This window comes from Triticum aestivum, chromosome 2B (assembly GCF_018294505.1).
Source record: "Triticum aestivum cultivar Chinese Spring chromosome 2B, IWGSC CS RefSeq v2.1, whole genome shotgun sequence".
Taxonomy (NCBI): Eukaryota; Viridiplantae; Streptophyta; class Magnoliopsida; order Poales; family Poaceae; genus Triticum; species Triticum aestivum.
In genome coordinates, this window is record NC_057798.1 from 586,182,595 (window position 1) to 586,254,683 (window position 72,089).

Sequence of the window (72,089 nt, forward strand, 5' to 3'; positions counted from 1 at the left end):
AACATGCATTGTTCCCTCTCGGAACCATGAGCCTTCTAGTGAGTTGCTCCGGTTTGTGAGGGGTGTGTGTCCAAACTTCCGTCAAGCAAGCCAATTTTTGTACCACATCATATTGGTGGCATGACATTACATCAAGCAAGGTTTCATGTTTTTCTGATCATTTTTTATATTTTTTGGAATAAAAATGCCATGGCACTCCGTTCATGTACATGTGTCCATGCCGTGAGACCAATATGTTTGAAAATTCCTTCTACTTTACTGCACATGGAATTAACGCGCACACAAGTACACAAATATGATTTTCAAACCGTTATGGTTAGCCATTGCATGTACATCTAGTTCAAATTTGAATTACGGTCATTAAATGGCTAGGAAATCACTTAAATGTCTTCAAAAGGTCAAATGACCCCCTGAAATTTTCCAAATTTTCACATGACAGTTAGTATCAATGCACATTACATGTAGAAAAATTTTGAAGGCCGTAAGAGGAAGCTATCTGCCGTTCGTCATCAAACATGCATTGTTCCCTCTCGGAACCACGAACCTTCTAGTGAGTTGCTCCGGTTTGTGAGGGGTGTGTGTCCAAACTTTCATCAAGCAAGCCAATTTCTGTACCACATCATCTTGGTGGCATGACATTACATCAAGCAAGGTTTGATGCTTTTTTGATCATTTTTTATTTTTTTGGAATAACAATGCCATGGCACTCCATGCATGTACATGCATGTGGCCATGCCGTGAGACCAATATGTTTGAAAATTCCTTCTAATTTACTGCACATGGAATTAACTCACACAAAAGTACGGAAATATGATTTTTCAAACCGTTATGGTTAGCCATTGCATGTACATCTAGTTCAAATTTGAATTACGTACGGTCATTAAATGGCTAGGAAATCGCTTAAATATCTTTAAAAGGTCAAATGACCCCTGAAATTTCCCAAATTTTCACATGGCAGTTAGTATCAGTGCACATTACACGTAGAAATTTTTGAAGGCCGATCCACCGTTCGTCATCAAACATGCATTGTTCCCTCTCGGAACCACGAGCCTTCTAGTGAGTTGCTCCAGTTTGTGCGGGTGTGTGTCCAAACTTTCGTCAAGGAAGCCAATTTTTGTACCACATCATCTTGGTGGCATGACATTACATCAAGCAAGGTTTCATATTTTTCTGATCATTTTTTAATTTTTTGGAATAGCAATGCCATGGCACTCCATGCATGTACATGCATGTGTCCATGCTGTGAGACCAATATGTTTGAAAATTCCTTCTAATTTACTCACATGGAATTAACTCGCACACAAGTACACAAATATGATTTTTCAAACCGTTATGGTTAGCCGTTGCATGTACATCTAGTTCAAATTTGAATTACGTACAGTCATTAAATGGCTAGGAAATCACTTAAATCTCTTTAAAAGGTCAAATGACCCCTGAAATTTTCCAAATTTTCACATGACAGTTAGTATCAGTGCACATTCCACATACAATTTTTTTGAAGGACTTAAGAGGAAGCTATCTGCCGTTGATCAACAAACATGCATTGTTCCCTCTCAGAACCACGAGCCTTCTAGTGAGTTGCTCCGTTTGTGAGGGGTGTGTGTCCAAACTTTCGCCAAACAGGCAAAATTTTGTACCATATCATCTTGGTGGTATGACATTACCTCAAGCAAGGTTTCATATTTTTAATTTTTTGGAATTTAAGTGCCATGGCACTCCATGCTTAATTGTGTCATAACCGTTAGACCAATATGTTTGAAAATAACTTCCAATTTACTGCACGTGGAATTAAATCACACACAAGTACACAAAATATGACTTTTTAAACCGTTTTGGTTAGCTGCTGCATGTACATGTAGTTCAAATTTTAAATTACGGTCATTAAATGGATGGAAAATCACTTAAAGGTCTTAAAAGGTCAAATGAGCCCTGAATTTTTCCAAAATTTGACATGCCAGTTGTATTAGTACTACAAATTTTCTCGTACATTTAAAACACCATCCGTTGCCACTTTACTCCAAATTCATCTTTCACAGCTAATAAAAAATACCTACAACATCACACACAGTTGTTTTGTAGGAATCGTTTGCGATGAAAAAATCTGGGCCCATTAAGTCTTCCTCCTTAAGCTTCGTCGGCTCGTCTGCTCCAGTGCCGGCAAACCCTGAATCAACAAATCTCGATCCCCATTCCCGCACTATGACACCATGGAAACGCTTCGTGAAGGCCCGTATGATGGCCGCGTCCCCCCCCCCCCGAGCGCCGCTGCTTGCGCCGTGAGTGTGACCGCCTACACTGAGAGTGCCGCCGCATCCTCATTGAGCGCGGCCGCTTCTGCAGAGAGGGCGTCTGCGGCAGCCAACATGGCAGCTGCAACAGCCGAGACGGCTGCAGCTTCTGCTGCGACAGCGGCTACAAACGCCGAGAGTGCTCGAGCTGCCGTCCGTGCCGCCGATGTCGCCCTGGCTCGGGTCGAGGCCATCCACGCCAAGATATTCCAGGCCACCTCAGAATCCAGCATGCAACCCACGTCCGAAAAGGCGGCGCTGGCCATGGAGCACCTACTTCCTCATGAGGTCGTCGAGCGGGAGCTGGAGATGCAGGAGGCAGCGGAGATCGAGGAGCGCCGAGAGGAGGAGTTGCGCGTGGCCCAGGTCGAGGTAGAGAAGAGTCTGTCCGTCGAGGAATCGGCGGTGGAGTACCAATGCGAGCTCTGGCGCAGCCACTACTACGAGTACTACAACCTTGAGGGCGGCGCCGAGGACGAGGATGAGGACGAGGACGCGGTCAACTTCAGCAGGGGGACGCAGAGTCTACCAACGACGACATGTCGCTGCTACGTCTTGAGCTTGCGTTGGTTTTCCTTGAAGATGAAAGGGTGATGCAGCAATAGTAGCGCAAGTATTTCCCTCAGTTTTTGAGAACCAAGGTATCAATCCAGTAGGAGGCTCCTCAAAAGTCCCACGCACCTACACAAACAAACAAAGAACTCGCAACCAATGCAATAAAGGGGTTGTCAATCCCTTCACGGCCACTTGCGAAAATGAGATCTGATAGAGATAGTATGATAAGATAAATATATTTTTGGTATTTTATAATATAGATGCAAAAAGTAAAGATGCAAATAAAAGTAGATTGGAAGCAAATATGATAAGAGATAGACCCGGGGGCCATAGGTTTCACTAGAGGCTTCTCTCGAGATAGCATAAGTATTACGGTGGGTGAACAAATTACTGTCGAGCAATTGATAAAAAAGCGAATAATTATGAGATTATATAGGCATGATCATGTATACAGGCATCACGTCCGCAACAAGTAGACCGACTCCTTCCTGCATCTACTACTATTACTCCACACATCGACCAACTCCTGCCTGCATCTAGAGTATTAAGTTCATAAAGAACAGAGTAACACATTAAGCAAGATGACATGATGTAGAGGGATAAACTCAAGCAATATGATACAAACCCCATATTGTTATCCTCGATGGCAACAATACAATACGTGCCTTCCAACCCTTTCTGTCACTGGGTAAGGACACCGCAAGATTGAACCCAAAGCTAAGCACTTCTCCCATGGCAAGAAAGATCAATCTAGTAGGCCAAACCAAACTGATAATTCGAAGAGACTTGCAAAGATAACTCAATCATACATAAAAGAATTTAGAGAAGATTCAAATATTATTCATAGATAAACTTGATCATAAACCCACAATTCATCGGATCTCGACAAACACACCGCAAAAAGAGATTACATCAAATAGATCTCCACAAGAGAGGGGGAGAACATTGTATGTAGATCCAAAAAGAGAGAAGAAGCCATCTAGCTAATAACTATGGACCCGTAGGTCTGTGGTAAACTACTCACAACTCATCGGGAGGGCTATGGTGTTGATGTAGAAGCCCTCCGTGGTGGAGTACCCCTCCGGCAGAACGCCGGCGACGGCTCCAAGATGGGATCTCGTAGATACAGAAAGTTACGACGGTGGAAATTGTGTTTCGGGTGCTCCCTCGATGTTTTCGGGGTACATAGGCTTATATAGGAGGAAGAAGTACGTCGGTGGATGCCCGAGGGACCCACGAGATAGGGGGGCGCGCCCTATAGGGGGGGGGGCGCCCTCCTATCTCGTGGAGGCCTCGGCTGCTTCTTGACTTGCCTCCAACTCCTCTGGATCACGTTCGTTCCAAAAATCACGCTCCCGAAGGTTTCATTCCATTTGGACTCCGTTTGATATTCCTTTTCTTCGAAATACTGGAATAGGCAAAAAAACAGCAATACGGGCTGGGCCTCCGGTTAGTAGGTTAGTCCCAAAAATGATGTAAATGTGTAAAATAAAGCCCATAAACATCCAAAAGGGGTAATATAATAGCATGGAACAATAAAAAAAATTAGATAGATTGGAGACGTATCAAGCATCCCCAAGCTTAATTCCTGCTCGTCCTCGAGTAGGTAAATGATGAAAAGAGAATTTTTGATGTGGAATGCTACCTAGCATAATTCTCAATGTAATTTTCTTTATTGTGGCATGAATGTTCAGATCCAAATGATTCAAAATAGAAGTTCATATTGATAAAAGAAATAGTAACACTTCAAGCATACTAATCAAAGTAATCATGTCTTCTCAAAATAACATGGCTAAAGAAAGTTCATCCCTACAAAATCATATAGTTAGGCTATGCTTCATTTTCGTCACACAAAGATGTTCCCAACTTCTATACCCCTGATGACAAGCCAAGCAATTGTTTCATACTTAAATAATCTCAAACTTTTTCAACCTTTACGCAATACATGAGCGTGAGCCATGGATATAACACTATGGGTGGAATAGAATATGATGATGGGGATTGTGTGGAGAAGACAAAAAGAGGAGAAAGTCTCACATTGACGAGGATAATCAACGGGCTATGGAGATGCCCATCAATTGATGTCAACATGAGGAGTAGGGATTGCCATGCAATGGATGCACTAGAGCTATAAACCAATGCTCAACAAAAGAAAACTAGTGGGTGTGCATCCAACTTGCTTGCTCACGAAGACCTAGGGCATTTGAGGAAGCCCACCGCAGGAATATACAAGCCAAGTTTTATAATGAAAAATTCCCACTAGTATGAAAAAGACAACTTATGAGACTCACTATATGAAAAACATGGTGCTACTTTGAAGCACAAAATATGAGACTCACTACATGAAGAACAAGGTGCTACTTTGAAGCACAAGTGTGGAAAAAGAGATAGTAACATTGCCCTTTTTATTTATTTTCTTTTTCTTTTTTTCCTTTTTTTCCTTTTTCTTTTTTTGGGCCTTTTTTTTTCTTTTGGCCTTTCTTCTTTTTTTTTCTTTTCTTTTTGGGCAATGCTCTAATAATGATGATCATCACACTTCTATTGATTAGAACATATGAATTACAACTTGAAACTAGAACAAGATATGACTCTATATGAATGCCTCCAGCGGTGTACCGGGATGGTGCAATGAATCAAGAGTGACATGTATGAAAAATAATGCATGGTGGCTTTGCCACAAATACGATGTCAACTACATGATCATGCAATGTAAATATGACAAAAGTAATGTATGTCATGATGATGATAAATGGAACGGTGGAAAGTTGCATGGCAATATATCTCGGAATGGCTATGGAAATGCCATAATAGGTAGGTATGGTGGCTGTTTTGAGGAAGATATAAGGAGGTTTATGTGTGATAGAGCGTATCATATCACGGGGTTTGGATGCACCGACGAAGTTTGCACCAACTCTCAAGGTGAGAAAGGGCAATGCACGGTACCGAAGAGGCTAGCAATGGTGGAAAGGTAAAAGTGCGTATAATCCATGGACTCAACATTAGTCAAAAGAACTCATGTACTTATTGCAAAAATTTAGAAGTCATCAAAAATCAAGCACTACGCGCATGCTCCTAGGGGGATAGATTGGTAGTAAAAGACCATCGCTAGTCCCCGACCGCCACTCATAAGGATGCACAAGCCAGGTACACTTCATGTTTCAAATTTGTTACACAACTTTAACCATACGTGCATGCTACGGGACTTGCTAACTTCAACACAAGCATTCTTTAAATTCATAATCACCCAACTAGCATGACTTTAATATCACTACCTCCATATCTCAAAACAATTATCAAGTATCAAATTGATCATAGCATCCAATTCACTTCCTATGATAGTTTTTATTATACCCAACTTGGATGCCTACCATTCTAGGACCAATTTATAACCATAGCAAATACCATGCTGTTATAAAAGACTCTCAAAAAGATGTAAGTGAATCATGAGAGACTATCAATTTCTACAAAATAAATCACCGACCGTGCTCTAAAAGATATAAGTGAAGCATAAAAGCAAAAACTATCAAGCCCAAAAGATATAAGTGAAGCACATAGAGTATTCTAGCAAATTCTAATCAAATAGGCTTCTCCCAAAAGGTGTGTACAGCAAGGATAATTGTGGTAAACTAAAAAGCAAAGACTAATATAATACACGACACTCCAAGCAAAACACATATCATGTGGCGAATAAAAATATAGCTCCAAGTAAAGTTACCAATGAACGAATACGAAAGAGGGGATGCCTTCCCGGGGCATCCCCAAGCTTAGGATTTTGGCTATCCTTGAATATCTTGGGGTGCCTTGGGCATCCCCAAGCTTAGGCTCTTGCCACTCCTTATTCCATAGTCCATAAAAGCTTTACCCAAAACTTGAAAACTTCACAACATAAAACTCAACAGGAAATCTTATAAGCTCCGTTAGTGAAAGAAAACAAAACCACCATATAAGGTACTGTAATGAACTCATTCTTTATTTATTTTTGTGTTAAACCTAATGTATTCCAACTTCTCTATGGTTTATAAATTATTTTACTATCCATAGATGCATCAACATAAGCAAACAACACACGAAAAACAGAATCTGTCAAAAACAGAACAGTCTGTAGCAATCTGTAACTAATGCAAACTTCTGGAACTCTAAAAATCCTACCAAACTAGGAAGTACTGGACAATTTCTTTATTGATCAGCAGCAAAAAGAATCAATGCAAAATCACGTTTCTGTGATTTATTGATTTTTTTTCTCGTGAGCGCAAAGTTTCTGTTTTTCAGCAGAATCAAATCAACTATCATCATAGTTTATCCTATAGGTTCTACTTGGCACAAACACTAATTAAAAGATAAAAACACATCTAAACAGAAAGTAGATGCAAGATTTATTACTAAACAGGAGCAAAAACAAAAAAACACAAATAAAATTGGGTTGCCTCCCAACTAGCGCTATCGTTTAACGCCCCTAGCTAGGCATAAAAGCGAAGATAGATCTAAGTAGTGCCATCTTTGGCACTTGGAAAGGAAAAAGAGGGTCTCCTTTCAATGGCATTCATTCTTCTATTTAGGGTAAGCACGTTGCCATTAATGGATGAAGTAAGATTAAGCACGTTACGGAAATTTGCATCTAAGCTAGACTTCATCTCTTTGATAATTTCATTTTGATAAAAGCACAAGAGAGTAGTTGATTCAACCTTATCATTTAAAGGGTGCCCAAATATGGTTTTCATTTTTTCATAGGTATCTATAGCATCCCCTTCAAGAAAACCTTCTTCAAAAATAGAATCTAGAACTTGTTTGAACGAAGAGGGCAAGCCAACATATAAACTTTTTAAGTAAACTTCAAATTGATATTGTGGCACATAGCTAGCCCGAATCCTTAATAACCTATCCCAAGCATCTTTTAAAGATTCATCAAGCAAATAGAGAAAAATTCCGGAGTCATCTTCATTAAAATTATTTAAGCTCTCATTGGTGACCCCGGTGGGTCTTTCCATAGCATCATTGTTTATGAGCTTAGAGAGGATAGAGGGGTTATCCAAGGCACTAGAACCCGGGAGAAAACCCTTAGTTCTTTTTGATTCGGCCATGGCAACGAGAAGGCAAACAAAGAGGAGAGGAGGAGATTGGGAAAGAGAGGGCGAATAAAACGACAAGGGTGAAGTGGGGGAGAGGAAAATGAAAGGCAAATGGCAAATAATGTAAATGCGAGGGAGATAGGTTTGTGATGGGTACTTGGTCTGTCTTGACTTGAGCGAAGACCTCCCCGGCAACGGCGCTAGAAATCCTTCTTGCTACGTCTTGAGCTTGCGTTGGTTGTCGTTGAAGAGGAAAGGGTGATGCAGCAATAGTAGCGTAAGTATTTCCCTCAGTTTTTGAGAACCAAGGTATCAATCCAGTAGGAGGCTCCTCAAAAGTCCCACGCACCTACACAAACAAACAAAGAACTCGCAACCAACGCAATAAAGGGGTTGTCAATCCCTTCACGGCCACTTGCGAAAGTGAGATCTTATAGAGATAGTATGATAAGATAAATATATTTTTGGTATTTTATAATATAGATGCAAAAAGTAAAGATGCAAATAGAAGTAGATTGGAAGCAAATATGATAAGAGATAGACCCGGGGGCCATAGGTTTCACTAGAGGCTTCTCTCGAGATAGCATAAGTATTACGGTGGGTGAACAAATTACTGTCGAGCAATTGATAGAAAAGCGAATAATTATGAGATTATCTAGGCATGATCATGTATATAGGCATCACGTCCGCAACAAGTAGACCGACTCCTGCCTGCATCTACTACTATTACTCCACATATCGACCGACTCCTGCCTGCATCTAGAGTATTAAGTTCATAAAGAACAGAGTAACGCATTAAGCAAGATGACATGATGTAGAGGGATAAACTCAAGCAATATGATATAAACCCCATCTTGTTATCCTAGATGGCAACAATACAATATGCGCCTTGCAACCCTTTCTATCACTGGGTAAGGACACCGCAAGATTGAACCCAAAGCTAAGCACTTCTCCCATGGCAAGAAAAATCAATCTAGTAGGCCAAACCAAACTGATAATTCGAAGAGACTTGCAAAGATAACTCAATCATACATAAAAGAATTCAGAGAAGATTCAAATATTATTCATAGATAAACTTGATCATAAACCCACAATTCATCGGATCTCGACAAACACACCGCAAAAAGAGATTACATCAAATAGATCTCCACAAGAGAGGGGGAGAACATTGTATTGAGATCCAAAAAGAGAGAAGAAGCCATCTAGCTAATAACTATGGACCCGTAGGTTTGTGGTAAACTACTCACAACTCATCGGAAGGGCTATGGTGTTGATGTAGAAGCCCTCCATGGTGGATTCCCCCTCCGGCAGAACGCCGGCGATGGCTCCAAGATGGGATCTCACGGATACAGAAGGTTACGGCGGTGGAAATTGTGTTTTGGGTGCTCCCTCGCTGTTTTCGGGGTATGTAGGCTTATATAGGAGGAAGAAGTACGTCGGTGGACGCCCGAGGGGCCCACGAGATAGGGGGGCGCGCCCTATAGGGGGGGGGTGCCCTCCTATCTCGTGGAGGCCTCGGCTGCTTCTTGACTTGCACTCCAGGTCCTCTGGATCATGTTCGTTCCAAAAATCACGCTCCCGAAGGTTTCATTCCGTTCGGACTCGGTTTGATATTCCTTTTCTTTGAAATACTGAAATAGGCAAAAAAACAGCAATACGGGCTGGGCTTCCGGTTAGTAGGTTAGTCCCAAAAATGACATAAATGTGTAAAATAAAACCCATAAACATCCAAAAGGGGTAATATAATAGCATGGAACAATAAAAAATTATAGATACGTTGGAGACGTATCAGTCGTCAGGACAAGTCATCGACATCTCATCTCACACCGGCGATGCATAGGCCAGCGCGGTGGCGGATTTATTAAAAAATATTCGTACTTAGGCTTTGTTTTTAATGTTGGTCTTTTGTTAGAGCAATGTTCCGGTGAACTTTCTCTGTTTAATTACTAAAATTGCTCGATTCAGTAAGTTTGGTCTCTGTGCTGTACGCTCTTTTGTGTGCCCAAATTAGCAAGCGATGTTAAATTATGCAATGACGTACGCGGGGGAATTTCCACCAAAATTCAATTTTCAAACTCATCCCATGCGCGTTAAGCAGAAGAATCGTTTGTGATGCACACTATCATTCAAAGTGAATGGTGTTCGGCGGCACCGCGTGCAAAGTTTCCCTCCACATTTCGGAATTTTTGGCCTACCGCCGAAATATCTACCCTGCCCCCTCCTCATCCCCTTTTGTCCCCGACCACAAGTCACATCTCCCTTGTTTCCCCTTTCCTTCCTTCATTCCTAAGCTATAGCCGCTTCCTCGCTTGCTTCCTCGCTCTCGCCGTCTCGCATCCTACCGCCGGGGTCGCGATAGTCATCTTCAAAGACCTTTCCAGCGGTTCATCCTCCTCCGATGACTCCACCACCCGGGTATGCCTCTCTTCTCTCTCTAGGGCTATGACTTTGAATGAAGGATTTTTACCCGACGGTCGATTTGAGTCATTTCTTCCTCTTGTAGTTCCCTAGGACCTTCAGCTGCAACGAATGGAGAGGGGTGGCTGAAGATCTGTCTGCTTGTTGTCACCATCAATCTCCAAGCGTGAAGCTAGATGCGTTTGAATCTATGGACAGTGGGAGGAATTTTCTGGCATGTGCAAAGAAGGTTAGATCCTCTTTCGTTGTTACAAATCATTTGTTAGATGTGATTCAGACACTGTCACGGTCCCAACACATTCATACCACACCTTCAACCAAACGCATCCTAAGACACTGTCATAGTTTGTACCTAGTATCTAAAAATGTTGCCATCTCATCAGTGGTGCCATTAGAAAATTATTTGGCACTGCTTCAGCAGTTTGTGGAGCCAACTTGTCCACACATCCGAGCAGCCAAGCAGTAAAATACTAAATCTTTATGCCACGAAGGAACTGGGCATCGGAGCAACTAGGTGCTCCGGAGTTCGGGTCCCTAATTTTTTTTCTGCTGCATCGGCTTGCCAGTGCAGGGCACCGGTGCGAGATGTAGCAACAATTGTCTTTACACCGGTTTTGGCATACATAGTGGATGCCTTAGTGCTATTAGTTCTATGTTAGTAAATTTGTGCATGTACACACCTGTTAGTATCAATTTGCTGTCATCCAAACACTGCCGCTATGCTGTTGCAGTTATATTTACCTTCCTCATAAAATGTTCAATTTGTTATTTATAGGACATGAGTAAGAACTTGTAGCGTTGTTGTAGTTAATTATAGCTTCTGATGTTTCAGAATTTGGTTGTTGTCTCAGTAGCAATTAATTCATTTGCACATTGATCTTTTTGAGAAGATATGTCATAATTAACCTGTTTCTTCAGTTTTTCAAAATAAGTATTTGGTGATTTTCTATGTCACCATAAACCCATTTTCCCTACAATTGTTACTGATCTAGTTTTAAATATTATAGGATGAACGGAAGTGTTCTTACTTGGAGCGGGTTGATCAAGAGTGGCCACAGTCTTTGAAGATGTGCCTTGCAAAGCTCTGGAGCATGTATGAGGAAGAGAACAGAGGTAGGCTTAGAGAAAGTGTTGTCAATGCTGAAGAATATTTGAAGATGCGGGATAAAAAGAGGAAGGTGGAGAATGAGCTCACATTTTTTAAATCAGACTTTGCTAAGATGGTGTTGGCGAAGGAGGAGGCACTTTCCCAATTGGCCAGTGCAAAACAAGTTCTTACTGAACTCAAAGCAGAGGTGGATAAGATGAGCCTGGATGATCTCGATTAGGGAAATGAATATATTTTTCTAATATTGTTCTTATGAAGCTGAACTAGCTATATGTTGTATTGTGCTGTTTTCAGGTAGCTATTGTACTGTGATGTTAAAATATATTTATGTGCCTGATATGAAATTGGCAAACAACTGTTCGATATGAAATGTGAATTTGCGTAATACTGGAATTAATAATTGTAAACTAATAAACCTGCTAAATGGGTCATGGAACTTTGCAAACGGTTCTATCAGAAAAACGCTTGTGATGGATAGCCCAATGCCACACAGTTTTCTTCATCAAATCGTGTGTGATGTAGTTGATAAAAGCAAACGGTTAACCAAGACAGAGTGTGTGTGATAATTACACGTATCGCACACGAGCCTATACATAAGCCTGTGTGGGATGTACATACGAACGGAAGTGTTTTCCTTGGATTGACTGTGTGTGATGTACATAAGAACGGAAACGTATTCCTTGGATTGACTGTGTGTGATATACATACCTATGGAAATATTTTTCTGGGATACACTATGTGGGATGTACGTACCTACGGAAATATTTTCTGGGATTCACCGTGTGGGATGTACATACCTACGGAAATGATTGGGTTTTCGTGGGTCACCCGATCGCACACGAACTCATTTGGTGTCCCAGGAGGGCCTATCCGCAACAGTTTCTCGGTCGTGTGGGAAGGACCCCCTAATCGCCCGCACTCACTAGGTGAGGGTTCCAAATGCCGTCATGTAAAGGGGTTTAAAACCATTTGTATAGCACCAACACGTACCAGTGCAGGGCCAATCTACGAACTATGAAGAAGCTATGATGAGCCCAGATTCCGATAGATGGCTTGAGGCCTGATACGTCTCCAACGTATCTATAATTTTTTATTGTTCCATGCTATTATATTATCTCCAAGGTATGAAATGTGAGTAGTTTACCACAGACCTTTGGGTCCATAGTTACTAGCTAGATGGCTTCTTCTCTCTCTTTGATTCTCAATACAAAGTTCTCCTCGATGTTCTTAGAGATCTATTCGATGTAATACTCTTTTGCGGTGTGTTTGCTGAGATCTGATGAATTATGGATTTGTGATCAAGTTATCTATGAATATTATTTGGTTCTTCTCTGAATTCTTATATGCATGATTTGATATCTTTGCAAGTCTCTTCGAAAATTTTCGGTTTAGTTTGGCCTACTAGATTGATCTTTCTTGCCATGAGAGAAGTGCTTAGCTTTGGGTTCAATCTTGCGGTGTCCTTTTCCCAGTGACAGTAGGGGGCGCAAGGCACGTATTGTATTGTTGCCATCAAGGGTAAAAAGATGGGCTTTTCATCATATTGCTTGAGTTAATTCCTCTACATCATGTCATCTTGCTTAAATAGTTACTCCGTTCTTTATGAACTTAATCCTCTAGATGCATGCTGGATAGTGGTCGATGTGTGGAGTAATAGTAGTAGATGCATGCAGGAGTCGGTCTACTTGACATGGACGTGATGCCTATGTTCATGATCATTGCCTTAGATGTCATCATAATTATGCGCTTTTCTATCAATTGCTCGATAGTAATTTTTTCACCCACTGTAATACGTGCTATCTCGAGAGAAGCCACTAGTGAAAACCTATGGCCCCAGGGTTTCCTTCCCATTATATTGAATCTCTTTTCCATATTATTAAATCTCATTTACATCTTGCTAGTTTCCAATCTATTATTTTGCAATCTTTACTTTCCAATCTATACATAAAAAATACCAAAAATATTTACTTTATTATCTCTATCAGATTTCACTTTTGTGGGTGATCGTGAAGGGATTGACAACCCCTTTATCATTTTGGTTGCAAGCTCTTGATTGTTTGTGCAGGTATTCGGTGACTTGTGCATCATCTCCTACTGGATTGATACCTTGGTTCTCAAAAACTAAGGGAAATACTTACGCTACTTTGCTGCATCACCATTTCCTCTTCAAGGGAAAACCAACGCAAGCTCAAGAGGTAGCAAGAAGGATTTCTGGCGCCGTTGCTGGGGAGATCTATGTCAAGTGAAGCCATACCAAGTACCCATCATAAACTCTTCTCCTTTGCATTACATTATTCGCCATTCGCCTCGCATTTTCCTCTCCCCCACTTCAAAAACGATTTCCGAAAACTTTTGCCTTTTCTTCACCCTTCTTCCGTTCGTCTCTTTTCGCTTGCTTCTTGTGTGCTTGTGTGTTGGATTGATTGCTTGTCAAGATGGCTCAAGATAATACTAAATTGTGTGACTTTTCCAATACCAACAACAATGATTTTATTAGCACTCATATTGCTCCTACTACCAATGCTGAATCATGTGAAATTAATGCCGCTTTGTTGAATCTTGTTATGAAAGATCAATTTTTTGGCATTCCTAGTGAAGATGTCGCATCTCATCTAAACAACTTCGTTGATTTGTGTGATATGCAAAAGAAGAAAGATGTGGATAATGATATTGTTAAATTGAAGTTATTTTTGTTTTCGCTTAGGGATCGTGCTAAAACTTGGTCATCTTTGCCTAAAAATAGTATTGATTCATGGAATAAGTGCAAAGATGCTTTTATCTCGAAGTATTTTCCTCCCACTAAGATCATCTCCCTTAGGAACGATATTATGAATTTTAAGCAACTTGATCATGAGCATGTTGCACAAGCTCGGGAGAGGATGAAATTAGTGATATGTAATTTCCCTACACATGGTTTGAATTTGTGGATGATTATGCAAAAAAAATATGTCGGATTGAATTTTGCTTCTAGAAATCTTTTAGATTCGGCCGCGGGATGCACTTTTATGGAAATCACTTTAGGAGAGGCTACTAAACTCCTAGATAATATTATGGTTAATTATTCTTAGTGGCACACCGAAAGATCCACTAGTAAAAAAGTTCATGCGATTGAAGAGATTAATGTTTTGAGTGGAAAGATGGATGAACTTATGAAATTATTTGCTAATAAAAGTGTTTCTTCTGATCCTAATGATATGCCTTTGTCCACTTCGATTGAAAATAATAATGTCGGCGTTCTGGATATAGGGGTATCCATACTTGCCTGCCTGTGGCCCACCGCGTGGCTCCATCGCGGCCTGGTACGGCCCAACTTCGACATCAACAGCTCAAGACCCTCGCAAGGGGCCGAGCCTCATGAGGCAGACAACGCCAAGACCCCCGAGGGGATCGGCCTCTTCAGGCTGGCTCCCGAGGGGCGGAGAGTTTTATGCAAGGTGCACCTCATGAGGCTCATCTGACATGAGCCATGACGACCAAGGCCAGGTGGGCGCCAGCGGGTGCAGAGCGCCAGTTTCCTCTTTGGTGCAAGGGAGGCAAGCCATAGGCGCGGAGTCCTGAGGAACCAGCCAAAGGTTTCCATTCTGGTGCAACAAGACCAAGACTACCAGGACGGCAGGACGGAGGTCATCACCGAGCCCACCGCAGCGTCACGACCAGGGGCTTTTCGCAGGCGAAGACTACTTTTGTCAGGATAAGCTGTACTACTTGTCCCCTTTCAAATCTGGCTGTTGTGGGGTCCCTTCCCGCCAACATTTGGGAAGAAGACCAAGGCCACTATAAATAGGACTTAGCCACCACCATAGAGGGGGATCAGGTCGCATCTGACTTAGCTCACATCCCACCAGCTCTCTTGAGCTCAAGAACACCTCACCTCCTGAGGCCAGTTCATCCACTGTACTAGTTCATCCTCAGCCCTTCGAGGCAATCCACCAAAACGCTGGAGTAGGGTATTACACCGCAAGGTGGCCCAAACCAAGGTAAACTGTTGTGTCTCTTTGTCTCTTCAAGCTCGACGCGCTAGGCCTAGGAGGATCGTGAGTAGGTAGGCTGGGTAGGTTGAGATCTTCACACGCACCCTAGAGTTTGAACCTTTCAAGGGTTTGCAGAACCCGTAATCCGACATTTGGCGTGCCACGAAGGGGTGTGTCGGAGATCTTTTGCCCCGTCCACCAGATCGCACCGTCGGCGTCCATCACGAGCGCTTCTCCATCTACTCGGCCGATGCGTGCCTACGAAGAAGCGCCAGGGCTGCGCACTTTCACCCTCTCCCTGCGGCGGGTGGAGTGGCCACCCAAGTTCAGACCGGAGATACCGCCACGCTACGAGGGCGCGGCGGACCCAACCGCCTTCCTTCATGTGTACGAAGAAGCAGTTTGGGCGGCCGACAGAGACGACAAGGTGAAGGCCAACTGGCTCCCCATGGCCCTCGTAGGCGCACCGCGCACCTGGTTGCTCAACCTGCCAGAGGCCTTTGTAGCCTTCTGGGAGGACCTGCGCGGCCTCTTCATCGCACGCTTCGCGGCACCGGCGCCCCCGTCGTCGCAGCTCTCCTAGGTGGCTCGCAGGCACCACCCTTCCCACATCAAGCAGTTCTACCGACAAGTAAGTGCCACCCAGGCGGGCTCGAGGGCTCCCCCGAGCTGGGCGGCGCCTAAGGCTGACCTCACCTTCGGCCCCGAGGATCATCCAGCAGCCACAATGGGAGCAGGCGCGCTCCCGATGCTTTGCACCCCCACCATCTGCAACGTGGCAGTCACCAAGACCCTCATCGACGGTGGAGCAGGCCTCAACGTGCTTTCCGTGAAGACATTCGGCCTGCTGCACGTGCCCCTCGGCCAGCTCCGCCCCACCAAGCCCTTCTCCGGGGTCGACGATGGCTCCACCACCCCGCTGGGGTAGATCCGCCTCCCCGTCACCTTCGGGACCCGCGACAACTACCGCACCAAGCTCATCGACTTTGACATCGCCTGGATCGACCTGCCATACAACGCCATCCTGGGGTACCCGGCCTTGGCCAAGTTCATGGCGGCGACGCACCCAGCTTACAAGCTCATGAAGATGCCTGACAGCAACGGTGTCCTCACAATGGCAGGGGACACCAAAGACGCGCTGCAGGCCCTCAAGATCACCTTTAGGTCAGCGGCATCCATGCTGCCGGATGAGAAAGGGGGTCCTGGGGCCCCGGGAGCGGCACCGGGCAAGAAGAAACAACTGTTCTCCCAAGACCGAGCCGAGACGAAGCAAGTGCCGGTCAGTGAGGAGGGAACAACCAGCACCACCTTCACCATAGGAGCTGGCCTCCCTCAGGACCAAGAGAAAGCGTTGGTCGACTTCTTGCGCGTCAACAAGGATGTATTCGCTTGGGAGCCCAAAGACCTGGCTGGGGTCCCGAGGGGAATAATCGAGCACCACCTAAAGGTATGCCCAAACATGCGGCCAGTGAATCAGAAGGCTCATCGTCAGTCCACCGAGAAGCAAGCCTTTATCGTCCAAGAAACCCGCAAGATGCAAGAGGCAGGGGTCATACGGGAAGTACGATACCCGGAGTGGTTGGCGAACCCCATTGTCGTCCCCAAGAAAGGAGGGAAGGAACGCATGTGTGTCGACTTCACCAACCTCAACAAGGCCTGCCCTCAAGATCCTTTCCGCTTCTCGCATTGACTAGATCATGGACTCCACCGCCGAGTGCAACCTGTTGTGCATCTTGGACGCCTTCTCAGGCTACCACCAGATCAAGATGGCCGTGCAAGATGTGGAGAAGACGGCGTTCCTGACCCCCTGCGGGGTGTACTGCTACACCTGCATGCTCTTCGGGCTGCACAATGCTGGGGATACCTTCCAGCGGTTGATGCATATCGCCCTGGGCACGCAACTCGGGATAAACGCAGAGGCCTATGTCGATGACATAGTAGTGAAGTCTCCGGAGGCCAGGACCCTGTGTAGGAGATTTTCCCTAGAGGCAATCATGTGATGATGATATTTCCATATTTATTCATGAGTCCTTTGTATTGTCCTTAAACATCATCAATGATATGTATCAATAAGTATGTGACTTGTTTCTGGAACTATGTATTGTATGATGATTGTTCTAATGGTCCATAGTTGATAAGGTTATGCGGACACATGTCCTTGACTAGTATACGACTCGGTTGATGACTATGTTTCACAGGTCATGTGCATGGAGATGTGATACGTCTCCATCGTGTCTACTTTTCCAAACACTTTTGCCCTTGTTTTGGACTCTAACTTCCATGATTTGAATGGAACTAACCCGGACTGACGCTATTTTCAGCAGAACTGCCATGGTGTTATTTTTGTGCAAAAATAAAAGTTCTCAGAATGACCTGAAACTCCAGGAAGTTATTTTTGGAATTAATAAAAAATATTGGCGAAAGAATCAAGACCAGGGGACCCACACCTTGTCCACGAGGGTGGGAGGCGCGCGCTACCCCCCTGGGCACACCCCCTGCCTCGTGGGCCCCCTAGTGCTCCACCGACGTCAAATCCAACTCCATATATTCACGTTCGGGGAGAAAAAAAATCAGAGAGAAGGATTCATCGCGTTTTACAATATAGAGCCGCCGCCAAGCCCTAAACTCTCTCGAGAGGGCTGATCTGGAGTAAGTTCGGGGCTTCGGAGAGGGGAATCCGTCGCTGTCGTCATCATCAACCATCCTCCATCATCAATTTTGTGATGCTCACCGCCGTGCGTGAGTAATTCCATTGTAGGCTTGCCGGATGGCGATGGGTTGGATGAGATTTACCATGTAATCGAGTTAGTTTTGTTAGGGTTTGATCCCTAGTATCCACTATGTTCTGAGATTGATGTTGCTATGACTTTGCTATGCTTAATGCTTGTCACTAGGGCCCGAGTGCGATGATTTCAGATCTGAACCTATTATGTTTTCATGAATATATGTGAGTTCTTGATCCTATCTTGCAAGTCTATAGCCACCTATTATGTGTTATGATCCGTTAACCACGAAGTGACAATAATCGGGATACTTACCGGTGATGACCGTAGTTTGAGGAGTTCATGTATTCACCAAGTGTTAATGCTTTGGTCCGGTACTCTATTAAAAGGAGGCCTTAATATCCCTTAGTTTCCAATAGGACCCCGCTGCCATGGGAGGGTAGGACAAAAGATGCCATGCAAGTTCTTTTCCATAAGCACGTATGACTATATTCAGAATACATGCCTACATTACATTGATGAATTGGAGCTAGTTCTGTGTCACCCTATGTTATAACTATTGCATGATGAATCGCATCCGACATAATTATCCATCACTGATCCAATGCCTACAAGCTTTTCACATATTGCTCTTTGCTTAGGTAATTTACCATTGTCACTGTTACAATTACTACAAAACTGCTACTGTTACTTATGCTACTGTTACCGTTATTTCCATACTACTTTGCTACTAAATACTTTGCTGTAGATATTAAGTTATCCAGGTGTGGTTGAATTGACAACTCAACTGCTAATATTTGAGAATATTCTTTGGCTCCCCTTGTGTCGAATCAATAAATTTGGGTTGAATACTCTACCCTCAAAAACTGTTGCAATCCCCTATACTTGTGGGTTATCAAGACTATTTTCTGGCGCCGTTGCCGGGGAGCATAGCTATATTCTTTTAGTCACTTGGGATTTATATCTGTTTATCACTATGAGGAACTTGAAAGACGAAAGAACTAAATTTTTTCCCTCAACTACGAGGGGAGGTAAGGAACTGCCATCTAGCTCTGCACTTGATTCACCTTTTGTTTTGAGTAAACTTGCGACACCTAAACCTGCTTCTACTATTAATTCTGATATGTCGCATGTTATTGAGGATGCCACTTTTGCTATGCGTGATGCTTATGATGAAACTACTTCTATGCTTGATACTACTGTGCCATTAGGTGAATTTCTTGACGAGCAACTTGCTAGGGCTACAGAGAATAAAATTATTGAAACTGATAATATTGATGAAAGTGATGATGAAGGTTATGGATGAAGAAACTGCTAGAGATTTTCTTGCTTGCAATGATATATCCGATCTTAAGAAATTATTAGCTAAGTTGAAAGAGAAGTCTCTGAATGCTAGAATTAAATATGACCCTGCTTTTGCTACTTCACCTATTTGTGTTACTGATAAGGATTATGATTTCTCTATCAATCCTGAGATAATTACTTTGGTTGAATCTGATCCTTTTTATGGCTATGAATCTGAAACTGTTGTGGCACATCTTACTAAGTTAAATGATATAGCCACCCTATTCACTAATGATGAGAAAACTCGCTACTACTATATCCTTAAGTTATTCCCGTTCTCATTAAAGGGTGATGCTAAAACATGGTTTAATTCTCTTAATCCTGGCTGTGTGCGAAGTCCCCAGGATATGATTTATTACTTATCTACTAAATATTTCCCTGCTCATAAGAAACAAGCTGCTTTAAGGGAAATATATAATTTTTTGCAACTTGAAGAAGAGAGTCTCCCACAAGCTTGGGGGAGGCTTCTCCGATTACTTAATGCTTTGCCTGATCATCCTCTCAAGAAAAATGAAATACTTGATATCTTTAATAATGGACTAACCGATGCTTCCAGAGACCACCTGGATAGTTGTGCTGGTTGTGTTTTCAAGGAAAGAACTGTTGATCAAGCTGAATTGCTATTGAATAATATGTTAACTAATGAAAACAATTGGACACTTCCTGAACCAACTCCTAAGCCAACTCCGAAGAAAAGATGTGTTCTATTTCTCAGTCCTGAAGATATGCAAGAGTCAAAGAAATCTATGAAAGAAAAGGGTATTAAAGCTGAAGATGTTAAGAATTTACCTCCTGTTGAAGAAATACATGGCCTTAATATACCACCTATTGAATAAATACATGGTCTTGATAACCCGACACAGGTAGTAAAGGTAAATTCTCTCTACAAATATGATAAGGTTGAAATCCCATCTACTAAGTTTGCTAGCCAATGCTTGGATGAGTTTGATGACTTTATGGCTAAACAAGAAAATTTCAATGCTTATGTTGTTAGACAGTTGAAAAGTAATGCTTATATGATTGGATACTTGAGTGATTATATGTCTAGAGTTAAGGGTGAACTTAAACTCATTAGTAAACATGCTTCTATGGTTACCACTCAAGCAGAACAAGTGCTTAAAGCTCAAAATGACTTGCTCAATGAATTAAATAATAAGAAAAATGATAATGATGTTAGAGTTATGACTAGAGGGGGTAAAATGACTCAGGAACCTTTGTTTCCTGAGGGCCACCCTAAGAGAATTGAGCAAGATTCTCATAGAACTAATGTTTATGCACCTAGTCCTTCTACAAAGAAGAAGAAGAAAAATGGTAGGACTTTGCATGCTTCTAGTGAACCTGTTATAGACACACCTGAGAATCGCAATGATATTTCTATTTTTGATGCTGAAACACAATCTGGTGATGAACATGAACCTACTGATAATGTTAATGTTAATGTTCATGTTGATGCTCAACCTAGCAATAACAATGATGTAGAGGTTGAACCTGCTGTTGATCTTGATAACCCACAATCAAAGAATCAACGTTATGAAAAGAGAGACTTTGTTGCTAGGAAGCACGGTAAAGAAAGAGAACCATGGGTTCAGAAACCCATGCCTTTTCCTCCTAAACCATCCAAGAAAAAAGATGATGAGGATTTTGAGTGCTTTGCTGAAATGATTAGACCTATCTTTTTGCGCATGCGTTTGACTTATATGCTTAAAATGAATCCTTATGCTAAGTACATGAAGGATATTGTTACTAATAAAAGAAAGATACCAGAAGCTAAAATTTCCACCATGCTTGCTAATTATACTTTTAAGGGTGGAATACCAAAGAAACTTGGAGATCCAGGAGTACCAACTATACCATGCTCCACTAAAAGAAACTATGTTAAAACTGCTTTATGCGATCTTGGAGCCGGTGTTAGTGTTATGCCTCTCTATTTATATCGTAGACTTGAATTGAATAAGTTGACACCTACTGAAATATATTTGCAAATAGCCGATAAATCAACTGCTATACCTGTCGATATTTGTGAGGATGTGCCTGTTGTGGTTGCAAATGTTACTATCTTAACGAACTTTGTTATTCTTGATATTCCCGAGGACGATAGTATGTCAATTATCCTTGGTAGACCCTTTTTGAATACTGCACGGGCTGTTATTGATTGCAACAAAGGCAATATCACTTTTCATGTTAATGGTAATGAGCATATGGTACACTTTCCGAGAAAACAACCTCAAGTTCACAGTATCAATTCTATTGAAAAAATTCCATCGATTATTATTGGAGGTTTTGAATTTCCTCTTCCTACTGTCAAGAAGAAATATGATATTCTTATTATTGGGGATGTACATATCCCCATTGAGGCACCCTAGTGTTATTCGAAATCTCTCCGGTTTCATGTAATTCGGAATGAGTTTGTGAACAAGACTTGATCAACCTTGTTAGTGGATTCCTTTTGATGAGTATGGGATGAATGAAGTTAGAAAGCACAACCTTCTGTACCCTCCTTTTACTTTCTGTTGTTTAGATTAAATAAAGCAAAAATAGTATATTCTGTCTGTTTTCTGAATATCCTTGCAATAAAAAAATACCCTGAAAATAAAAGTTCTCCAAATGCCCTGAAAATGAAATATGATTTTTTCTAGAATATTTGAGAATATCTAGCACTGAGAACACATCAGAGGGGGCAAGCACCTGGCCACGAGGGTCAGGGCGCGCCCACCCCCCTGGGGCGCGCCCCTACCTCGTGGGCCCTTGGTGGCCCCCTCCACTCATTCCTGCACCCACACACTTCTTCTTCCTCCCAAAAAAATCACCAACCAGCTCAAGCACGACTTTAGCTTATCTTGCTGCCATTTTCTATCTCCTTGCTCAAAGCTCCATTCACAAAACTGCTTTGGAGGATTGATCTTTGGTATGTGACTCCTCCAATGGTCCAATTAGTTTTTGTTCTAGTGCTTTATTCATTGCAAAATTTTGCTGCTAGGGTGACCCTGTTCTTGAGCTTGCATGTAAAATTTATATGGTCCCAAGTAGTTCTAATGCATGATATAGACTCTAGACACTTGAGGGAGTAGTTGCTATCAATTTTGTTGAGTTTGGTTCACTTTTATTTTGAGCTACTAAAAATTTCAGAAAATTTCAGAAAATGATGAAGAGATTTTTGAGGGGCTCTTCGAGCCAAAGCTCGAAGGATAAGCAAAGTGAAGAGAATAAAAATACCAAATTTAATCTCCCTTGCACCGCGGAGGTTCGGCCGTGTGAATGGCCTTGTGATCAGTTCTTGAGAGTAGCCGAGATTCATGATGATTTTTATTCTTTGGCTGATAATGCAGGCCTCACCGACTTCCTCCACGACCAGCTCGATCAGTATCTCCTACTCACTAATACTTTCATGCAAATTTTTTACTTTGATGCTAAGAAATCACCACCTTCAGTGGAGTTTCATTTATATGATGAGGTTAAGGAGATGACACTATATGATTTTTGTGGGGTCTGCAAGATACCCTTTGAGGGCAACATACCACATCGTAGTGATGTGGATGGATTCATTGATATGATTACTGTAGGGAAAAAAGGAAGGTTTCCGATGAAAGAATTACTAGCATACACTTTCCTGTTGTACGATACTTTGCAATATTTGCTAGTAGATGCTTAATTGGTCACGGGAACTATGGAAACCTTAGTGCCCCTGATATTGTTATTTTGTGTCATGTTTTTTTCGTGATAACACTGTTAGTTTAGGCACTATTATTGCTAAATGGTTAAGTCTGAACCATACAAAGGGCCCCATCTTTGGAGGCATCTTTGCTTCACGCCTTGCTAAACACTTTAGGATACCTATTAGGTATTATGAGAAAGAGGAAAAGTTGATGCCCTCTATTTTTCTAGATTATAAGAGTATGGTAGCACATGAATTTATTGTTAAAAATAATGAGATGATGCTTAAGTATAATTTGAGATTTAATAAAACTCATAGTGAGACTATTATCTTGCCTGCACCCTCTTTGTTTGACTTATCTTCAGGCACGTACCTCATCTTGCCGGAGGCCGTTCACACATACCTGAGCCAGACACCAGCTCCAGAGCCTGAGCCAGAACCACCACTTGACCCTTATCGATAGTCCTTTTATCAGTGGGATCCGGACGAGATCGCTAGCCAGTGGCACTCGGATGACACTCCTCACTACACTAGAGGGAGTAGCTATGATCCATGGGAATAGACCAACTTAGGCCAAAAGCCTAAGCTTGCGGGAGTACGTATTTCTCACCGACATTACATTCATGTTCACACAATCATTCTAGTTGTCGGTGCTCATACTTTTTCATTGTACTATCCATGCTAGTTCATTTCCTTTTCTTGCTTTCTTCTTGTGTGTTTGAATAACCTTAAGAAAAACCAAAAAAATAATTAGATATAGCTTTTAGCTAGTTTACTTTCCATGCTTGTAGTAGTAATATTAAAAGAAAACCCATAAATATTTCTCGTTCTTCTTTTTTGCTTGTTGGGAGCTTTCCCGTGTAAATAGTTTTATTTCTTTTCTTTGGGGGTCGAGAGGAGAAGACCATGATGAAAATGTTGAGTGGCTCTCATATGCATTATTGTTGATTTAACCAGGAGCCCATATTACCTTGTCTTCTCCCTTGAATTGAATGCCTGCAGATTCCAGCTTAGTCCAATGCACGTGCACTATTGTTATTATCCACACCGTTCGGTCGTGCAAGTGAAAGGAAATAATGACGATATATGATGAAATGGTTGAGATAAGAGAAGCTGGTATGAACTCGACCTCTCTTGTTTTTGTAAATATGATTAGTTCATCGTTCCTGATTCAGCCTATTATGAATAAACATGTTTGCAATGACAATTAGAGATTATAGTTGCTTATGCCATGCTTAATTAGCTAGGAGTTTATAATGGTTTACCTTGCGTGCCAACATGCTATTAAAATGGTTGTGATGTGGTATGAAAGGGTGGTATCCTCCTTTGAATGATTCGAGTGGCTTGACTTGGCACATGTTCACGCATGTAGTTGAAACAAAATCAACATAGCCTCCACGATATTTATGTTCATGGTGGATTATATCCTACTCATGCTTGCACTCAGTGTTGATTAATTTTAATGCATGTTCATGACTGTTGTCGCTCTCTAGTTGGTCGCTTCCCAGTCTCTTTCTAGCCTTCACTGGTACTAAGCGGGAATACTGCTTGTGCATCCACTTCCATAAACCCCAAAGTTATTCCATATGAGTCCACCATACCTTCCTATATGCGGTATCTACCTGCCGTTCCAAGTAAATTTGTATGTGCCAAACTCTAAAGGGACAAATGCATTTTGGCCCCTAGTTGGAACCTACCCACAGGTTTTGCCCTTACTTTTCGACTCTGCTCAGTTTTGCCCTTACATTTACCTTCGAGGTCGCCAGAATGCCCTTTGATTGTTTGACCAATACTTTGAAAATTAATAACAAATTGATATGAACTCAGAAAAATGCAAATAAGATATCAAAATGTTCACATAAACATTACCTTTATGTGTATGTCATTTGCATTCAGGACAAAAGTACCATTTCAATAACCAAAGGATATTAATGTTATTAACATTATTAAAAATAAGAAGGTATAAAATGTAACTTTTTTAGGAATAAAAATTACACGCAAATGTAGATGACATTTTCTGAACATCCTGATATCTTATTTGCATTTTTCCGAGTTCATACCAACCTGTTATGAAGTTTCAAAATAATGGTCAAAGTCGTTTGAGGATTCATCACAAGTTGATATGAACTAAGAAAAATGCAAATAAGATATAAGGATGTTTAGAAAACATCACCTACATTTGCATGTATTTTTTATTCCTGAAAAAAGTATTTTATACCTTTTTATTTATAGTATGTTAATAACATTAATAACCTTAGGTTGTTTAAACTGTACTTTTGTCTTGAATGCAAATGACATACACATAAAGGTAATATTTATCTGAACATTTTGATATCTTATTTGCATTTTTCTGAGTTCATATCAATTTGTTATGAATTTTCAAAGTATTGGTCAAATGGTCAAAGGGCATTCAGGTGACCTCGGAGGAAAATCTAAGGGCAAAACTTTGCAGAGTCAAAAAGTAAGGGCAACACATGTGGGTAGGTTCCAACTAGGGGCAAAAATGCAATTATCCCAACTCTAAACCTTCATATGAAATTCTGTTTTGTATGCTCGAATAGCTCATGTATTAACTAGGGCTGTCTATATCTTCCATGCTAGGTGTGTTATTCTCAATTGGAGTGGACTCCGCTCCTCATTCACGAGAAAATGGCTGCTAACCGGGATGCCTAGTCCCATGCTCAAATCAAATCAAAATAATTGCAAACAAAACTCCCCCAGGATTATTGTTAGTTGGAGGCACCCGCTGTTTCTGGAAAGCCATAAATTGATGATTGTTGGTGGAGGGGGAGTATAAACTTTACCATTCTGTTTGGGAACCGCCTATAATGTGTGTAGCATGGAAGATATCGAGATCTCTTGGTTGCTACGTTGACAATGAAAGTATGCCACCCAGAATATTATTTATCTCTATTTCAAAAATCGAGCTCTGGCACCTTTACAAATCCCTACTTCCCTCTGCGAAGGGCCTATCTATTTACTTTTATGTTGAGTCATCATCCTCTTATTAAAAAGCACCAGTTGGAGAGCATCGCTGTCATTTGCATGCATTACTATTAATTTATATTGAGTATGACTATGACTCGATCTCTTTTACCATGAATTACAATGTCTAGTCAGTCCTTGATCTTCAGGGGTGCTGTGCATTTATGTTTTGCGGTCTCAGAACGGGCTAGCGAGATACCATCTCGTTATATCATATTATGATTGTTTTGAGAAAGTGTTGTCATCCAAGATTTATTATTATTGCTCGCTAGTTGATTATGCCATTGATATGAGTAAACAAGAGACCTAGGTGTTATTGTGAATATGGTTAGTTCATAATATTTGCTGAAAACTTGAATGCTGGCTTTACATATTTACAACAACAAGAGCAAACAGAGTTTGTAAAAGTTTTTCTTTATCACTTTCAGTTTGTCAACTGAATTGCTTGAGGACAAGAAAAGGTTTAAGCTTGGGGGAGTTGATACGTCTCATTGTATCTACTTTTCCAAACACTTTTGCCCTTGTTTTGGACTCTAACTTGCATGATTTGAATGCAACTAACCCGAACTGATGCTGTTTTCAGCAGAACTGCCATGCTGTTATTTTTATGCAGAAATAAAAGTTCTCGGAATGACCTGAAACTCCATGGAAGTTATTTTTGTAATTAATAAAAAATATTGGCAAACGAATCAAGACCAGGGGACCCACACCCTGTCCATGAGGGTGGGGGGCACGCCCCCTGCCTCGTGGGCCCCTTGGCGCTCCACCGACGTCAACTCCAACTCCATATATTCACGTTCAGGGAGAAAACAATCAGAGAGAATGATTCATCGCGTTTTACGATATGGAGCCATCGCCAAGCCCTAAACTCTCTCGGGAGGGCTGATCTAGAGTCCGTTCGGGGCTCCGGAGAGGGGAATCCGTCACCGTCGTCATCATCAACCATCCTCCATCACCAATTTCATGATGCTCACCGCCGTGCGCGAGTAATTCCATCGTATGCTTGCTGGACGGTGATTGGTTGGATGATATTTACCATGTAATAGAGTTAGTTTTGTTAGGGTTTGATCCCTAGTATTGTAGCGACCAGACCTCAAATAGTCTAGTATCTGTGCATCAGTGTCATCCCTGGATCGGTAATGTTGACACGCATAGTACTTGAGGATTTATAAAAAGTTTCAATCACACATTTATTACATCGAATGTCTCAAAAGAGAACTTATGGCTTAAGGCCATCTAAATACGATAACAGTTGAAGGCTTGGAAGATAAAGTGAGTCCATTAACTCCAACGGCATAGCTGAGTGAACGACAACGACCTATGGCACCTTACTCATCGTCTAAAAAGTCTGCAACATGAAATGTTGCAGCCCGAAACGGGTCAGCACATGGAATATGCTGGCAATGTAACACATAGAGTAATGAACAGAATGAATGCTATCACTACATGCATATATGGCTGGTGGAAAGCTCTATGGTTACAGTTTTGCATAAAGCCAATTTTTCCCTAGAACATAGGAATAAATTTTATTTAACTATCATGGTGGTTGATAAACATTGATAAGGTTCCTCCAACTCAATCCCAATTAAACATCATCATTAACCCAATCAAATTAATTTGAGTGATGAGATCAACATGATAATCCAAGAACCAGATACTCAAGATGTCCATAATCGGGGAGACGGCTAACCATGATTAGTTTGTACACTATGCAAAGGTTTGGGCACGTCGCCCCACAAGACTCGAACACATCCATGGTCGAAGATTCTAGACATAGTTTTTCTGAAGCATTAACTCTCTACTTTGGGTAGACAATACAACCTACAACCCACTACATCTGCTAGTCTACCTCTTCAAGAGCTTCACGCAACTTACTCAACTTTGCCAGAGCCCATATTGGCTTGTGGCTGCACACGGAAGTTTCCAACATGAATAATCTTATGATCCCTTTGAGCCTGGGTGGTGAATCGTAGGATGATCACACGGGTACTCCGAGATATCCTAGGACAACACTGGCCAGGTGGCCTGACAACCACTGGGTACTCCAGGGTGCCTCAACCAATCCACCCAGATGTGTATTTAAGTAGCCACCTTAATTTAACCATTAATTAACAATACTCACATCTGTCATGGATACACTCACTCAATCCACGTCTACTAGCATAGCATAACAATATAAGCATCACGTAGAAGTAACTTTCAAAGGTTTGATAATAAAAGGACAATAGGTTCTACCTCATCATCTACTTCCCAGAACCCACAAGTTAAGCAGATCCTAAACATGCAATGTTTGAGGGTTGAACTAATGCATAGAAACTGGGTAGTAAAGAGATATGATCAAAGTGTTACTTGCCTTGTTGATGATCCACAAAACCTAGGGACTCGTAGTAGCACGCTTTGCACTCCGGGTACTCTATCGCAAACAAACAATAACATAAATAAGCACGGGTAAAACTCAAATAAATATCTAACCAGAAATTTCAGCTGAAGAACTCCGGTTTGCAAAAAGAATCAAATCAAACGAAGCAAGAAACTCAAACTATAAAAGAAACAAGATCTGATTACTAATCTGGACTAAAGTCAAATTTTACAGTACCAAAACCTTGTTCAAGTTGGTTAAAAAGAAATAGGGCTGCGAGACGAAGATTTAGGCGCTTGAATCGCCTGAATCGGATAAACGAGCGAAAAGATAAACTAAAACGAAGATCAGGACAAAAATCACGATCGAAAATAATCACGGAAAAACCCTAGAAAATAAAACACGACAAACAGGCTAACGAACGAACGTTCGCTGTCTGTGGCTAACTAATGAAAAATGTTCGTTAAAATGAACGTACGGACAAACATTCACTATTTAACTAAACCGAAAGAAAATGAACCGATACTAAAAAAATGAATCTAGGGTTTTCTAAAGAAACGATCGGCTTTCCCGAGAAAACCGGCGGCGACGGCGGCTACCTCGTCAGCGGCAGTGTCGGTGGCGGCGGCGGGACGGGCGACGGCGATGGTGCGGGACGGGTGGCGGTGGCAGCGGTGGTGGCGGCGGGGCACACGGGTCGTGGCGGGGCGGGGCTGGAGGCTAGGATTCAGCGGGGCTGGGCTCCCCGGCTTATTAAGGCCGGCCAGGCCAGAGACCTAGCCGGACACGACCCGATTAGGTCGGTTTACTTTTTTTTCTAAAAAAAATCCTGATGCAGAAAAACTAACGAAAGAAATACTAAACGGAGTCCAAAAATCCTGAAATAAAATTTTCACAGTCCTCTAGTAATATTGCGGACAAAGTGATCATTTATTTGGGCCACTAAAGTAATTTTGAAAAACATATTTTTTTAATTCAAATAAAATAGTAACAAAACTCCGAATAAAATTCTTATCTGATTTTAGTATTTTTCCTCCAATATTTCTTTATTTTGGAGAAGTCATTTTATCCCCTCCCTTTTATTTTCATATAAGAAATATTTGAAGAGAAAATAGTTAAAACCAAATGTTCCTCTTTTGAAAATTTGAGAAAGCTCAAATATGAAAATAACGAAATCCCCAACTCTCTCTGCGGGTCCTTGAGTGGCGTAGAATTTCTAGGATCAACCAAAAATGCAATAAAATATGATATGCAATGATGATCTCATGCATAACATTCCAAATTGAAAATTTGGGATATTACAAACCTACCCCCCTTAAGATGAATCTCGCTCTCGAGATTCGGGTTGGCTAGAAAATAGGTGCGGGTGGTCCTTTCGCAGGTCTTCCTCTCGTTCCCAGGTGGCTTCATCCTCTGTATGGTGGCTCCACTGAACTTTGCAGAACTTGATAACTCTGCTGCATGTGACTCGGCTGGCAAACTCGAGAATCCTCACTGGTTTCTCCTCATAGGTCAAATCGCTATCCAACTGAATCGTTTCCAGTGGCACTATATCTCTCAGAGGGACTTCAGCCATCTCTGCATGGCACTTCTTCAATTGGGAAACGTGAAACACATCATGAACTCCTGACAATCCTTCTGGCAATTCCAGCTTGTAAGCAACTTCTCCCATATGCTCCACAACTTTGTATGGTCCCAGAAAACGTGGCGCTAACTTTCCCTTAACTCCAAAACGCTTAACTCCTCTAAGTGGGGACACACGAAGATACACTCTGTCTCCGACTTTGTAAACCGTCTCCTTACGTTTAGAATCCGCATAGCTCTTCTGCCTGGACTGGGCTACCTTTAGTCTATCGCGAATTAACTTAACCTTCTCTTTAGACTCTTTAATCAAATCTGGTCCAAACAACTGATGGTCTCCAACTTCATCCCATAACAATGGTGTCCTGCACCTCCTTCCGCACAAAGCTTCGAAAGGGGCCATCTTCAAACTGGCTTGATAACTGTTGTTGTAAGAGAACCATGCATACGACAAATTGTCATCCCAACTAGATCCATAATCTAGCGCACAAGCTCTCAACATGTCCTCCAGAATCTGATTGACTCTCTTGGTCTAACCATCTATTTGTGGATGAAAGGCTGTACTAAACTCTAGCTTGGTACCCAAAGTCTCATGCAACTGATTCCAAAACTTTGAGGTGAGCTGGGTTCCTCTATCTGATACAATGGTCCTCGGAACTCCATGCAGACATACAATCCTGGTCATGTATATCTTTGCCAACTTAGCACTGGTGTAAGTGGTCTTCACTAGGATGAAATGAGCTACCTTCGTCAACCGATCAACTACAACCCATGTCGAGTCATAGCCAGAATGAGTCCTGGGCAATCCCATGATAAAATCCATGCCTAGCTTGTCCCACTTCCATTCGGGTATCGGCAATGGCTGTACCAAACCTCCTGGCTTCTGATGCTCTGCCTTCACTGTCTGACATACATCACATACTGCTACATACTCCGCAATATCGTTCTTCATTCCGGTCCACCAGAAACTGTCCTTCAAATCCAGATATATCTTGGTGTTTCCTGGGTGAATCGAATACGGCGAATCATGGGCCTCTTGCAGAATCGGCTTCCTGATCTATGGGTCGTTAGGCACATATACGTGATCCTCAAACCATAAAGTATCGTGCTCGTCCTCACGAAATCCTTTGGCCTTTCCTTTACTCATCCTTTCCTTTATCTCGACAATCTCTTTGTTAGTCTTCTAAGCTTCTCTGATCTTATCCATCAAGGTACACTGAATTTCCAATGCTGCTACATAGCCTCTCGGAACTATTTCCAAACATAGCTCGCGAAGATTCTTGGCTAACTCATTGGGTAATCCTCCGGTCATGAGTGTATTGACATGACTCTTGCGACTCAATGCATCAGCCACTATGTTAGCTTTTCCGGGATGATAGTGCAACTTCATATCATAATCCTTGATGAGCTCCAACCATCTCCTCTGCCTGAGATTCAACTCCTTCTGTGTGAAGATATACTTCAAACTCTTGCGATCCCTGTACACCTCACAATGGTTTCCGATGAGAAAATGTTTCCATGTCTTCAACGCATGCACTATGGATGCTAGCTCCAAATCGTGTGTAGCATAATTTAGCTCATGGGGTTTGAGCTGTCGTGAGGCGTATGAAACAACTCTTCCCTCCTACATAAGCACTGCTCCAAGTCCTCGATGAGAAGCGTCGCAATACACTTGATAATCCTTACGTTGTTTTGGAAGAATCAACATTGGGGTTGTAACCAAACATTTCTTAAACTCCTGAAAACTGGCTTCACACTCCTCAGTCCAATTGAACTTGGTGTCCTTCTTCAACAACTCCGTCATGGGCTTTGCAATCTTCGAGAAATTCTCAATGAACCATCTGTAGTATCCTGCGAGTCCAAGAAAACTCCGGTCTCACCAACCGACGTGGGTGATTCCCATTTAGTCACAGTGACAACCTTGGTGGGGTCTACTGGTATTCCTTCTCCAGACATTACATGTCCGAGGAATCCAACTTCCTTCAACCAAAACTCACACTTGCTGAACTTGGCATATAACTGATGTTCACTAAGCTTCCCAAGTACCAAACACAAATGCTCCTTATGCTCCTCTTCATTCGTAGAGTAGACCAAAATATCATCAATGAACACCATGACGAACTTATCCAAAAACTCCATAAACACCTTGTTCATCATGTTCATGAAATAGGCAAGCGCGTTAGTCAGACCAAATGACATAACGGTATACTCATATAGCTCGTACCTTGTGGTAAAAGCTGTGTTAGATATATCCTACTCTCGAATCTTCAGCTGGTGGTATCCTGATCGCAGATCAATCTTGGAAAATACTTTAGCTCCTTTCAACTGGTCAAACAAATCATTGATCATTGGCAGTGGGTACTTCTTCCTGATCGTTACTTCATTCAACCCACGATAATCAACAACCATCCTCAGCGATCCGTCCTTCTTCTCCACTAGAAGCACCGGTGATCCCCAAGGTGACGAACTTGGGCGTATATAACCTTTATCCAGTAACTCCTTAATCTGCTTCTTAATTTCTTCTGAATCCTTTGTAGGCATCCGATACGGTCTCTTAGATATTGGCCCTGTGCCTGGCAAAAGCACAATCAAAAACTCAATGTCTCTATCCGGTGGCATGCCTGGCAACTCCTCTGGAAATACATCAGGGAAATCCTTCACCACTGGTACTTCCTCCTATACAACTCCTAATAAGGAATTCACTTGAGTCCTCTTCAGCACATGCCGGGATACATACTTAATCCTTCTTCCTTCTAGGGTAGTGAGCAAAATCGACTTACTAGCGCAGTCAATGTTCCCTCCATACTTTGATAACCAATCCATGCCTAATATTACATCCAGTCCTTGTGACTCCAATAGTATTAGGTCTGAGGGAAACATGTAGTTACCAATCCTTAACAGTAACCGATCACACCATAGGCTATCCATATATTCTGCTCCTCGTGAGGTTACTAACATGGGTGACCTAAGGGTTTGGGTTGGCAGGTTATACTTATCCACAAACCACCTTGATATGTATGAATGCAATGCACCATTATCAAAAAGAACGATTGCAGTAAATGACTTAACCAAAAACTTACCTATAACTGCATCGGGTTGCGCTTCAACCTCCTCCATGCAAACGTGGTTCACTTGTCCCTTGTTGAACGGGTTGGGCTTCTTCCTAGAAATTCCATTGCCATTTCCATTCTTCGCTTCAGAACACTCCGTGGCGTAATGTCCATTCTTCTCGCACTTGAAACAATTAATGTGACTTAGATCCTTCTTGGCGGGCGTTGCAGGGTTGGAACGGTTCTGGTTGTTGCTTCCTCCATTCCCATAGCCATTCTTGGGGCCACTATGGTTATGCGAACTTCCTCCATTGGAATTATGGCCTCCATGGTTGTGGTGAATGTATCTTCCCGAGTTCGTGGTAAAACGAGGTCTCTGCCGAGCTCCTGTATTGTACTTCTCTTGTCCATACTTCCTCTTGCGGTTGTCTATCTACTGCTGCTTCCCTTCAATCATAAGAGCTCTGTCTACCAACTCCTGGTAGTTGTTGAATGTTGCCACCATCAACTGCATACTCAGCTCATCATTAAGTCCTTCCAGAAACTTCTCCTGCTTCGCGGCATCTGTAGCAACGTCATCTGGGGAATAACATGCTAACTTACTAAAATCATCCACATACTGGCCCACTGTGCGTCCTCCTTGGTGCAAGTTGCGAAACTCGTGCTTCTTCATGGCCATAGCTCCTGCTAAAACATGGGCAGTGCGGAAAGCCTGCTGAAACTGATCCCATGTAACAATGTTAATGGGATAAGTGGCTGTGAAATTCTCCCACCATGATGCTACGGGTCCATCAAGATGATGTGCGGCAAAACGCACTCTCTCCATATATGTGCATCCTGCAGTGGTCAGCTTCCTTCCAATCTTGCGGAGCCAATCATCTGCAACAATTGGCTCGGTGCTACTAGAGAACACCGGTGGATTCAGCCTTAGAAAATGGGCTAAGTGATCAACAGGTGGTGGTGGTGGTGGGTTGATGTTGTTGTTGTTCCCCTGGTTCTGATTTTGGACTAGTAGCTGTATCAAGGTATTCTGCTGCTGGATCAACTGAGTGAGCTCCGGTAGGAAAGCAAATCCATTGTCACATCTCGGAGGCATCTGATGTGTTTAGAAAAGGTGAGAAAACAGAATAGAATGAGGTCTAGAGGGAAAACACTACCCATATGCACATGATACAAACACAATCATATCACTTCAATCAATTCAAACAAGGGCATACAATCGGTCTAACTATCGTTACAAAAGTGCTCGGACTATACTATATACATGGGGGAATACTACTACTGTTATGGTGGTCGACTAGAAATTTTAATCGGTGGAAGACTCCATGATATCTTCTCCAGCTTCATCCACATAGTCATCATCGCTATCGTCGGGGTCTGAGTCGGTGTCATCGATGATGATGTAGTCCTCCGAGTGAATGTCCTTGGAATCGTCGTCTTCTCCTCCTGGTGCGGGGTCTCCCATGAATACTACTAGCTTCCTTGTCAGATCGTCATTCTTCTCCACAAGTATTGTCATTTCCTCCTCATATCCATGACGTGTAGACTTGAGTTCTTCCTCCAGCTCCGTGATTCTGGTCATTGCCTTCTTCAGGTCTATCATGCCTGCGCACATCTGGTTCTCTTGGCGACGAATGTGCTGGTTTAACTCCTGGATGGAAGCTGCAATGGACCTGTCCCTCCTGGTGCTAATCATCTCCCATTGCTCATCTCGGTGCCCACAAATCTGGTAGATAGTATCCTTGTGGTAAACTTCTCCAATGCGTCCCATGGTGATGTGGGCTGCCATGCTCTTTCCTAGACTCTAGGTTGGTGCATGAAAGGAAAACTCTATGGGCTCAGTGACTGGCATGAACGTCCTTCCTGGAACTTGAACTCGAATCATCCAATGCTCCTCTTTTGGTAAAGTGGCGATGTAGGTCCCGGTGAAGCTTGGTATTCCGATATTCAGGTACCTAGTAACTTCCTTCAAGTGTCGTCCAAAAGGGCTGTCTTTATCCGGTTGTGTAAACTTGTTACTTGGATCCGCCATCCTATAGACTAGAAAAGGGAGAGGACTCAGAAATTATAAGAGAGTAGTGATCTAGGGTTTTAGCTTAGTGGTCATGTCTTACAGTCAGCGTGTGCTCTGATACCATCTTTTAGCGACCAGACCTCAAACAGTCTAGTCTTTGTGCATCAGTGTCATCCCTGGATCAGTAATGCTGACATGCACAATACTTGAGGATTTATAACAGAGTTTTAATCACACACTTATTACATCGAATGTCTCAAAAGAGAACTTATCACAATAATATGGCTTAATGCCATCTAAATTCGATAACAACATAAGGCTTGGAAGATAAAGTGAGTCCATCAACTCCAACGGCATAGCTGAGTGAACGAAAACGACCTATGGCACCTTACTCATTGTCTGAAAAGTCTGCAACATGAAATGTTGCAGCCCGAAATGGGTCAGCACATGGGATATGCTGGCAATGTAACACATAGAGTAATGAACAGAATGAATGCTATCACTACATGCATATATGGCTGGTGGAAAGCTCTATGGTTATAGTTTTGCATAAAGCCATTTTTCCCTACAACAAAGGAATAAATCTTAATTAACTATATAATGGTGGTTGATAAACATTGATAAGGTTCCTCCAACTCAATCCCAATTAAACATCATCATTAACCCAATCAAATTAATTTAGAGTGATGAGATCAACATGATAATCCAAGAACCAGATACTCAAGATGTCCATAACTGGGGACACGACTAACCATGTATAGTTTGTACACTCTGCAAAGGTTTGCACACTTTTCCCCACAAGACTCGAACACATCCATGGTCGGAGATTCGAGACATAGTCTTTATGAAGCATTAACTCTCTACTTTGGGTAGACAGTACCACCTACAACCCACTACATCTGCTAGTCTACCTCTTCAAGAGCTTCACGCAACTTACTCAACTATGCCAGAGCCCATATTGGCTTGTGGCTGCACACGGAAGTTTCTAGCATGAATAATCTTATTATCCCTTTGATCCTGGGTGGCGAACCGGAGGATGATCACACGGGTACTCCGAGATATCTTAGGACAACACTGGATTTTCCAGGTGCCCTGACAACCACTGGGTACTCCAGGGTGCCTCAACCAATCCACCCAGATGTGTATTTAAATAGCCACCTTAAGTTAACCATTAATTAACAATACTCACATCTGTCATGGATACACTCACCCAATCCACGTCTTCTAGTATAGCATAACAATATAATCAATAACGTAGAAGTAACTCCCAAAGGTTTGATAATAAAAGGACAATAGGTTCTACCTCATTATCTACTTCCTAGAACCCACAAGTTAAGCAGACCCTAACCATGCAATGTTTGAGGGTTGAACTAATGCATAAAAACTGGGTAGTAAAGAGGTATGATCAAAGTGTTACTTGCCTTGCTGATGACCCGCAAAACCTAGGGACTCGTAGTAGCACGCTTCGCACTCCGGGTACTCTATCGCAAACAAACAATAACGTACATAAGCACCCAACTAGAAGCACAGGTAAAACTTAAATAAAGATCTAACCAGAAAGTTCAACTAAAGAACTACGGTTTGCAAAAAGAATCAAATCAAACGGAGCAATGAAACTCAAACTACGAAAGAAACAAGATCCGATTACTAATCTGGACTAAAGTCAAATTTTACAGTACCAAAATCTTGTTCAAGTTGGTTAAAATGAAAGAGGGCTTCGAGACGAAAATTTAGGCGCTTGAATCGCCTGAATCGGATAAAGGAGCGAAAAGATAAACTAAAACAAAGATCAGGACAGAAATCATGATCGAAAATAATTGCGGAAAAACGCTGGAAAATAAAACGCGATGAACAGGCTAACGAACGAATGTTCGCTGTCTGCGGCTAACTAACGAACAACGTTCGCTAAAATGAACGTACAGACGAACGTTCGCTATTTAACTAAACTGAAAGAAAATTAACCGAAACTAAAAAAAATGAATCTAGGGTTTTCTAAAAAAACGATCAGTTTTCCCGAGAAAACCGGTGGCGGCGGCGGCTACCTCGTCGGCGGCAGTGTCGGTGGCGGCGGCGGGACGGGCGACGGCAGCGGGACGGGCGGCGGTGGTGGGTGGCGGTGGCGGCAGCGGCACGACACGCAGGTCGAGGCAGGGCGGGGCTGGCTGCTAGGGTTCAGCGGGGCTGGGCTCCTCGGCTTATAAAGGCCTGCCGGGCCAGAGTCCTAGCCGGACACGGCCCGATTAAGTCGGTTCACTTTTTTTAAAAAAAATCCTGATGCAGAAAAACTAACAAAAGTAATACTAAACGGAGTCCAAAAATCTTGAAATAAAATTTTCATGGTCCTCTAATAATACCGCGGACAAAGTGATCATTTATTTGGGCCTCTAATGTAATTTTGAAAAACACATTTTTTCCTAATTCAAATAAAATAGCAACAAAACTCCGAATAAAATTCTTATTTGATTTTAGTATTTTTCCTCCAATATTTCTTTATTTTGGAGAAGTCATTTTATCCCCTCTCTTTTATTTTCATATAAGAAATATTTGAAGAGAAAATAATTAAAACCAAATGATCCACTTTTCAAAATTTGAGAAAACTCAAATATGAAAATAACAAAATCCCCAACTCTCTTCGCGGGTCCTTGAGTTGCATAGAATTTCTTGGATCAACCAAAAATGCAATAAAATATGATATGCAATGATGATCTAATGTATAACATTCCAAATTGAAAATTTGGGATATTACAAACCTACCCCCCTTAAGATGAATCTCGCTCTCAAGATTCGGGTTGGCTAGAAAATAGGTGTGGGTGGTCCTTCCGCAGGTCTTCCTCTTGTTCCCAGGTGGCTTCATCCTCTGTATGGTGGCTCCACTGAACTTTGCAGAACTTGATAACTTTGCTGCGTGTGACTCGGCAAGCAAACTTGAGAATCCTCACTGATTTCTCCTCATAGGTCAAATTGCTATCCAACTGAATCGCTTCCAGTGGCATTATATCTCTCAGAGGGATTTCATCCATCTCTGCGTGGCATTTCTTCAACTGGGAAATGTGAAACACATCGTGAACTCCTGACAATCCTTCTGGCAATTCCAGCTTGTAAGCAAGTTCTCCCATATACTCCAGAACTTTGTATGGTCCCAGAAAACGTGGCGCTAACTTTCCCTTAACTCCAAAACGCTTAACTCCTCGAAGTGGGGACACACGAAGATACACTTTGTCTCCGACTTTGTAAACTGTCTCCATACGTTTAGAATCCGCATAGCTCTTCTGCGTGGACTGGGCTACCTTGAGTCTATCGTGAATTAACTTAACCTTCTCTTCAGACTCTTTAATCAAATCTGGTCCAAACAACTGACGGTCTCCAACGTCATCCCATAACAATGGTGTCCTGCACCTCCTTCCGCACAAAGCTTCAAAAGGGGCCATCTTCACACTGGCTTGATAACTGTTGTTGTAAGAGAACTGTGCATACGACAAATTGTCCTCCCAACTAGATCCATAATGTAGCGCACAAGCTCTCAACATGTCCTCCAGAATCTGATTGACTCTCTCGGTCTATCCATCTGTTTGTGGATGAAAGGCTGTACTAAACTCTAGCCTGGTACCCAAAGTCTCATGCAACTGATTCCAGAACTTTGAGGTGAACTGGGTTCCTCTATCTGAAACAATGGTCCTCGGAACTCCATGCAGACATACAATCCTGGTAATGTATATCTTTGCCAACTTAGCACTGGTGTAAGTGATCTTCACTAGGATGAAGTGAGCTACCTTCGTCAACCGATCGACTACAACCCATATCGAGTCATAGCCAGAACCAGTCCTCGGCAATCCCGTGATAAAATCCATGCCTAGCTTGTCCCACTTACATACGGGTATTGGCAATGGCTGTAGAAAACTTGCTGGCTTCTAATGCTCTGCCTTCACTCTCTGACATACATCACATACTGCTACATACTCCGCAATATCCTTCTTCATTCCGGTCCACCAGAAACTGTCCTTCAAATCTAGATACATCTTGGCGCAACACCAAGATAATTGCCGTGCTTTCGTGACGACGAACGATTGCTTTCCGAGCAAAGCAACAAAGATTCCTCGCTTTCGTGGAGGAGAATCGGCCGCTTTTCAGCGCTAAACGGGAAAGATTACCAAACCCTAGGGCTGCTAGGGCTCGGCAGAGAATAACCATAGAGAAAAAGACATACGTGAAAAAGTAATGTATTTGTTGATAGATCGATTGGTATCTCCTCAATCAGCCACGGCCTTACATTTATATTGGCACACTAGACTTGGCGTATACGAAAACAATTCCAAAGCTGAACCGACTAGAATCTGTCCATCTTGATTGGATTACCATGTATAGCACGATTACCATATATATATATATATATATATATATATATATATATCACTTTACATTTTTAATCGGCCGGCTAACACGTATAGCTAACCTGCATGCAACCCCTCTTGGCCATATTCACAGTATAAGCACTCCTTGCCTTGCCTTTTATGAATAAAATATCCCGACAACGTCGCTAATCACAACACATAATGGCGATCACTTATGAATCATATTTCTCCACTCTTCACGTGTATTCCTGCATGTTGCACTTTCCCTCTGTGTAACTCCATCCATATCATTGCAATCTTCAGCTTTGACCTCTGATCCTTGTTAGGACTTGTCCTAGGTAGCATTGTGGTAACTCCGAGATACCCTGAGTCTGATTAGGACATGTCCCAAGTATCCTCTTGTCCATGAAAATTCATATTGCAATCTTTAAACAAAATAGTAACTGATTAGCTTGGATGACCACTAATTAATTTGTCCTATCAACAAACTACTGGCCAAATTACACCATGAACACATGCCCCCCTGTTTTTGGTATAATTGTATTCACCAAAAACATAATATTCCTTACGACAATGTCGATAACTTCATCAGCCATATAGTTGCTTAGGGCGATAAAAATTATATCGGCCAATTTTACTTAGGGGGATACTTGCAATAACATATCGGCCACATTATCTCATGTTTTCTTGGACATGCTATGACAGTACTTTTTTGAGTATTTTCCGTTGGGAGCTTTGGGCAACTTCTCCCCAACAATGTGCTTCTCCCTCCATGTTATTTTCGGCACCATTGGTTTTTCCTGATCAAACAAGCGCTTCTTCTCGACTATCTATTCCTTCATTTCAAATGTCCGTAGTCTCTGCACACGTCGTTTCTGAGTGTGTGTGAGTCTCGTTGGACACCACCGAGGTCTTGGTTTAGTCTCTAGTGCAGCTGACTTAATTCTGTTGCCCCCCGAGTCTCTCGGCCTGTACTGACATACTTCTGCTTTTATGGCAAATATTTTATCTCTGGCCGAAATACCTCTCTGCTGATCATGTCCATTACTAGCTTTAAATTTCTGGCCGCGTACATTGCTTAAATCCAAATTAGTGCTAGATTTGAAATTTTTGGACGCTCCTGGGCCACAACCTCCCATGAATAAATCAGCATATGAGCTTGCCGATTTAGACCGTTGATTAGTACATGAGGATACAATGAATTCTTTGATCTGTCCAAAATTAGTTTCCTTTTCAAACTGATTACGTCGGATGGTTTGCTGCAACTTCACGCCATCACTATTCTCCTCTGTACCTATGGCTTCAATTTTCCCACTGTCTCTAGTAAATTCATCAGCAGATGCATCAACCAACTGATTAGTACGTACAATTTTCTTGTCTACATGTGTCTGCACACTAGGCTGCAAATCATCTTGTAAACTATTATCTTTTATTGCGCTAATCTTGGTGCAGCCACGCACAGTCCCATCATGTGCTTTCGCATCACTTCTACGATTGATCGACACCCACATAACTTTTTGACCACCTACATGAACTTCACCATCTGCACTGCGTACCGATGTCCGGTCCCTTTGGACAACAATTGCATCACATGATCTAGCTGCCTCATTGAGCGGAGCCCTTTTCTCATGTATGTTTGCTCTGAACAGAGGCCTCGGCGGAACCCATTTTGGGTGAAAATAACCTAGCACTGTAGGATATGGCACCCAAGGATTAAAACCCCATGGAGGAAACTGCGGGTACATAGGAGGTGCACCACCCCAATACGTCAGCTCCATTGCAATATAGGGTTGTTGGTCATTTAAATTTCTTTGCCATTGCTCATGACCGCCAGGTCCAGAAGGAGATCTAAGACGTTTATTCTCTCCAAGCCGATTAAACACATTGCTGGTCTTCCGTGAGTTGTACTTTTCCAACAACATGCTAACTGACGGCTTTGGTCTTGGAGCTTGTTTCCTTCTTCCATTGACTTTCCAAACTCCTACTTCTGGATTTTTTTGTTTGATCATCCTTGGAGAAGCATTATCATCAACAACATTTTTCTTTCTTCCGGATTCGGTCTGATCCGACCGAATAAGAATTTTCTTACTCTCAAGCTCGACTACATTGATAGGGAAAACATCACTATCGAGCTTCATCTTAGAACTTTCTGTAAACGTCAATCGTCCTTCATTAATGGCCGATTGCACCTGTTGACGAAACATGTTACAATCATTAGTAGCATGAGAGAAAGAATTGTGCCACTTGCAATAAGCTCTCCTACCCAACTCTTCGGTAGGTGGAATTACATGACCCTTTCTCACTCTAATTAATTTATTTTGCAGTAACATATCAAAAATTCTATCACACTTACTAACATCAAAAGTGTATTTAGTTTCATCTCTTCTAGCAGGTGTGGGTTTCGAAGCAAAACATGCAAAGGGTTTTGACTTTGGCGCTGGAATCCATTCGGCTACACATATATTAATGTCAACTTTACTAGCCGAATTACTATCATAATCGAGGGCATTACCTACATGATTATCCTCCTCATTATCAATATTATCTTCAAACCGGCTATATTGTTTAATCCCCTTAGTCCGGTTTTCTTGTGCCAAAGCCTTCTGCAAAACTTGATTAACATCTAATTTTTTTACCCTTATAGTTTATCCTTAATATGAGCGAGAAGACCAGAAAAGGCAAGACCGGCTAAATCCTTTTCGGCTATGGTCAAGCTGAAACATCTGTTTTTTACATCCCTAAACCTCCTAATATAATCATGAACGTGCTCATTATATTTCTGCCTAACCATAGTTAAATCTGAAAGCCGAAGTTCTGTTTCACCGCTATAAAAGTACTCATGAAATTTTTGCTCCAATTGTGCCCATGTTGAAATAGAATTAGGAGCAAGAGATGTAAACCAAGTAAATGCAATACCAGACAAAGACAACGGAAATAATTTAATCCTATAAACATCCGATGTGCCGATATCACAACATTGGGCTAAAAATTGTCCGATGTGCTCGAAAGTGGATCTACCATCTTCCCCTGTAAACCTAACAAAATCAGGAATTCTAAAATCGCGAGGATAAGCCGTCAAATCGAAGTAATCAGGGTATGGTTTTTGATATGCACGTGCTTTACTCTTAGGTTCTAAACCAAATTCTCTTAGTATACTAGCAAGCTTATCCTTAAAACTATCATTCGGCTGTAGAGGTCTAGTTTGTGGAACAGATGGAACGCTAGCACGTGATGGAAACTCCGGCAAAGAAATTTGAGCTTGTGATGCTTGCAATGGAGACCCATTAAAATATGAATCGGGTACCGGCCCGCACGGAATCCCAGTACTGACAGTCAATACCGATGGTGTACTATATTCTAAAGTTGGATAATAAAGTTGTTGCAAACTAGAATTAGAACTAGCACTTCGGTCATTGCTATTGTGATTTTGTGAAACCAAAGTTGAGACAATAGGAGCAGCTACGCTAGGCATAAAATTATTAGCCGAACTGCTCTCATAGTTCCGGCCACCTTGATCACTATTTGAAGGAACATGGGGCTGCACAATGTTACTAGCCGATGCTCCAAGTGTATGATTATTACTAGGAAAGTTAATGAAGCCACTATTCTCAATCGGTATTTTCTCAGAATAATCATCATTGATTTGCAGCACTAACGACCGAACATGACTAGGTAAAATATTTTCAAGATCTTTGTGAAGCTGCTCCTTAAATTCCTCAATTCTATTAGCTACTGATTGAGTAATTGTGTGTGTCGTAGTTTTCACATCAGAATCATACTTGGTAGCTACGCACATATCAATTAGATGGGAAATTTCTTCGGTTGACTTTTTTTACCTCGGTGTTGATCGAATCTGAAGGGTTCGGCACATGTACCTTCTTGACGACGCTGATCCTTGTCTTGCAGTATCCAGTCAACTTCAATTTTAGTCGCTCGGCCATCTCTTTCTTAAGCTCTTGTTCAAGTTCACGCTGATCATCTTCAGACAGATCGTCGAGCGTGACGGCGGTGACGTTCTCCGGATCGATGTCGCTCCCATTCCTGGACTCGGTATTCATCGTGTGCCTCTTCTTCTTCTCATCCCAGCGTGGTCGCCAATTGTGTTGGCATGGGAAATCACCGCGCAACACCAAGATAATTGTCGTGCTTTCGTGACGACGAACAATTGCTTTCCGAGCAAAGCAACAAAGATCCCTCACTTTCGTGGAGGAGAACCGGCCGCTTTTCAGCCTAAAACGGCAAAGATTACCAAACCCTAGGGCTGCTAGGGCTCGGCAGAGAATAATGATAGAGAAAAAGACATACATGAAAAAGTAATGTATTTGTTGATAGATCGATTGGTATCTCCTCAATCGGCCACGGCCTTACATTTATATTGGCACGCTGGACTTGGCGTATACGAAAACAATTCCAAAGCTAAACTGACTAGAATCTATCCATCTTGATTGGATTACCATGTATAGCACGATTACCATATATATATCACTTTACGTTTTTAATTGGCCGGCTAACACGTATAGCTAACCTGCATGGCAACCCCTCTTGGACATATTCACAGTATAAGCACTCCTTGCCTTGCCTTTTATGAATAAAATATTCCGGCAACATCGCTAATCACAACACATAATGGCGATCACTTATGAATCATATTTCTCCACTCTTCACGTGTATTTCTGCATGTTGCACTTTCCCTCTGTGTAACTCCATCCATAGCATTGCAATCTTCAGCTTTGACCTCTGATCCTTGTTAGGACTTGTCCTAGGTAGCATTGTGGTAACTCCGAGATATCCTGAGTCTGGTTAGGACATGTCCCAAGTATCCTCTTGTCCATGAAAATTCCTGTTGCAATCTTTAAACAAAATAGTAACTGATTAGCTTGGATGACCACTAATTAATTTGGCCTATCAACAAACTACTAGCCAAATTACACCATGAATAGTTTCCTGGGTGAATCGAATATGGCGAATCATAGGCCTCTTGCAGAATCAACTTCCTGATCTCTGGGTCGTTAGGCACATATACGCGATCCTCAAACCATAAAGTATCATGCTCGTCCTCACGAAATCCTTTAGCCTTTCCTTTACTCATCCTTTCCTTTATCTCGGCGATCCCTTTGTTAGTCTTCTAAGCTTCTCTAATCTTATCCATCAAGGTAGACTGAATTTCCAATGCTGCTACATAGCCTCTCGGAACTATTTCCAAACATAGCTCGCGAAGATCCTTGGCTAACTCCTTGGGTAATCCTCCGGTCATGAGTGTATTGACATGACTCTTCTGACTCAACGCATCGGCCACTACGTTAGTTTTTCCGGGATGATAGTGCAACTTCATATCATAATCCTTGATGAGCTCCAACCATCTCCTCTGCCTGAGATTCAACTCCTTCTGCGTGAAGATATACTTCAAACTCTTCTGATCCCTGTACACCTCACAATGGTTTCCGATGAGAAAATGTCTCCATATCTTCAATTCATGCACTACGGTTGCTACCTCCAAATCGTGTGTAGCATAATTTAGCTCATGGGGTTTGAGCTGTCGTGAGGCGTATGAAACAACTCTTCCCTCCTTCATAAGCACTGCTCCTAGTCCTCGACGAGAAGCGTTGCAATACACTTGATAATCCTTATGTTGATCTGGAAGAATCAACACTGGGGTTGTAACCAAAACGTTTCTTCAACTCCTGAAAACTGGCTTCACACTCCTCAGTCCAATTGAACTTGGTGTCCTTCTTCAACAACTCCGTCATGGGCTTTGCAATCTTTGAGAAATTCTCAATGAACCATCTGTTGTATTGATATGTCTCCAACGTATCTATAATTTTTGATTGTTCCATGCTATTATATTACCCCTTTTGGATTTTTATGGGCTTTATTTTACACATTTATATCATTTTTGGGACTAACGTACTATCTGGATGCCCAACCCATATTGTTGTTTTTTTGCCTATTTCAGTATTTTGAAGAAAAGGAATATCAAACGGAGTCCAAATGGAATGAAACCTTCGGGAGCGTGATTTTTGGAATGAACGTGATCCAGAGGACTTGGAGTGCAAGTCAAGAAGTAGCTGAGGCCTCCACGAGATAGGAGGGCGCCCCCCCTATAGGGCGCGCCCCCTGTCTCGTGGGCCCCTCAGGCATCCACTGACGTACTTCTTCCTCCTATATAAGCCTGTGTACCCCGAAAACATCCAGGGAGCACCCGAAACACAATTTCCACCGTCGTAACCTTATGTATCCGCGAGATCCCATCTTGGAGCCTTCGCCGACACTCTGCCGGAGGGGGAATCAACCACAGAGGGCTTCTACATCAACACCATAGCCCTTCTGATGAGTTGTGAGTAGTTTACCACAGACCTACGGGTCCATAGTTATTAGCTAGATGACTTCTTCTCTCTTTTTGGATCTCAATACAATGTTCTCCCCCTCTCTTGTGGAGATCTATTTGATGTAATCTCTTTTTGCGGTGTGTTTGTCGAGATCCGATGAATTGTGGGTTTATGATCAAGTTTATCTACGAATAATATTTGAATCTTCTCTGAATTCTTTTATGTATGATTGAGTTATCTTTGCAAGTCACTTCGAAGTATCAGTTTGGTTTGGCCTACTAGATTGATCTTTCTTGCCATGGGAGAAGTGCTTAGCTTTGGGTTCAATCTTGCGGTGTCCTTACCCAGTGACAAAAAGGGTTGCAAGGCACATATTGTATTGTTGCCATCGAGGATAAAAAGATGGGGTTTATATCATATTGGTTGAGTTTATCCCTCTACATCATGTCATCTTGCTTAATGCGTTACTCTGTTCTTTGTGAACTTAATACTCTAGATGCAGGCAGGAGTCGGTCGATGTGTGGAGTAATAGTAGTAGATGCAGGCAGGAGTCAGTCTACTTGTTGCGGATGTGATGCCTATATACATGATCATGCCTAGATAATCTCATAATTATTCGCTTTTCTATCAATTGCTTGACAGTAATTTGTTCACCCACCGTAATACTTATGCTATCTCGAGAGAAGCCTCTAGTGAAACCTATGGCCCCTGGGTCTATCTCTTATCATATTTGCTTCCAATCTACTTTTATTTGCGTCTTTACTTTTTGCATCTATAATATAAAATACCAAAAATATATTTATCTTATCATACTATCTCTATCAGATCTCACTTTCGCAAGTGGCCGTGAAGGGATTGACAACCCCTTTATTGCATTGGTTGCGAGTTCTTGGTTTGTTTGTGTAGGTGCGTGGGACTTTTGAGGAGCCTCCTACTGGATTGATACCTTGGTTCTCAAAAACTGAGGGAAATACTTACGCTACTATTTCTGCATCACCCTTTCCTCTTCAAGGAAAACCAATGCAAGCTCAAGACGTAGCAAGAAGGATTTCTGGCGCCGTTGCCGGGGAGGTCTTCGCTCAAGTCAAGACATACCAAGTAGCCATCAGAAACTCATCTCCCTCGCATTTACATTATTTGCCATTTGCCTCTCATTTTCCTCTCCCCCACTGTCGTTTTATTTGCCCTCTCTTTCCCAATCTCCTCCTCTCTTTTCGCTTGCCCTTTTTTGTTTGCTTGTGTGTTGGATTACTTGTTGCCATGGCGCAAGATAATACCAAATTGTGTGATTTCTCGAATACCAATAATAATGATTTCCTTAGTTCTCCAATTGCTCCTCTTAATGATGTTGAGTCTTGTGAAATCAATACTGCTTTGCTGAATCTTGTTATGAAAGATCAATTCGTCGGCCTTCCTAGTGAAGATGCCGCTACTCATCTAAACAATTTTGTTGATTTGTGTGATATGCAAAAGAAGAAAGATACAGATAACAATATTTTTAAATTGAAGTTATTTATGTTTTCACTTAGAGATCGTGCTAAAGTTTGGTTTTCGTCTTTGCCTAAAAATAGTATTGATTCTTGGAACAAGTGCAAAGATGCTTTTATCTCTAAGTATTTTCCTCCCGCTAAGATTATCACTCTTAGGAACAATATTGTGAATTTTAAAGAACTTGATCATGAGCATGTTGCCCAATCTTGGGAAAGAATGAAATTGATGCTTCGCAATTGCCCTACTCATGGTTTGAATTTATGGATGACCATACAAAATTTTTATGCCGGTTTGAACTTTTCTTCTAGAAATCTCTTACATTCGACCGCGGGAGGCACGTTTATGGAAATCACGTTAGGAGATGCTACAAAACTTCTTGATAATATTATGGCTAATTATTCTCAATGGCACACCGAAAGATCTTCTAGTAAAAAAGTGCATGCTATAGAAGAAATCAATGTTTTGAGTGGAAAGATGGAAGAACTTATGAAGTTGTTTGCTACTAAAAATACTCCTCTTGATCCCAATGATATGCCTTTGTCTACCTTGATTTAGAGTAATAATGAATCTATGGATGTGAATTTTGTTGGTAGGAATAGTTTTGGAAACAATGCTTATAGAGGAAACTTTAATGCTAGACCGTTCCCTAGTAATTCCTCTAATAATTATAGAAATTCCTACAATAATTCTTATGGTAATTTTAATAATATGCCCCTTGATTTTTAGAATAGTGTGAAAGAATTTATGATTTCTCAAAAGAATTTTAATGCTTTGCTAGAAGAAAAATTGCTCAAAGTTGATGACTTGGCTAGGAACATTGATAGACTTTCGCTTGATGTTGATTCTTTTAAAATTAGATCTTCTTCTCCTAAGCATGATATCAATGAGTCTCTCAAAGCAATTAGAATTTCCATTGATGAGTGTAAGGAAAGAACCGCTAGACTGCGTGCTAAAAAAGAAAGCTTTATAAAAGAGCGTTCTTCTAGTTTACATGAAAATAATGATGAAGATCTTAAAGTTATTGATGCGTCTCCTATTAGATCTATGTTTTGAAATATGAATCTTGATAATTATGGGACTGATGATGAGTCAACTTTACCTAGAAGGCGTCCCAAGAATTCAGAGTTTTTAGATCTTGATGCTAAATTTGGTAAAAGTGGGATTGGAGAGGTCATGACTTTAAATAGTATTGAACCCACTATCTCGGATTTCAAGGAATTTGATTATGATAATTGTTCTTTAGAAGGTTGTATTTCCTTGTTGCAATCCATTGTTAATTCTCCTCATGCTTATAGTCAAAATAAAGCTTTTACCAAACATATCGTTGATGCCTTGTTGCAATCTTATGATGAAAAACTTAATTTTGGAAGTTTCTATACCTAGAAAACTTAATGATGAGTGGGAACCTACTATAAATATTAGAATTAAAGATCATGAGTGTTTTGCTTTGTGTGATTTGGGTGCTAGTGTTTCCATGATTCCGAAAACTTTATGTGATATTCTTGGTTTACATGATCTTGATGATTGCTCTTTAAATTTGCACCTTGCGGATTCCACCATTAAAAAACCAATGGGAAGGATCAATGATTTCTCATTGTTGAAAATAGAAATTTGGTGCCCATGGATTTTATCGCTCTTGATATAGATTGTAATCTTTCTTGCCCTATTATTCTTGGTAGACCTTTCCTTAGAACGATTGGCGCGATTATTGATATGAAGGAAGGGAATATTAGATTCCAATTTCCATTAAAGAAAGGCATGGAGAACTTTCCAAGAAAGAAAGTCAAATTACCTTATGAATCTATCATGAGGGCTATTTATGAATCAAGTGCCAAAGATGGCACTACTTAGATCTATCTTCGCTTTTATGCCTAGCTAGGGGCGTTAAACGATAGCGCTAGTTGGGAGGCAACCCAATTTTCTTTGTTTTTTTGTTTTTGTTCCTGCTTATTAATAAATTTTGCATCTACCTTCTGCTTAGATGTGTTTTTATCTTTTAATTAATGTTTGTGCCAAGTAGAACCTATAGGATAAACTATGATGATAGTTGATTTGATTCTGCTGAAAAACAGAAACTTTGCACTCACGAGAAAAAGATCAATAAATCACAGGAACGTGCTTTTGCATTGATTATTTTTGCTGCTGATCAATAAACAAATTTTCCAGTACTTCCTAGTTTGGTAGGAGTTTTAGAGTTCCAGAAGTTTGCATTAGTTACGGATTGCTACAGAATGTTCTGTTTTTTGACAGATTCTGTTTTTCGTGTGTTGGTTGCTTATTTTGATGCATCTATGGCTAGTAAAATAGTTTATAAACCATAGAGAAGTTGGAATGCAGTAGGTTTAACACAAAAATAAATAAATAATGAGTTCATTACAATACCTTATGTGGTCGTTTTGTTTTCTTTCACTAACGGAGCTTATAAGATTAACTGTTGACTTTTGTGTTGTGAAGTTTTCAAGTTTTGGGTATAGCTTTTATGGACTATGGAATAAGAAGTGGCAAGAGCATAAGCTTGGGGATGCCCAAGGCACCCCAAGATATTCAAGGATAGCCAAAAGCCTAAGCTTGGGGATGCCCCGGGAAGGCATCCCCTCTTTCGTCTTCGTTCATTGGTAACTTTACTTGGAGCTACATTTTTATTCGCCACATGATATGTGTTTTGCTTGGAGCGTCGTGTATTATATTAGTCTTTGATTTTTAGTTTACCACAATCATCCTTGCTGTACACACCTTTTGGGAGAAGCCTATTTTATTAGAATTTGCTAGAATACTCTATGTGCTTCACTTATATCTTCTTGAGCTTGATAGTTTTTTGCTCTAGTGCTTCACTTATACCTTTTAGAGCATGGTGGTGATTTATTTTGTAGAAATTGCTAGTCTCTCATGATTCAATTATATCTTTTTGAGAGTCTTTTAGAACAGCATGGTATTTTCTATGGTTATAATTTGGTCCTAGAATGGTAGGCATCCAAGTTGGGTATAATAAAAACTATCATAGGAAGTGAATTGGATGCTATGATCAATTTGATACTAGATAATTGTTCTGAGATATGGAGGTAGTGATATTAAAGTCATGATAGTTGGGTGATTATGAATTTAAAGAATGCTTGTATTGAAGTTAGCAAGTCCCGTAGCATGCACGTATGGTTAAAGTTGTGTAACAAATTTGAAACATGAAGTGTACCTGGCTTGTGCATCCTTATGAGTGGCGATCGGGGACGAGCGATGGTGTTTTCCTACCAATCTACCCCCTAGGAGCATGCGCGTAGTACTTGATTTTTGATGACTTCTAAATTTTTGCAATAAGTATACGAGTTCTTTTGACTAATGTTGAGTCCATGGATTATACACACTTTTACCTTTCCACCGTTGCTAGCCTCTTCGGTACTGTGCATTGCCCTTTCTCACCTTTAGAGTTGGTGCAGACTTCGCCGGTGCATCCAAACCCCGTGATACGATACACTCTATCACACATAAACCTCCTTATATCTTCCTCAAAACAGCCACCATACCTACCTATTATGGCATTTCCATAGCCATTCCGAGATATATTGCCATGCAATTTTCCATCGTTTCGTTTATCATCATCATGACATACATTACTTTTGTCATATTGCCATTGCATGATCATGTAGTTGAGATCGTATTTGTGGCAAAGCCACCATGCATTATTTTTCATACATGTCACTTTTGATACATTGCACCATCCCGGTACACCGCCAGAGGCATTCATATAGAGTCATATCTTGTTCTAGTTTCGAGTTGTAATTCATATGTTGTAATCAATAGAAGTGTGATGATCATCATTATTAGAGCATTGCCCAAAGAAAAAAAGGCCAAAATAAAAAAGAAAGGCCCAAAAAAAGAAAAAATAAAAGAAAAAAAAGAAAAGAAAGAAAAAGAAAATAAAAAGGGCAATGTTACTATCTCTTTTTCCACACTTGTGCTTCAAAGTAGCACCTTATCCTTCATGTAGTGAGTCTCATATATTGTGCTTCAAAGTAGCACCTTGTTTTTCATATAGTGAGTCTCATAAGTTGTCTTTTTCATACTAGTGGGAATTTTTCATTATAGAGCTTGGCTTGTATATTCCAATGATGGGATTCCTCAAATGCCCTAGGTCTTCGTGAGCAAGCAAGTTGGATGCACAGCCACTAGTTTTATTTTGTTGAGCATTTCTTTATAGCTCTAGTGCATCTGTTGCATGGCAATCCCTACTCCTCATGTTGACATCAATTAATGGGCATCTCCATAGCCCGTTGATTATCCTCATCAATGTGAGACTTTCTCCTTTTTTGTCTTCTCCACACAATCCCCATCATCATATTCTATTCCACCCATAGTGCTATATCCATGGCTCACGCTCATGTATTGCGTGAAGGTTGAAAAAGTTTGAGACTATTTAAGTATGAAACAATTGCTTGGCTTGTCATCGGGGGTATAGAAGTTGGGAACATCTTTGTGTGATGAAAATCAAGCATAGCCTAACTATATGATTTTGTAGGGATGAACTTTCTTTTGCCATGTTATTTTGCTTTGATTAGTATGCTTGAAGTGTTACTATTTCTTTTATCAATATGAACTTTTATTTTGAATCATTTGGATCTGACCATTCATGCCACAATAAAGAAAATTACATTGAGAATTATGCTAGGTTGCATTCCACATCAAAAATTCTCTTTTTATTATTTACCTACTCAAGGACGAGCAGGAATTAAGCTTGGGAATGCTTGATACGTCTCCAACGTGTCTATAATTTTTGATTGTTCCATGCTATTATATTACCACTTTTGGATGTTTATGGGCTTTATTTTACACATTTATCATTTTTGGGACTAACGTACTAACCGGAGGCCTAGTCCGTATTGCTGTTTTTTTGCCTATTTCAGTATTTCGAAGAAAAGGAATATCAAACGGAGTCCAAACGGAATGAAACCTTCGGGAGCGTGATTTTTTGAACGAACATGATCTAGAGGACTTGGAGTGCAAGTCAAGAAGCAGCCGAGGCCTCCACGAGATAGGAGGGCGTGCCCCCCTGTCTCGTGGGCCCCTCGGGCGTCCACCGACGTACTTCTTCCTCCTATATAAGCCTATGTACTCCGAAAACATCCAGGGAGCACCCGAAACACAATTTCCACCGTCATAACCTTCTGTATCCGCGCGATCCCATCTTGGAGCCTTCGCCGGCACTCTGCCGGAGGGGGAATCGACCATGGAGGGCTTCTACATCAACACCATAGCCCTTCCGATGAGTTGTAAGTAGTTTACCACAGACCTACGTGTCCATAGTTATTAGCTAGATGGCTTCTTCTCTCTTTTTGGATCTCAATACAATGTTCTCGCCCTCTCTTGTGGAGATCTATTTGATGTAATCTCTTTTTGCGGTGTGTTTGTCGAGATCCCATGAATTGTGGGCTTATGATCAAGTTTATCTATGAATAATATTTGAATCTTCTCTGAATTCTTTTATGTATGATTGAGTTATATTTGCAAGTCTCTTCGAATTATCAGTTTGGTTTGGCCTACTAGATTGATCTTTCTTGCCATGGGAGAAGTGCTTAGCTTTGGGTTCAATCTTGCGGTGTCCTTACCCAGTGACAGAAAGGGTTGCAAGGCACATATTGTATTGTTGCCATCGAGGATAAAAAGATGGGGTTTATATCATATTGCTTGAGTTTATCCCTCTACATCATGTCATCTTGCTTAATGCGTTACTCTGTTCTTTGTGAACTTAATACTCTAGATGCAGGCAGGAGTCGGTCAATGTGTGGAGTAATAGTAGTAGATGCAGGCAGGAGTCAGTCTACTTGTTGCGGACGTGATGCCTATATACATGATCATGCCTAGATAATCTCATAATTATTCGCTTTTCTATCAATTGCTCGACAGTAATTTGTTCACCCATCGTAATACTTATGCTATCTCGAGAGAAGCCTCTAGTGAAACCTATGCCCCCGGGTCTATCTCTTATCATATTTGCTTCCAATCTACTTTTATTTGCATCTTTGCTTTTTGCATCTATAATATAAAATACCAAAAATATATTTATATTATCATACTATCTCTATCAGATCTCACTTTCGCAAGTGGCCGTGAAGGGATTGACAACCCCTTTATTGCGTTGGTTGCGAGTTCTTGGTTTGTTTGTGTAGGTGCGTGGGACTTTTGAGGAGCCTCCTACTGGATTGATACCTTGGTTCTCAAAAACTGAGGGAAATACTTACGCTGCTATTGCTGCATCACCCTTTCCTCTTCAAGGAAAACCAACGCAAGCTCAAGACGTAGCAAGTATCCTGCGAGTCCAAGAAAACTCCGGGTCTCACCAACTGATGTGGGTGATTCGCATTTAGTCACAGTGACAACCTTGGTGGGGTCTACTGGTATTGCTTCTCCGGATATTACATTTCTAAGGAATCCAACTTCCTTCAACCAAAACTCACACTTGCTGAACTTGGCATATAACTGATGTTCTCTGAGCTTCCCAAGTACCAAATGCAAATGCTCCTTATGCTCCTCTTCATTCTTAGAGTAGACCGAAGCATCATCAATGAACACCACGACAAACTTATCCAGAAACTCCATAAACACCTTGTTCATCATGTTCATGAAATAGGCAGGCGCGTTAGTCAGACCAAATGACATAATAGTATACTCATATAGCTCATACCTTGTGGTAAAAGTTGTCTTAGGTATATCCTACTCTCGAATCTTCAGCTGGTGGTATCCTGATCGCAGATCAATCTTGGAAAATACTTTAGCTCCTTGCAACTGGTCAAACAAATCATTGATCATTGGCAGTGGGTACTGTTCTTGATCGTTACTTCATTCAACCCACGATAATCAACAGCCATCCTCAGTGATCCGTCCTTCTTCTCCACTAGAAGCACCGGTGATCCCCAAGGTGACAAACTTGGGCGTATATAGACTTTATCCAGTAACTCCTTAGTCTGCTTCTTAATTTCTTCCAAATCCTTTGCAGGCAAAAGCTCAATCAAAAACTCAATGTCTCTATCCGGTGGCATGCCTGGCAACTCCTCTGGAAATACATCATGGAAATCCTTCACCACTCGTACTTCCTCCTATACAACTCCTGATAAGGAATTCACTTGAGTCCTCTTCGGCACATGCTGGGATACATACTTAATCCTTCTTCCTTCTGGGGTAGTGAGCAAAATCGACTTACTGGCGCATTCAATGTTCCCTCCATACTTTGATAACCAATCCATGCCTAATATTACATCCAGTCCTTGTGACTCCAATAGTATTAGGTCTAAGGGAAACATGTAGTTACCAATCCTTAACGGTAACCGATCACACCATAGGCTAGCCATATATTCTGCTCCTCGCGAGGTTACTAACCTGGGTGACCTAAGGGTTTGGGTTGACAGGTTATACTTATCCACAAACCACCTTGATATGTATGAATGCGATGCACCAGTATCAAAAAGACGATTGCAGTAAATAACTTAACCAAAAACTTACCTATAACTGCATCGGGTTGCGCTTGAACCTCCTCCATGCTAACGTGGTTCACTTGTCCCCTGTTGAAAGGGTTGGACTTCTTCCTAGAACTGCCATTGCCATTTCCATTCTTTGCTTCAGAGCACTCCGTGGCGTAGTGTCCATTCTTCTCGCACTTGAAACAAGTAATGTGACTTAAGATCCTTCTTGGTGGGTGTTGTTGGATTGGAATGGTTCTAGTTGTTGCTTCCTCCATTCCCATTCCCATTCTTGGGGCCACTATGGTTATGCAAACTTCCTCCATTGGAATTATGCCCTCCATGGTTGTGGTGAATGTATCCTCCCGAGATCGTGGTAAAACGAGGTCTTTGCTGAGCTCCTGTATTGTACTTCCCTTGTCCATACTTCCTCTTGCGGTTGTCTATCTGCTGCTGCTTCCCTTCAATCATAAGAGCTCTGTCTACCAACTCCTGGTAGTTGTTGAATGTTGCCACCATCAACTGCATACTCAGCTCATCATTCAGTCCTTCCAGAAACTTCTCCTGCTTAGCGGCATCTGTAGCGACGTCATCTGGGGCATAACGTGCTAACTTACTAAAATCATCCACATACTGGCCCACTGTGCGTCCTCCTTGGTGCAAGTTGCGAAACTCGCGCTTCTTCATGGCCATAGCTCCTGCTGAAACATGGGCAGTGCGGAAAGCCTGCTGAAACTGATCCCATGTAACAGTGTCAATGGGATAAGTGGCTGTGAAATTCTCCCACCATGATGGTACGGGTCCATCAAGATGATGTGCGACAAAACACACTCTCTCCATATATGTGCATCCTGCAGTGGTCAGCTTCCTTCCAATCTTGCGGAGCCAATCATCTGCAACAATTGGCTCGGTGCTACTAGAGAACACCGGTGGATTCAGCCTTAGAAAATGGGCTAAGTGATCAACAGGTGGTGGTGGTGGTGGGTTGCTGTTGTTGTTGTTCCCCTGGTTCTGATTCTGGACTAGTAGCTACATCAAGGTATTCTACTGCTGGATCAACTGAGTGAGCTCCAGTGGGAAAGCAAATCCATTGTCACATCTCAGAGGCATCTGATGGGTTTTGAAAAGGTGAGAAAACAGAATAGAATGAGGTCTAGAGGGAAAACAGTACCCATATGGACATGAGACAAACACAATCATATCATTTCAATCAATTCAAACAAGGGCATACAATCGGTCTAACTATCATTACAAAAGTGCTCGGACTATACTATATACATGGGGGAATACTACTACTGTTATGGTGGTCGACTAGAAGTTTTAATCGGTGGAAGACTCTATGATATCTGCTCCAGCTTCATCCACATAGTCATCATCGCTATCGTCGGGGTCTAAGTCGGTGTCATCGATGATGATGTAGTCTTCTGTCGGTGTACTAGAGTAGGGGTACCCTAGTATCCCGAACTTGTGCACGGGCAGTTGCAGCACCCCGCGGCAAGGCTTGCCGGGCGACCGCCAAGATCCTACGTGGCTCCTTTGGAGCCATTCAAGAACAAAGTATTCAAGCCAAGGAGACAAGGCCCCGGCAAGAGGAGCTTGCCGGGAAGGCCAACCAAGGCATCTCAAGGAACTTGCCGCGACGCGCCACGCGTCCCGGCAAGGCCCGGTGAGCGACAAGCTTCCGGGCGCGACAAGACAACGGCCGCGGCAAGGCGCTTGCTGCGACAAGCTACCACCCTGTGCCCGCGCTCCAGCACATCCACCAACATGTCGCCCTGGGGCCTTCCCAGGCGCGCGTGGCGGGAGGCTGTGCAGCCAGCGGTGCGAGGTGGCAAGCGACGCTGACAAGATCACCATGGTGGCAAACGGTGGCGTCCCTGACGGTCCTTTTCTGCACTTTTGGGCGACACGGACGGGCATTTAATGCCTTTGTCCCCTGCCGTCAGGGTTAGGTAGGATACACTGTACAGGTAGTTGTACCAACCGCAACTCCTTTTCCATTTTTACCCTTGTCTACGTTGCCACCTGTCGGTGACCCCTTGAGCATATAAAAGGAGGCCCATGCGCAACGTAGAGGGGGTTCGGCTCATTTCGAAGCCAGAGTAACACTCACGCTCGGTCTCGTTAGCTGCTAGAGTGTACTGTAGCTCTCAGCGCTCCCGAGCAAGAACACAATACGCTAAAACATGCAGCAGTAGGAGTGTTATCTCTCCGGAGAGCTCCAAAGCTGGGTAAACTGCTCATGTGCTTCGCCTCGATCCGCTCTTCATGCGATCTCCGCCCCCCACCGAACCGAAAGGGGCTCGGTCCGCCGGTCCCATAGGTGTTCGTGGATCAGCTTCCCCGACATCTTTCGAGTGAATGTCCTTGGAATCGTCGTCTTCTCCTCCTGGCGCGGGGTCTCCCATGAATACTGCTAGCTTCCTTGTCAGATCGTCATTCTTCTCCACAAGTATCGTCATTTCCTCCTCATATCCATCACGTGTAGACTTGAGTTCTTCCTCCAACTCCGTGATTCTAGTCATTGCCTTCTTCAGGTCTATTGATAACCCACAAGTGTAGGGGATCGCAATAGCTTTCGAGGGTGAAGTACAACCCAAATTTATTGATTCGACACAAGGGGAGCCAAAGAATATTCTTGAGTATTTGCAGTTGAGTTGTCAATTCAACCACACCTGGATAACTTAGTATCTACAGCAAGGTATTTAGTAGCAAAGTAGTATGATAATAATGGTAACAGTAGCAAAAGTAAAGATAAATGTTTTGGGGTTTTTGTAGCAGTTGTAACAGTAGCAACGCAAAAGTAAATGAGCGGAGAACAATATATGAAAAGCTCGTAGGCAATGGATCAGTGATGGATAATTATGCCGGATGCGATTCCTCATGCAATAGTTATAACATAGGGTGATATAGAACTAGCTCCAATTCATCAATGTAATGTAGGCATCTATTCCGTAAATAGTCATACGTGCTTATGGAAAAGAACTTGCATGACATCTTTTGTCCTACCCTCCCGTGGCAGTGGGGTCCTAGAGGAAACTAAGGGATATTAAGGCCTCCTTTTAATAGAGAACCGGACCAAAGCATTAACACATAGTGAATACATGAACTCCTCAAACTACGGTCATCACTGAGAAGTATCCCGATTATTGTCACTTCGGTGTTGTCGGATCATAACACATAATAGGTGACTATAGACTTGCAAGATAGGATCAAGAACACACATATATTCATCAAAATATAATATGTTCAGATCTGAAATCATGGCACTCGGGCCCTAGTGACAAGCATTAAGCATAGCAAAGTCATAGCAACATCAATCTCAGAACATAGTGGATACTAGGGATCAAACCCTAACAAAACTAACTTGATTACATGGTAAATCTCATCCAACCCATCACCGTCCAACAAGCCGACGATGGAATTACTCACGCACGGCGGTGAGCATCATGAAATTGGTGATGGAGGATGGTTGATGATGACGACGGCGACGAATCCCCCTCTCCGGAGCCCCGAACGGACTCCAGATCAGCCCTCCTGAGAGAGATTAGGGCTTGGCCGCGGCTCCGTGTCGTAAAACGCGATGAAACTTTCTCCCTGGTTTTTTTCTCCTCGAGACGGAATATATGGAGTTGGAGTTGACGTCGGTGGAGGTCCAGGGGGCCCACAAGCACTAGTAGAAAAATGACCTAATATGAGACACATTAGTGCCGGTTTGATTTTGAGCCGGCACTAATGTGTCCATTAGTGCCGGTTCCAACGGCTAGCCGGCCGTTCTCTTTAGTACCGGTTCATGGCGAACCTTTAGCACCGGTCCGCGCCACGAACCGGTACTAAAGAGAGTGGTGGCAGGGTGTTGTCAGTCTGGGGCCCCTCCAGCACCTTTAGTACCAGTTCGTGGCACGAACCGGTACTAAAGGTCGACGTACATAAAACCTTCGTCCACCCGAGCCACTCTGTACTTCCCCTTTCCCCTCACTTCCTCTATTCTTCCCCTCTCTTCCTCAAGCTCCTCACAAATTTTGCCCAAAATTTGTCAAGATTTGAAGGCCCCCATCCATTCAAATGATCACAAAGGTTAGCAACTTTGTCCTTTCAACTCTCATTGCTAGATTAGCTCTTGCAATGCTTTGTATAGTGATTAATTTGGGAGGAACTATATTTGCTAGTATTTGATTTATATGCAATTTGAGGTCAAAAATAACACTTAGTTTGCATATGTAGGTGTGGTTTACTTAGTGCCTTCTAAATCTCCGTCGTAACCACCGTCGATCGCCCGCACCGTCCCGTCGCCGGCACCACCTTGTGGTGAGGCTCTTGTTCATGAATGTTTTACATTACCAAATTGATGTTTGTGTGATTTGGATATATAGTTACTCGTATAATTATCTTACCCATACGTTGTTTGTTATACATAGTGCCATGGTTTAGATATCCGTCCCCGTCGGCCCTCGTCCTTGTTATGATTCGGATGTGGTATATTCTCTTTTAAAACTAGTTGTTGCATTTCGTGTTTATGACAAATTATGCCCATCAAGTTGACATAGATATTTTTATCTAGGAGGTATGTGAACTGAAAATTCCAACCGACCCTATTGTCGAGAGGTTAAATTTAGTTGAAAGAGAAAACGAGTATTTGAAAGAAAAATTGAAAAGAATTGAGGGGGAGAAGATGGAATTGGAGTTGCATGTTGCCGATGTCGTCGATGATCACAAGATCAAGATGGAGAAAATGAGGTTGAAGATTAGAAAGATTAGAAAATATGCCATTGATAGTGTGGCTTGGTATCATTATGCTGTTGGATCAATTGTTACCTTAGTTGTGATCTTCATCGCATTTGTTGTTGCATTTAAATTCTTTACCTAGAGAGTTATTTGTATGTTGCATTTAATTAAGTTTTGTATATGAACTTTATGTATGAACTTGTATTAATTTGGTCTATTCGTTCTTGTGTAATGAAGATGAGCCGAAAATGGATGTATGATGACCGATGCTCTCCCGAGTTCATTAATGGCATGCATACTTTTCTGCTTGCCGTTGAGGCAAACAAGCGGGCGGATGGTTTTATGCCTTGTCCATGTGCTGGCTGTAAGAATGGTCACAGTTACTCTACGTCAAGAACCATTCACGTCCACCTATTTGAGTATGGTTTCATGCCCCACTATAATGTTTGGACCAAACATGGAGAAATAGGGGTTATGATGGAAGACAATGAAGAAGAAGAGGACGACGACGGCTATCCTAGCCATGGGTTCCCTGAATACGATGATACAACAATAGGGGAAGAAGCTGAGTCGGCAATGCAGGAAGAAGCTGAAGAAGAGGCATCAGATGAGCCCGCTGATGATCTAGGTCGGGCCATTGCCGATGCAAAGAGAAACCGCGCAAGTGATCTGGAGAGGACGAAGTTGCAGCGCATGTTAGAGGATCACAAGAAATTGTTGTACCCGAATTGCGAAGCTGACAAAAAAAAGTTGGGCACCACACTTGAATTGCTGCAATGGAAGGCAGAGAATGGTGTATCTGACAAGGGATTTGGAAAGTTGCTGGTAATGATAAAGAATATGCTCCAAAGGACAATGAATTGCTTGAGAGTACGTATGAAGCAAAGAAGGCTGTCTGCCCTCTAGGGTTAGAGGTGCAAAAGATACATGCATGCCCTAATGACTGCATCCTCTACCACGGTGAGTATGAGGATTTGAACGCTTGCTCGGTATGCGGTGCATTGCGTTATAAGATCAGTCGCAATGACCCTGGTGATGTCGAGGGTGAGCGCCCCAGGAAGAAGATTCCTGCCAAGGTGATGTGGTATGCTCCTATAATACCACGGTTGAAAGGTTTGTTCCAAAACAAAGAGCATGCGAAGGCGATGCGGTGGCACGCAGAAGACCGTAAGAAAGACAGAAAGTTGAGAGTACCCGCTGACGGTTCGCAGTGGAGAAAAATCGAGAGAAAGTACTGGGAGGAGTTTGTAGGTGACCCAAGGAACATATGGTTTGGTCTAAGCGCAGATGGCATTAATCCTTTTGGGGAGCAGAGCAGCAACCATAGCACGTGGCCTGTGACTCTATGTTTGTACAACCTTCCTCCTTGGTTGTGCATGAAGCGGAAGTTCATTATGATGCCAGTGCTCATCCAAGGCCCTAAGCAACTCGGTAATGACATTGATGTGTACCTAAGGCCATTAGTTGAAGAACTCTTACAACTGTGGAATGGAACAGGTGTACGTGCGTGGGATGAGCACATGGGGGAAGAATTTGACCTAAAGGCGTTGCTGTTCGTGACCATCAATGATTGGCCTGCTCTTACTAACCTTTCAGGACAGACAAACAAGGGATACCGCGGATGCACACACTGTTTGGATGATACTGATAGTATATATATGAATAGTTGTAAGAAGAATGTGTACCTGGGACATCGTCGATTTCTTCCAAGCAGGCATCCCGTAAGAAAGAAAGGCAAGCATTTCAAAGGTGAGGCAGATCACCGGACGAAGCCTCACCACCATACTGGTGCTGATGTACATGATATGGTCAAGGATTTGAAGGTAATCTTTGGAAAGGGTCCTGGCAGACAACCTGTTCCGAAGGACGCTGACGGACGCGCACCCATGTGGAAGAAGAAATCTATATTTTGGGACCTGCCATATTGGAAAGACCTAGAGGTCCGCTCCGCAATCGACGTGATGCACGTGACGAAGAATCTTTGCGTGACCCTGCTTGGCTTTTTGGGCATGTATGGGAAGACAAAAGATACACCAGAGGCATGGGAGGACCAGCAACGTATGCACGGAAAAGACGGCATACATCAGGGTCAGGCCAGCTACGCTCTTACCAAAGAAGAGAAGGAAATCTTCTTCGAATGCCTGCTCAGCATGAAGGTACCGTTTGGCTTCTCATCGAATATAAAGGGAATAATAAATATGGCAGAGAAAAAGTCCCAGAAGCTAAAGTCTCATGACTGCCACTGATTATGACGCAACTCCTTCCGGTTGCATTGAGGGGGCTTCTACCGGAAAATGTTCGATTAGCCATTGTGAAGCTATGTGCATTTCTCAATGCAATCTCTCAAAAGGTAATCGATCCAGAAATCATACCAAGGTTACAGAATGATTTGGTGCAATGTCTTGTCAGTTTCGAGTTGGTGTTCCCACCATCCTTCTTCAACATCATGACACACGTCCTAGGTCACCTTTGTGAAGAGATTAACGTTTTGGGTCCTGTATTTCTACACAATATGTTCCCCTTTGAAAGGTTCATGGGAGTCTTGAAGAAATATGTTCATAACCGTGCTAGGCCAGAAGGAAGCATCTCGAAGGGCCATGAAAATGAGGAGGTCATTGAGTTTTGTATTGACTTTATTCCTGACCTTAAGCCGATTGGTGTTCCTGAATCACGGCATAAGGGCAGACTAGAAGGAAAAGGCACGCTAGGAGGGCATCAAATAATATGTATGGACGGGCATTCTCTCACTGAAGCACACTACACAGTTCTACAGAATTCCGCCTTGGTGGCTCCGTATATGGAGGAACACAAGAATTTTCTACAGTCCAAACACCCGGAGAAGTCTGACGACTGTATTACACGCGAACAAACAAGGACTTTCGCCGGTTGGTTGCAGAAACGTGCCCTGAATGATGGTGATATTCAAAATGACCTGTACTCGCTGTCCCAGTTACCATCTTCGAATATAATGACTTTCAAAGGGTACCAGATAAATGGGAATACATTTTACAAGATCGCCCAAGATAAGAAGAGCACCAACCAAAATAGTGGTGTCCACTTTGATGCAACAACCAACACGGGAAAGGAAACATATTATGGTTACATAGAGGACATATGGGAACTTAACTATGGACCAGGTGATTTGAAGGTCCCTTTGTTTCAGTGCAAATGGGTCAATACGACACGAGGCGGGGTAACGGAAGACCCGCAGTACGGAATGACAACAGTGGATCTCAACAATCTTGCATATGCAGACGAACAATTCGTCCTAGCCAATGATGTGGTGCAGGTTTTTTATGTGAAAGACATGTCTACCAGGCCAAGAAAAAGAAAAGATAAGACAGCGAATGGATCATACGACGAGCCAAAGCGCCACATAGTTCTTTCAGGAAAAAGAAACATCATGGGAGTGGATGACAAGACAGACATGTCAGAAGATTATGAAAAGTTTGATGAAATTGTTCCATTCATAGTGAATATCGACCCGAGCATCCAGTTAAATGATGAAGATTTTCCATGGCTACGGCGCAAAGGGACACACGCAAAGAAAAAGTTTCACACCCAAAGATCTGGGATGTGATCGGCTTCACTATCATCACTTTCTTCTGTGTTTCACACCCAGGAGGGAATGTCTATAATAGTTAGGGTAGTTAATTATGTGTTTTTGCATTTGAAACGCGAAGAAATTTTATGTGCAAACAAATTCTTTTCATGCATTTACTGATTCTTTCCAGCTAAATGACCCTGAAATTGAAAAGCATTTCAAATGAACTCAGAAAAGGTTGAAAGTTGGCATGGTATCATAATTTCATACAAATAGCATGTGCAAAAAAGTAGAGAGGGTTACAGTAAAAACTGGATACACTTCATGTACAAAATGGACAATCTCTTTCGAAGTATCAGGGTTTCCGACGAAAACTGAACTGTTACAAAGGCATTTCATTTTTTAAATAACCTAAGCATTACCAAATTGAATATAATGAAAAAACACACTAATATTAAAAATAAGAAAAAAGAATCATTGAAAAAACTTTTTTCAAAGTTAAGTTATTCACAAACTAGTGATTCACACAAATTTCAAATAATTCAAAATTTAAACTATTCAAATTTGAAAACTACCGGCACTAACAGAAAGTTTGTAATTTTTTGTACCTAAAGCAAAAATATTCACAAAGAAACTCTAAATACAGCAAAAAACAACTCATAAATAAATAAAACAAAAATAAATAAAGTGAAAAAAATTAAGAAAATAAAAAAGCCCGCCTACTGGGCCAAAGCGGCGTGCATACGACTAGGAACACAACCTTTAGTTGGGCCAGGATGCAGGCCCGCAAAGGCCCAGCAGGCCCACAGGGAAGAAGAGGAGAGGTAGGCCCAGTAGGCCTGCTTAGGAGAGGAGCTCGAGAGAGCTACCGCACTGGGGCTTATAAACCAGTGCGGTAGCCCCTCGGCTAGCGAGGTGGGACTAAACTTGCGCACCGCCTGGAGCCAGCGCACCCCATTTAGTACCGGGTCGTGGCTCCAACCGGTACTAAAGACCCCCCCTTTAGTACCGGTTGGGGCCAAAACCCGGTACTAAAGGGGGTGCGCTTCCTGCCGCTTGGCCTGGCCAAAACAGACCTTTAGTACCGGTTGGTGGCTCCAACCGGTACTAAAGGTCCATCATATATATACAACACTTGAAAAAAAAATTCAGTTTCCCTCTGTTTCCTCCCTCCGTCGCGCCACCCTGCCCCGATCGACGCCGTCCCCGTCTACGCCGCTGCCCCCGCCCCTCGTCGCCGATCTCGGCCATCCCCGCCCCTTGTCGCCGCCCCCGTCGACGTCGCCGCCCCGGCCGTCCCCGTTGTCCCCGTCGTCCCTATCGCCGCGCCCCGCTCCGCCCCGTCCCGTCGCCCCGGCCGCCCCGCCCCGTCGTCGCCGCCCCGTCCCATCGCCCCGTCATCGCCGCCCCGGCCGCCATGTCCACACACACACACACACACACACTACACACACACACACACACACCACACACACACACCACACACACACACACACACTAGTTTGTTTGTTATAAATTTTTCTATTTTTTAGTTATAGAAATGTTAGAAATTATTCTGTTTTTAGTTATAAATATTAGAAATGTTAGTTATATAGAAATGTTATAAATGTTTTCTGTTTTTTAGTTATAGAAATATTTATAGAAATGTTAGCAATTTTTCTGTTTTTTAGTTATATAAATATTAGAAGTGTTATAGAAATGTTAGTTATATAATCAGGAAATTTTAGAATTAGCTTTAGTTAGATGAATTAGATTAATGTCAAATTGTTAGAATTTGCATATATATAGAATTTTAGTTATCACAATCCAATCATTTAAAAAATGTTACTTTTTGCGGGCATATAGTATTTGTTCTCGATGATATGCCCGGCCCACATCCTCGCCGTCGACCCGTTCGCGACGACGTCCTGCTTCAGGGGACCCATGTCCGGGACTGGGCTCCGCCGGGCTGGCACTGGGAGGTGCTACCTGGAGGGGTGCGCCGCTTGGTGAGGAACCCAACCTCGGGTCCTGTCGTCGACCCTGATCTTCTTTGGTGGCGTTCGCGTGGGCCACATTCGGTGCAGAGGCAGCCGGCCCCGCCGGAGGTGGTGCGTCGCCGTGTCAGGGAGGAAGATGAGCACGTCCATCGCTACATGGCTGCTATGGACGATGTTAGGTTCTCCACTACTTTGCGGGTTCTTTGGGCAGATGACCGGAGATATGATCCTGTGATGGTTCCTTCTCTTTGGGTGTGCACCGCCCGCGCCCCAGGAACCGCGAGTGGCGCCCTAGATTCTTCTGTAGTACTCGATCTTTATTAGGTACCTAGCTAGTGATGTATTCGATATATAATATTCAAGACGATGTATTCGAGATTATATATATTAAGACGATGATGTATTCGAGATTATATATTCGAGACGATGTATTCGAGATTCAGTTTTTCCTCATTGATTATTTGCATCCATGCATTGTAATTTGAATACTAAATTGTTTTATATTTCTTCTGTATTAATTAGTAAAGTAAAAGCTATGGCGGGCAATACCAGCAGAGAGAGAGAAGAGGAATTGTTCGACATCATACGCAGCCCTCATAGGCTAGATGATCTGAATGAAGATGACGACTCCCAATATCTGAACAATACCAGAGAGGGTGATGAAAAGATATTCGATCTCGACAACCGAGCTGATGAAGTCTTGAACTATGATTATGATGACATAGACAATGTTTGTGATGACACAGACAATGCTGATCTTCAAATAACAAAGACTACCGGCGAGGTATATTTATATAAGCATGCATCCTGGTGATCATCACATGTTTTTTTATTGAAGATATATTAACGAATCGATCTTTCTTCTTTTAGCCCTCCGGATCGAGCAAATCTGCTTCTTCAGACAGCAAGACAAAGCGAGGCCCGGGCAGATTGTTGAAGGATGGTGTAAAGCACCACATCAAATCCACCAAACATAGTGGCGAACCCCTCACGCCTAAGAACGTTGCAGACAAGTGGACTCGTCAGTGCGGAGTTCTTGTGAAGGACAAACTCCCGATCTCCATTCAAGAATGGAAAGAGCCAAAGCCTAAACGTCCAGGTGTTAATTGGGTCGATGACAGAGCCAAAAAAGACTTGGTGAAATCTCTGATGGAACATTTCACCCAACCAGATCATTTCACTAAAGCAGATGTGGAGAAAGTCAAGGCCGCTGCTCTTAAGAAGATGGCAATTGCATTCAACACCCACAAGAAAACTGTATGGGCCAACTACCTCGCTAATGAAAGGAAGACTCCGGATTTCAAGGGAACACTGGAGAAGGAAAGAGAACACTGGGACGATTTGGTGACCTTCAAGGATTCAGAATTATCTAAGGAACGGTCGATGAAAAACAAGGCAAATGCCGCAAGAAAGACGCAGTTCCATAGGCTGGGTCCAAGTGGCTACGCATTGGGAATGCCTAAGTGGGATAAGTCTGAGCAAGAGATGGAGGGTGCAGGGGTCACTCCGATTACTAGGACCTGGCCCCCAGGTGCAGAACTTGGTTCTATGCGCATGGGGGGGCGTTGGACCCGAAGACAGGCCTGGTTTCGAAGAAGGCAAGTCTAAAAGGAGCCGAACAAAAGATACTTGACGCAATAGAAGAATCTCGAGCGGGGGTGTTCATGCCCAACAGAGAGAACGACGAGCTTACGCGCGCCCTGGGAAATCATGAACACCCGGGAAGAACACGAGGCATGGGCGTTATTCCCTGGTATGAGGGCTTTTCGGACTAGAATGACGACTACAGGTCCCGTGCAAGAAAGAAGATGGAGGAGGAGAAGAAGAGGAAGCTGGAGGAGGAGCAGAGGAAGCAGGACGCAGAACGCCTTCAAGGCCTAGAAGCAAGGCACGCGGACCTGGCACTCAAATTCCAGCAGCAGCAGCATATCGACTCACTTAGCCAGGAAAGGGAGTCTCAGCAGCGGCAGCAGGAAGCAGATGATTATCCAGCATTGGATAGCATCATCCCATCCATGCCGAGAAGCAACATTGGTTCTGCCACGGGCGACACACTGCTGGATACATACCCTGTGGATGACACCATAGAGAACACTAACTATGAGCAACACTCCAAAATGAAGAACATATCCATGAAGGTGGCAGACGGTGTTGCTTTTCCAGTTACCCCCGAAGCAACCTACCATTGCATCCCGATTCCAAAGGGCTATGCTCGTGTCATGGTTGATGAAGTGGTGCACCCATATTCGGGGCTAACGCTTGACATTCCTGGAGGTGAAGACGAGCGCACACTGGGACAGGCCATACATCGTATCATCCTGTGGAGAAAGGATTGCATCATCTTTCGAAGTCCACCGACACCGCGTTGTCTGCCGACTCCTCCTCAAAGTCCGCCACTGAGTCAGCAGACTCCCGCTCCTCCAAGTCCATGAACGCGTGAGACGACTCCTCCTCGAAGTCCGCCACTGTCACAGCCCCAGATCAGCCTTGCTTGTCTTTGCATAAGCATCCATGCATCATGTTTAAATTTAAAGAAACTTGAAATGGGGATTGTTTAAACCCTAGCACCAAATGAATCCAACTAGGGTCAAAATAAAATCTTTTTCATTGAACTCAGAATGCCCTCTAAAAATGTTCAACATTTCTGGTTTGAGGTGGAAGCATCTACCAAAAATGGTTTATATTTTTGCAGGACATATTGGGCTCTGAATTAAATCATACAGTATTTGTACTTGGACATTTAAATGCTATAAATTATTCTAAATGTCCAATTATTCATGAACTAAAATGATGGCTGCTGGAAATATTCCAAACAGTGCTCTCAAGCAGTTACATGATTTTTGAATAGGTTCTGGTATTTTTAATAAAGCCAAACATCTGCAGAAAAATAGAAAACAGAAAATAAAAGAGAGAGAGAGAGAGAAGGACTACCTGGCGCTCACCTGGCAGCCCACTTACCTGGCCTTCTACTGTAGCAGCCCAGCCCACCACCGCAGCCGTCCCTGTCGTCTTCCTCCTCGGACAGTAGGACGCAGGCGCGTGGCCGGAGCGCGCGGGCACACGCCCAGGCCACCTCCTGCCTCTCTGCCTGTCTCCCCGTCGCCCTGAGGATGCCACGCACCCCCCTGGACCGCTCTCACTCTCTCCCGTTCCTTCTTCTCTCTTCTCTGGCTCTCTCACTCACGCGACCGAGAACCGCCGTCGCCGCCGCTCGTCGCAGTCGTAGCCACCACCGTCGTTCCACCCCACCAGAGTGACCAAAGGCTCCGCCTCGACGCCCCCGACCTCTCCATGGAGCTACGCAACGCCGGGAGCCCTGCATCGCCGCCCACGCCGTCTTCCCCATCTTCGGCCGCCCGGATCTCCGGCGACCCTGTGCTGCCTCCGACGCTCCCCCGGCCTCGTCTCCGCCTCGAATGGATCCGCTGTGAGCCCCTGCTGCTTCTCCTGTGCTCGCCCCCTCCGTTCTCGCCCCTAGCCCCATCTCCCACCGCGGCCGAGAATTTCTCGCCGCCGGCCATGGCGTGGCCGTGGCCACAGCCACCGCAGCTCGCTCCCGAGCCCACCGTCGTGCTCAGCGCAGCACTAGGAGCTCGTAGCCACCACCCGCTTCTCTTCTAGTGCACCGTAGCCCCTTCTCCCCTCCCCGCCGAACTCCGGCCGCCGCCTTTGAGCTCGCCGCCGTCGATATAGGTCGCCCCCGGCATAACTGACCGCACCACTCGACGCGCGGGATCTTCAGCGTCACGTAGCTGCCCTCCGCCGGCCATTTGGTCGCCGGAGGAGGAATTCCGACCCCCTCCGCCGTCTCGGGCTTCACCGGCGACGAGCCGTGGACCAAGTCCGGCGAGTCTGACCCCAGTTGGACGCCCCTGACTCAATGACAGGTGGGCCCAGCCCTGTTAGCTAATTAGGATTAACACTAATCGAATTAGTTAAACTAATTACCCCCCTGCTGACACTGACAGTGGGCCCCACCCCTGGTCAAACCCCAGTCAGCGCTGGGTTTGACCGGGATTAGTTCCTGTGTCACTGACGTGTGGCCCCCACACGTCAGGTTTGACCTGGACCCGCCCTGTTGACCTGATGACGTCAGGGTGAGGTCATGCTGACGCAATATTCATTTTCTGGGATTTAGTTTATTTTATTATATTCAGGAAATTCCAGAAAATAGCTAAAACTTCAATAAATCATAGAGAATTAACCGTAACTCCAAATTAAATGTTTTATATATGAAAAATTATCAGAAAAATTCAAGGAATCCATCTGTACCATTTTCATGCATGTTTGAACAATGTTTGTCCTCTGTTTTGGACAAAACAAATAAAGGGCATTTAAATAATCATACATGGAGTTGGAATTTGAATCATGTATTCAAACCAACTTCATTTAAATCATAGCTAGGTGCATTAGCCCAAAACACACTCATATTGCCATGTCATAGCATGCATCATATTGTGCATTGCATTGATCGTGTTTCTTCTGTGTTTGCCGGTGTTGTTCCCCCTCGGTAGACGCTGTACCGATGATGTGATCGTTGACACTGATGAAGACTCAATGTTATCTTCAGAAGTGCCAGGCAAGCAAAACCCCCTTGTTCATTCCGATAAAATCCCACTCTCTTGCTCCTGCTCTCTATTACTTCATTAGGACAACAACGATTCAACTGTTACCTGCTGCGGTAGCTGAACCCCTTTATCCTTTGCATGACCTGTCATTGCCACAATACATAGATGAAACCCACTAGCATGAGTAGGAGTTGTTTGAGCCCTGTTGTGCCTACTCATTCATGTTTGTTTGTCATGCCTGCTACTGCTTAGAGTTGAGTCAGGTCTGATTCATCGGGGGATGAATCAGAGGTGTGTGAACATGTCCTACTGTGTGTGAGCTAAGTGTGTGAACACGATTTGGTAAAGGTAGCGGTGAGAGGCCATGCAGGAGTACATGGTGGGTTGTCTCATTGAAGCCGTCCTCAGGAACTGAGTTCTGTGTTTGTGATCCATGATTCAGCTACTACCATGCATTGGGCCCGAAACCAATGGACCCTCTCGGCTTCTTGATCACCCTTGTCCTCTGTCCAGGAGTTGCAAGTAGTTTCTGGTGTTTGTAGTATGCTGGAGGCCGTGGCAGCGCTGACCGTAGGGGTGGGCTGTGATGCGGTAGGCACGTGGCCGGGTAAACCGGGCGCCCGTTTGGTGTCACGGAACCCTGTTCACATCGTTTGGGGCTGTGAGCGAAACTCCGGCCGGATCTCCTCATGGATGGAACCCGAATAGGCGATAAACCTGGACTAGAGACTTGAGTGTTTAGGTAGGCCGTGGTCGACACCCACGTTGGGCTTCCGCTTGAAGGTTGCCGAGTACATGTCGTGTAAACGGCGGTAAGTGGTGAGAGCGTGTGTGAAGAAGTACACCCCTGCAGGGTTAACATCATCTATTCGAATAGCCGTGTCCGCGGAAAAGGACTTCTGGGTTGCTTATATCAGTTCATAGACAAGTGAAAGTGGATACTCTAAAATACGCAAGATAAGCGTGAGTGCTATGGATGGCGTTCTCGTAGGGAGACGGGAGCGGATCCATAGTGGTGTATTGATATGGTGAATATGTGGACTCGTGTGCGCCACCTCAAAGAGTTGCTTGCAGTCGTAGTTTAGGATAGCCACCGAGTCAAAGCTGGCTTGCTGCAGTTAAACCCCACCATCCCCTTTGTTGATAATGATGCATATGTAGTTAGTTCTGATGTAAGTCTTGCTGGGTACATTTGTACTCACGTTTGCCTATTTTATGTTTTTGCAGAGAGACTTCGGTCTCACTAATAGTTTCGCGTGGACTTCGACGTTTAGCTTGTTACCTCAGCTACGATCCTGTGCCTCGGCAGGATTTGGTAGATAGTCAGGCTTCTCAGCCTTTTTCATTTATAGATGTCTGTACCCAGACATGATAGCTTCCGCTTGTGCTTTGATTTGTATGCTCTGATTGTTGGGTCATGAGACCCATGTTTGTAATATCTCGCTCCTCGGAGCCTATTGAATAAATTACTTGAGTCGTAGAGTCATGTTGTGATGCCATGTTGTATTTGCACATATCGAGCATATTGTGTGTATGTTATTGAAATGCTTGGTATGTGTGGGATCTGACCATCTAGTTGTTTATCTTTAGTAGCCTCTCTTACGGGGAAATGTCTCCTAGTGTTTCCACCGAGCCATGGTAGCTTGCTACTGCTCCGGAACACTTAGGCTGGCCGGCATGTGTCCTTCTTCGTTCCTGTGTCTGTCCCTTCGGGGAAATGTCACGCGATGAATACCGGAGTCCTGTTAGCCCGCTACAGCCCGGTTCACCGGAGTCCTGCTAGCCAGTGCTACAGCCTGGATTCACTCGCTGATGACCGACACGTTCGATGCTGGGTCATGGATGCCTGTCCCTGTAAGTCTGTGCCACTTTGGGTTTACGACTAGCCATGTCAGCCCGGGCTCCTTATCATATGGATGCTAGCGACACTGTCATATACGTGTGCCAAAAGGCGCAAACGGTCCCGGGCTAAAGGTAAGGCGACACCCGTGGGAATACCGTGCGTGAGGCCGCAAAGTGATATGAGGTGTTACATGCTAGATCGATGTGGCATTGAGTCGGGGTCCTGACAGCGTTGGTATCAGAGCTTGACTGCCTGTAGGATTACCAAGCCAAACTGGTCGAAGTTGAGTCTAGAAATTCTTTAGTTATATAAGGGAATTGATTGTGGGATGGAACGTAAGGCTCTTTTTACTCCTTATACCTTATGCCCTTCTGATCTGAGTCATCTTATCTTTCCTACGGGGATTAAGAACTAGGCTATCTCTTCTTTCTATCAGGATCACGTGTTACTAATCCGTAGACTTATAAGATTGTTGGATTTAAGCTCAGTTCAGTTCCTACTACTTCTGTATGTTAACTGTTGATCTCCAAACCTTGATATTGTGCTTCTGAGTGGTTATGCCACCATTTTTGTGAATGTCTCAAATCTTTTCTGAGCATTTACAGCCGTTATGCTGTCCGAGTCATCCCAGGTTTCTAAATAGTCTGATGCATTTGCAAAATCCTTTCCCTCTGGTTTCGATGCTCCTTTATGCCAGCTCAATCACAC